Here is a 72,089-nt window from a genome sequence, read left to right on the forward strand (position 1 = left end):
CCACTGTATATACAAGGACCTTAAACACACTTGATACAGAGGGTTCACATATAATAAATTATGAAAGACTCAAATCAACTAATGTATTGTCATGCCTCCAGTTCCAAAGGCCTATATTCTCCAATCACAATGGGTTAGCCAGATTCTTGTTGCTAAGCCACCTCATACGGATGTAACATTCACCTCTGGTGCTCTTTCAATAACTAGCTTGGAGTAGTTGGAGTCAATCAAGCAAACACTAATGGAGTGCAAGAGGTAGGGTAAAACCCCCAACTTAAGGCCACCTAAGAGAGGATGCATCGTTCACAAACGATGCTGCATCGTTTTCGCCTTGGAGAGGCACGTTTGAAAGTGGAGCAAAAACCCTATACGCAGCAAAATTTGAATCGCGACAGAGAAACACAGACGCAGAATGACGGCGAAATGCAAACTGTGTGTATCAAAAAGTGGAGCATAATGTGAACCACTCATGGGCATGAAAGCAGCTGTTGCGCCACGGGGGTTTGAACTCCTCATCAGACGGCCAAGATGCATAGAGTGTTGCTTTAAACCACCCAGCCACCACTAGCGCTTGCTTGTCTCATCTCCGGTGCGAGATTATCCTTATGCAGACAGCAACTGTGTCCTCCATTCCGGGGGCGGTTTTCTATTGGGGTCTTTACCCTAGTACATAACTCTTTCCATGTTATCAACCCTATGAAGTAAACACTTTTTATCTTAAAGAATTAAAAAACTAGCTATGTTATATGTTACAAATTGTCATGTATGTTATTTAGCGTCTTAATGATCTTCTGTTTAAGAGTGATCAACGAAAACTTCCATCAACTTCCAAAACTGCAATCTAATGATGGAACTAGCTACATATGGTTTTTGGCTAGCCATACAAATTAATTTGTATTTGATATGTCACGAAAATAGTCCAAGCAAATTCTTCTACAGATTCATTATGGTCCCAAAGGTGAGGAGGATCTCAACTTGAGTAACTCTAAACTCTGTAGTAGTAAAAATCATGCATCAATTGATGCCACCATTCTTTGACTAGGGGGCAATCTTGAGAAGCGTCTCTAGTTGAATCTTGAACTTGTTGCAAGCATTGAGGGTGTACCTCACATTTATATTTTGACACTAATGTGTTCAAGTATTCACCCACGTAAAGAAATAGGGACATTTTAAATAGAACGTTAAGACTAGAAACATACCTATACATGTCAGACATTTTTTTCCACCTCTTCTTCAAAATTTGATTAGATGGGCCTCATTAATCTCAAGATGACGTGTGACAACTTTGTCAAATTAACCTGATTATGTTGTCATGTTAAGATGTATAGCTAGAGCATTTCGAACATCGGGATTATGAAAGTAAATTTTTAGATATGATTTTATATTTTTATTTACACACTCCACCATTGTACACATAATTAGACATATTACTTGATGATGGCCTTAGGTTTGGTATAAAGTGCTTGCTGCGAGTCCACTCGAAGATTCCAACTCTTCATTCTTTATCATTAGTAAGATGAATGGAAAAGCTTTAAAAGGATCCACAAAACCAGGAGATAAGGTATGGTTTACATTTTCTTATTTCTTGAATAATCATATGAGATCACATAGCCCACTGCACTTCCTATTCATGCTAACCTATAGTTTTAATTATGAATAATATTTGATATGTGAGCCACCAATTGTTTATCACATTTCAATAAATGAATATGTACATGTTAACAGAGTTTGATCCTCTTGATTACAACTTTGTCTGGTCCGAGGATCGATCATTGAGTAATGGACAGAGATACCTTGCCATAAATCTTCCAAATAGTGATAGCAAACTACATTGGTTTCTTCCACCGGACAAAGAGTACCAAAAAGCAGCTTATAATCATCCTCTTACCTTACGTGAAGCTACAACTTCGTCTGATACTAGAAGCCAATGGAGTTTTGTTCCCTTCACCTCTTGATGTAAGCTTTACTTGAAGCCTCATTGATGCAATATATTTGTTAAACCTTTTAATGATAATATTGATGAGATTTTTATAGTGTTTCTAATTTATGATTATTGATGTTCCAGGCCATTCATGTGAATTTCATGCTTGATGGGAAGAAGTAGCTTATTTTTCACTTCCTTCATACATCTTTTAACCATGTCTACCACTTTTTAAGAAGCCAACAACAAATAATGTACTTGACAATCGAATTAAGACATGTACTTTATTGACTTTTATGTTTAGTAATGGCTCAAAAAAACATACAATGTTGATGTGTTATGAAATAATGATGTTACAATCCATCCTTTAAATCTCCATGGGTATTCATTACCATCACATCTCAAATTCCCAGCTTGTGTACACCCCACTAAATATCATATCTTTTCTAAATTAAAATCTCAATTTGCAAACCGGTTTTTTGTTTTACCAAGGTTTTGGGGTTGTCCTATGTACATTTCCTCTCAAATTTGCAGGGTGCGACCCCCAATGTGCTATCTAGTTGTGGGCCCAATTTTGCACACATATATCTTGAATTGTAGGGTACATGGATCACAAGCAACATTTGAAATCTCTCTAGAGCAATGGTTAGGCGTTGTTGTGCGGATCTCACAGCCAAAAAAATAATTGATTTTGGCAATGGGCACGATCCATGTTCCACCCTCTTTGTGGACTGTGGTTGCATGGCAAGATTTTGCCCTTTGTGGGGAATTCACTGGTAAAATATTTTTGAATCTCGATATCATTTGATATCTCGATGGGCCCCTAAAAATTTGTAAAATCCCTATCTTACATTTGATCTGTGCAGATATTTTGATGATTTTTGAACCATTCAAAATTGATCTTGCTTAGTTAAGGTTCATACCTATGAAATCTGGTGGGGTAAGAGGCCTATGAGTGTCCGTAGTAGATGAAAAAACAGTAGCTAGTTCTACCTCACCAAAGTTGTGTGTGTGTGTGTGTGTGTGTGTGTGTGTGTGTGTGTGTGTGATAGAATGCAAATGATCTCTATCCTTCCCAATTTTTCCTATTTGCTCCCTACCTACCCAGAGCGTTGAGTGTATTCTTACCTTGTTTCCTCACATGTTTCATGTCATACCATCTACGGCTCAAACGGATCATCATTTGCATTCCCGGTCATCAATGTTCCCTGATTTTGAAAAACTTCTTGACTTGTGCCAACTTCTTTCAAACTTGACATGCTCAAAGCTCTTGCTTTGTAGATTCAAATGTTTGTTTTCAAAACTTCATTCCTCATTTTCTAGCTTTGTTTATTAATTTTTTATCCTTAGTTTAAAAAGATAATAAAATTACTAAAAATTTGTATTATTTGGCCAAAAGTTTAGCCAAAATTATTCCATACACTCATATATACATACTCTAATTCTGGACATCATGTCTGTTGAGATTTGTTGTTATGGCTCATTACTATGCCTAATAACAGTTAAATATTAGTAAAAGAAAAAAAAAACATTTTAGCGACAAAACACTCATCATCTTGCAGCTTTAGATCTTGCAACAAGCTTCTCAAGCTACTATTACTCCCCACTTCCCATCCCGAGTCATCCCAGACGAAGGTTTGTGCAATGTGCTTGGGCACAAATAGCATGTCTATGCAAGGCCGTGGAATGTGGTCGTATTACATGTAAGGAAGACATGAGTTGGGTAACAATATGATGTGCATTAGGCAGATAATGAACCAATTGTGCAAAGGTTTTCATTGGCAAGGTTCTATCTAAATTGTGTTGTTCGAAAAAAAGATTTTCTAAATGGCACGCTCATTCTTTGATGGTTGGTTTTGTGAGTACTTTTGGTTGGTAATCATTTCGCTAGGCATAGCTTTTTGTACCCATGTGTAGTTTGGTTTTGGAGATTGCCAAGGTTGTTGTCGTTTTGGTTGCCTGGGTCTCTATTGCCAAGTTGGTTTATTGGAGGTTGGTGGTTTGGCTGATTTGGATTCTGAAATCTATTTATACTTGGGTTAATTAAATAAAGTGTTGGTGTCCTGTGTGGATTTCTTACTCCAAGTATAACCACATTGAGGGATTTGTTTCCTATGGAATGTGGCTGGATTGAGATGAAAGGCTCATTTGAATTTGGTGGCTTGGGTAGCCACATCTGCTTCAAGCTTGTTGTCATTATTGATTTCTTTATCCAAAATTTTTTGATTTATTTTCCTTGGATTTGTGAGGTTATATAGGCCGCAATGCAAAGTGTGATTCTAGTTGTACTTGGTCCAAATTCCAAAAATGATATGTTGGTGCCAACGAAGTGACATACGAGGTGCCCTTAAGATTGAACTTTAGGGTGTCATATTTCCAATCTTGAATGGCCTTGTACGTTTGCATCCACCATGAGACTCCTAAGATAAGTGCTTCATTGAGATCATTGTCGTCCATTATGTGGAGTTGAGGTGGATAGTGATTGCGTCAATGTTGAATGATATGTTAGCCTGTCCTAAGCTGACCATTGTGCCTTTGTTGGCTACTCTCAGCTCGATCTTTATTGGTATAAATATCTCATCTGATAGCTTGAGGTATGTCGAATACTTCATGGAATTGACATGTGCATCCATATCTACAAGTTCTCTTTCTTTTGATCCATGTGTTAGCTATATATTGATCCGTATATCCATACCATCAAGACAATCTGGCCCTCTCTAAATTGCCTCGATAGGAGGAGATGGGGTTTTTAATTGTCGAATTGGAGTTGTGTTGTGCCATTCTTTACGATGTAAAAATCAGCAACTTTGCTTCCTCCTGGGCATGGTCTAGGATGGCTTGATAAATCTGCTTCCATTTCTTTCCTTGATGAAGCATGTCAGTAGTGAGTGGTAAATGATCTCTTTAAGCTGCAACCATTGATCCAGTTAGACATCAGGCTACACTAGGTGATATGTTGTTGATCACAAATGGGCCATTTCCCTGCTTTTTCAATTTCTTGGAGTGATGATTCAAGGTATAGGCCAATACATAGTCCCCCTTTTGAAAATCCTCGTTTATTATGTGTTGATCATGAAAATCTTTAATTTGTTGTTTTTGTGTATATATGGTTGCAATAGCCTAAGTTTAATTCATCTAACCTCGTTAATCAAATAGCCATCTCTGACCATTCATGTCCAATCCATCCTAAATTTTTGGCTACTCCTAGTGTGGGAACTAAGAATTCTATGGGCAATATGACATTTCTCCCAAATACCAAATTGAGAGTGTTGTTGTGAGTTTTGTTTTGTATGCTACCCAATATGCCTAAAGAGCTAAATGTAGCTTCTAGTCCTAGTTTTCTCTTGATTCATCTATAATTGTGGTGAGCACTGTACATAAAACATTATTTGGGCTCTCCGCTTGTCTGTTCTCTTGAGGGTGATATGGCATTGACTTTTATGTTTATTAATGGTTCCAAAAGACATAAAATGTTATTGTGTTATGAAATAATGATGTTACAATCCAGCCTTTAAATCTCTATAGGTATTCATTACCATCACATCTCAGATTCCCATCTTGTGTACAATCCTACTAAATGTCATATCTTATTTTCTCTCTCTTACACTATAAGAGGAGTTGTCTATAACCGCTAACATTGCCGTAGAAAAACAAAAGAAAAAGGAGAGAAAAATCAGCGGGGGTGGCAATAACCGCCGTTATGTATGCGGTAGTGGTTTCTCAGCAATAAGCGCGGTAATAGTCATGACAATATACCCGTAGGTATTATCACTTCAGATGTCGTGTTTATTACCGCGCTTATTCCGCTACACGCTAATTCAAAAATAAAGGTGCTCATTTGGGCCACCCATTTTGGGTGGCCCAAATGAGCACCTTTATTTTTGACATGCATAAAACAATGAAACATCAATTGTCTTTTGGAAGAGTATAAAAAATACCAAAGAACTGAAACATAAACCCAAACCAAATTCAACAATTATCAACAGCTCAAAACAATTGATACAAAATTACTTGTTTAAACTTACCGCTTGTAGTGGTCCAACCACCGCGTCTGATTGCTCGTGAGAGATGTGGTTGTTTTTGTACAACCATCGCCAAGTATCAAATTCTGTATGTCGCTCCCAATACTTGACCATCTCTCTGGTCGGTCAAGAGAGAGGGATATTTTCCTAAGTTAGCAATAACAATACCAAATCATTAACTACAATCATTATAATCACCGATCGACATTATAATTCAATTACTCTTACATATTTATCCTTTCAAGCTCCCTTGCCTCCTTAGCCATAGTGCGTGGGAGTTTGTCTTGTGCGAGCCTCGCGTTGTTGTCTGTATGATGATCCCGTCGCAACTTGATCGCTCTTCTCTTAAATTGCCCACTCCCGCTCCGCGTCTGCCATGTTTCCACCGCGGTAGCTCCTTTCTGGATCTTTGACCTGGTTGGCTGCTACACGCTGCACACTAGACTGCTTGTTTTTGAGAAATGTCTTTATGTAGCCCTCCAACCATTGTTGTGAAAAACGTTGATCGGGGGTGTTTGAAAATCTAGCTAGCAGAGCGTCCTCAATGTACCGTGCATGATCAGGCAGTTGGTCTCTAAAATTTATTAAAAAATTCTTATATGTTGAATGTATAAGAATTTGTAGATAGCGTCAAAATGCCCTGCCATGCCCTCTGCCAAAATCCACCTCCCTGCCATATTTAACCATGTAGTAGCACCCATGCGTGTCTGGCACGGGTGCGTCAGTATCCTCGTCCTCTGCATCAGGCGCGGCGCGCTCTGAAAGTGGGGACTCCGTTCGCCCACCACTACCAAAACATGCAAAACCACAAGATCCACTGCCCGCTTCGTCTCTCACGGTGCTCGCTGCCCTGAGACAAGCGTCAATGCGTGCTGCCAGAGGAAGTCCGTCGACGATGTTCTGGCGAAGCAGAAGTGGAGTGGAGTGGCATAGGACCCTGTGATGCCATGGGAGTAGGACCCTATGATGCAAGGGGAGTAGGACCCTGCGATGGAATAGGAGTAGGACGATAGGAAGGGAGAGCAGAGGGAGGTACTCTCGGTGCAACGCTTTATAGGTAAGGAGTCCCTCCCTGACTCCCCCATGGTGTAGTCTACGGAGAAATGCCGTACATGGAAATCTAATACGGAGTGTAGCGGCCAAACGAATCCTCCATCGAATGGAGGCACTCCACTCATAAAGAGATAGCCAGCTGTAAGTGAGGATCTACGATCGGTGGAGGAACCTGAGAAGGGTAGGTGTAGGATGGCCATGCCTGCAAATTAAAAAAAAAACCTATGACACTCATGGTTTAGGGTTAACTACGTAGAAACATTCTTTATTTCTTTGCTTGTTCTCACCCACTTAAGATTCATGTCCACTGGAGGCGATGTCCCACCCCGGTGGGAGCCCACCCGAGATGTGAACCAACCAAAAGGACAGCCAGCTGGCTACTCCTCACCAGTTGGTCTCTCGTGTGACATCTACATTACAAAGAGCAATATAAGATAAATCTTTCCATCCTACTCACTCATCTAAAAATACGTACACAAGTATATTAGCACACAAACACGTAGGTACATATACATACTAGTAGACCTAAGTAGAGGCTAGTAGTGCCAAAGGTCAACTGCATCTCTTTAGATATCATCGCAGTCTCAACCGTGGTAAAACCAAAGGTACATTGCAGTAATCCATGCATGTGTGGATCAATGACCGCAACGCCACGATTAAAAAAAGGACTATACCCAAGAGGAAGCGTCTAAGCTTCGGTGCTATGCTCCCATACTTAGTGTCTACATACATGCATAAACAAATATATATGTACACACATACATATGTTATGGTTTGTAAATGTAGCCATAGTTTTGTGTTGGCTACACCTAGATTCAACGTCTAAGTGATCAATTGATTGTAACATTAAAATTCTCTCCCAGAGGATATATATATATTAGCACACAAACACGTAGATACATATACATACTAGTAGACATAAGTAGAGGCTAGTAGTGCCAAAGGTCAGCTACACCTCTTTAGATATCATCGCAATATCAACCATGGTAAAACCAAAGGTGCATTGCGGTAATCTACGCATGAGTGGATCAATGACCGCAATGCCAGAATTAAAAAAGGACTATACCCAAGAGGAAGCGTCTAACCTTCGGGTGCTATGCTCTCATACTTAGTGCCTACATACATGCATAAACAAATATATATGTACACAAATATATGTTATGATTGTAAATGTAGCCATCGTTTTGTGTTGGCTGCACCTAGATTCAACGTCTAAGTGATCAATTGATCGTAACATTACAATTCTAATGTAATGCAATAAGTAATTCCATTTCTCTCACTGAGTCTCTCTCTCTCTATCCCTCTCGCTCTTCCCTTCTCGGTCTTGCAGTTGAACTAGAAAGCGGAAGCTCCAACCCAGAGTCATGCCTATGCCTCCATGTAAAGCAAGCACTTCATTCAACAAAGCGTCCTTGCCTTGAAGGTAATCTTGGTGTTGGTCGCTCAGGTATCTCTTTGGAGCCCAATTTTCATCTCCTTAACTTCTTTCTCTCTGTCCCTCTTTCCCTCTCTCTCTCTTTCCCTCATTCCCTATCTCTCTCTCTTTCCCTCGTTCCCACTCTCTCTCTCTCTCTCTCTCTCTCTCTCTCTCTCTCTCTCTCTCTCTCTCTCCCTCTTTCTCTCTCTATCCCTCATCCTCTCTATTTCTCTCTCTCTCTTTCCCTCTTTCCTATCTCTCCCTCTCCCTCTCTCTCTATCTCTCCCTCTTTCCCTCTTTCCTATCTCTCCCCCTCTCTTTCTCTCTCCCTCGCTATTTCTCCCTCTTTTTCTCTTTCTTCCTCCTCCTCCTCCTCCTCCCCCCCCCCCCCCCCCCCCCCCCCTCCCCCTCTCTCTCTCTCTCTCTCTCTCTGTATGTATATATATATATATATATATATATATATATATATCTTTCTCTCTTTTTAAAACCCGTAATATGCGGGTATACACAAGGCTGAAAAAACCTTTGTCTCTCGCTTTCTCTCTATCTCTCTTTCTCTATCTCTATCTAACTTGTTTTATCTATTGTTTTTTTTAAAAAAGGGGGGAACCCATAAGATGTGGAGTGGCACCAAATAGGTCGAAAATAATTTCTTCAATCCTTTAAAATGCATAACAGGTTCTTTGAACCTTACTCTTAGTAATGATAATCTACTAAATCTGATATTAAAAGTGTATGTGCATATAAGGAAGATTTCTTGTTGACGAAATATAACTCCACCGAGTTTGGCAAGCCCAAACTGGGCGCATACAGTTGGCGAAGGCACTGGGTATCATAATGATAAGCGCGGCGGACTGCATATAAGAAGCGTAGAGGGCTTTCAAGAGAAAAAACCGATTGTGCACTCATACTGAGAATTCTTTCACACACACACACACACACACACACACATCGTAGGCAGTGTGGCTTGGTGTTGTCCTTTACACAACATGGCTTGGTGCTGTCTTTCACACACACACACAGTGGCTTGGTGCTGTCTTTCATACACACACACACATCGTAGGGAGCGCGGCTTTATGCTGCTTCAAGCTTGAAAAAAAGGGATGCATGTCTATTTGAAGGAGAGCTGTCCTAATCTTACATAAGCGACTCACACACGGAATCTCAGTTGCCGAATCCTCATCATCCAGAAGCATAATCAGGATAGGCGTTGATAGCATTGGAATACGGCACGGTAAGGGAAACCTGCGATTCTTTACAGTACTATAAATCCTGTTACATTATGAAATGTTTAAAGCTTGGTAGTTTGATGTACGTAAGGAAGGTTTACAGAAATATTGTTCGACATGTAAACTACTGTACTTTTTATATAAAAAAGAAAACCGTTTTTTAGAGAAGAAAACTCTATGCAATGCAATAGAAGAAGAAACGGAGAACGGATAACTGCTCTACATAAATGTGTATAGACGCATGTTTTCAGTCTGATATAAACTTTGTTCACATAATCTAGAACACTATTTTATCTGCATGTTTTGGAACACGGGGTATCTCATATGAAAACAAATACATGGTGTAACTATTAGAACAGACATCGGATATACCATGGGCTAACTGTATTTGATATCAAATTCCCAAAAAGTAAGATAATGATTGAGACAAACATAGAAAAGGAAAAAAGGTTTTTTCTGAACAATGATTGAATGAATAATGGTAAACTTGTTCGAATTAGGGTTACAGAGAAACACACACATCTTGGAGAAGACAAAGGAAGCTCAAGGCACACAATAGAGAGTGTGTTACTTAGTGTGCAATGGAAAGATAGATAGCCCTAAAGTGATGGGCATATATACAATGCACGGGGGAAAAAACCTCCTAAAGAGGGAATAAATGCCCCGGAGGTCCTAGTGTGTTCACACACATCACTACCACATGTATATGGTAACAAATCCCCCGTGGAGTGATGCGGTGAACGAGAGCTGGCACATGAGTAAAGGGAAGTGCGATGCCTTGAGGACAGGATCAGTCCACAAAGGGGAGTAAGCCCAAAGCTTTGCGGAAAGCTTCAAGCTTCTCACGAGACAATGCCTTTGTGAAAAGATCTGCAAGGTTGTCCTGTGTTGGCACATAAGCCAAGCTGATCTCTCCTGCTGAGAGCCTCTCCCTGACATAGTGGTAACGCACCTCAATGTGCTTTGTGCGAGCATGAAAAATTGGGTTTCTCACAACTGCTAATGCGCTCTGACTGTCAGTGTAGATAGTGTTGGCAGTGTCCTGTCCAACACCCAAATCAGCCATAAGGCGTCTGAGCCATACACACTCAACCGTAGCTGTGAAGACTGCCCTGTACTCAGCCTCACAACTCAAAGTGGCCATAGTAGGTTGCTTCTTGCTCAACCATGATATACATGAACTGCCAAGCATGAAACAAAAACCACTTGTGGACACTCGCATGTCAAAACAACCAGCCCAATCTGAGTCCGAAAAAGCATGTAAGTCTGGCGGCAATGATCCCCCCTTGGGATAAAACAAGCCAAGATGTAAAGTGCCACTAAGGTAGCGGAAAATCCTCTTGACAGCCTGCCAATGCTTAGACCCTGGGCTATGCATAAATCTGTTGACCTGTGAGACTGCAAACTAAATATCTGGCCTCTTATTGCATATATAAATGAGGCAGCCAACAGCTGTTTGGTAAAGAGTGACATCAGCAGGATCACCAGCATCATGTAGACTCAACTTCAAACCTATTTCCATGGGAGTGGCAATAGGTTTGCAATCCTCAAGTCCAAACTTACATAGCAATGTCTCTATGTAAATTTTCTGACACAAGGAAATACCACCATCACACTGCTTAAACTGTATAACCAAATAATGATGCAACAGCCCCAAATCTTTCATCTTGAAAGTAGCATTCAAATCAGCCTTAAATTCAGCAATATGTCTCTCATTTGGTCCAGTGATCAGCAAATCATCAACATAAAGAACCACAATGAGAAGTACATCACCCTCACGCTTTACATACAATGTGCTTTTTGTTGGACTGTTACGAAAGCCTTGTTTGACCAAATGAGTGTCAGCTTTCTCATACCAAGCACGAGGAGATTGCTTCAACCCATACAAAGCCTTGTTTCATTTGCACACTTTGTCCTCTTGTCCTTTTATGACAAAACCGCGAGGCTGCGTTACATAAACTTCCTCAAATATGTCACCATTCAAGAAAGCAGTAACAATGTCTGATTGATGTACATCCCAACCAAAATGAGCTGCCAATGCACATAGAAAACGCACAGTAGTCATACGACAAGTGGGAGAAAAAGTCTCTTCATAATCTATGCCTTTTTGCTGTGCATAAACCTTTGCAACAAGTCGAGCTTTATGGTGATCGATCTCACCATCCGGCTTGCGTTTCAACTTGTAACCCACTTCGTACCAATGGCCTTTTTGCTTGGAGGAAAATCACATAAACTCCATGTGTCATTTTCTATAAGTGCATCATATTCTGATTACATGGCAGCCATCCAATTTTCTGAATTTTGTGCTTCATCGAAAGTCAGAGGCTCCTCAACATCATGTAAGCAAAGATAACAATCCGATGCATAAGATGCATGGCAAGAGCCTGATCAAGTACGACTAGACAAAGGTGCATCCAATTTACTATCACACAAAGTGTGCACCAACCATTTTGGCATACCTCTGGCCTGCTCATTTTCATCCTTTCCTCATCAAGTACATCATGTACATATGCATCAGTAATAGGCTGATCTAGAACATCTTCAGAAACCCCCATAGGTTGTACATTTGACTCATTGGAACTTACATTCGTATTTCCACCACTGAAAAGAGGCAACAAAGTGTCATAAATGTCCTGTGAGCTTACATTACTGTCTCTAGTACATGACAGCAAGGGCTGAACATAATCTTCCACAAACACTACATCCCGTCAAACCAGAATACGTTTTGTTTGTGGATGATACAACCTGTAACCTTTGCTTTCAGCACTATAACCAACAAAACTAAATTTGACAGCCTTATCATCCAATTTTCTGCGCTGCACTTGTGGCACCAAAGCATATGACAAACAGCCAAAAACACGCATGTGCTCAATAGAAGGCTTTCTATCATGCCATGATTCATATGGAGTAATAGACTGCAAAGCTTTCGTAGGACACCTGTTAAGTACATAAGTGGCACACATAATGGCCTCAAGCCAAAAAGAATGCGGCAAAGCTTGACTTTTGACCATACATCGTGCCATTTCCGTCAGTGACCTGTTTTTCCTCTCAGCAACACCATTTTGCTGAGGTGTATAAGGCACTGTACATTGGTGTTTTATCCCACGACTAGCCAGAAATGCATTAAATTCATGAGACATATACTCCCCCGCTCGATCAGAACGGAGGGTGCCCATAGTACATATATTTCGAGACATTTTCAGCCATAGCTAGAAATTGTTTGAAGCACATAAAAACTTCGGACTTCGCTCTAAGCGGAAATACCCATGCATGCCTAGAGTAATCATCAATGAAAGTCACGAAGTACAGGTAATTTCCCAAGGACGGAGTTTGCATGGGCCCACAAACATCACTATGCACAAGCTGCAACCTGCATGTGGCCCGAACTGAACCATCCTTTGGAAACTTAGAACGCTGCATCTTACCCAAAATACGGCCTTCACAAACATGTTTGATAGGTGCTTCAAGAGGTGGCAAAGAAGCAACCATATCAGATTTCTACAAACGCAGCAAACTGGCAAAATTCAGATGACCAAAACGTGCATGCCAAAGTTTTGCATATGAAATAGCCCTTGAATCTGCAATAGCATTTGCAAAATTTTGTCCACACTTGTCATACAAAGTGAGCTTATACAACCCACGGCACAAAAGCCCAGATGCAACAATTTCATCACCAAAACTAAGATCATGAACTGTACATCTGTCATCCACAAATTTGACTACAAGTTCAAGTCTAGCAAGTGCGGATACAGACAAGAGATTCTTCTTGATCCCAGGTACATAAAGTGCGTCAACAAGTGTGAAGGAACTGCCATTAGCAGCAGTGAGCACAATCTTTCCAATTCCCTGAACTGGATAAGAGGCGTTGTTGGCACAAGTGACTAAATTCCCATGAGGGACAGACTCAAGAGAGGTAAACAATTCACGATGTGAGGTAATGTGCTTTGTAGCACCACTGTCGAAATACCACACATGTGAATCTGCAGCAACAGACAAGCATGCATCATGGATAGCAGGATTGTAAGTGTACTCTACGCTAAAAGCCCATTCTGCATCAACATCAACAACACAGTCTCCTTTCACAGAAGACTCAACAATGGCTGCATTTGTAGTGGAACCAGCATTTGCAGTGGAATCACCCTCTTTCTTCTTAGCCTCTTTGGCCTTCAACTTAGGACACGACTTGATCAAGTGATCATTGGCTTTACAGTAATGGAAACACATCTTTCTTTTGCCCTTATCACCAGAATTGCCATATGAAGTACTATCAGCAGAAGCATTAGGAACATAATTTTTGCCACTCGCAGCAGAACCATAAGAAGTGGCTGCATTACTGTTACCACCCTGTCTTTGAGAAGAAATAAAAGCATGTTCAACTGCACGCTGCCTAGTCCTATTTTTTCTAGAAAGTGACTCTTGCAACAGCAATGTGCATAATGCATCAAACTTGACAACTTTAGGATTTCCCTGGGTCATCAGTCTCCAAGTACTAGCAAAAGTCTGGTAGGAATCTGGTAAGGCATCAAGAACAGTCTGCACAAGGGAACTGTCTGAAATGACCACCTGTAGAAATAAGCTTCTCATTGATATCCTTGACACTATCAAGAAAAGTGTCCATATCATCTTCCTTATGCATAATCTTCGACTCCTCTTTACGCAGCAAAGCAATTTTAGACTCATTGCGGCTTGCATAAAGACCTTGCATAAAGACCTGCTAAAATATCCCAAGCCTGTTTTGCAGATTTTGTTGAACGGATGTGAGGAACAATGGTGCGCTTCACAGACAACGCAATCAATGCATGAGCCTGCACATCCTTAACATCCCAACGAGCTTGTTCTGCCGTAGGCAAAACAACTCTAACAGCTGCAATCCTTGCAGCAAGACCTGCAACATCCTCAACATTGCCTACATCATCAGAACTAGGACATACATCAATGCCCTTCACAATGTTCCAGACACCCTTTGACACAAGAACATGTTGCATCATATAAGCCCACATAGGGTAGTTGTCCCCATCCAACCTGCCCTCAACAGAAAACATCTTGAACACATCTATGTTGTTGTTGTCAGCCATGGTAAATGCTGCACCTGATGTGAAAACTGCCCGAAAATAGGAGAAACAGAGCGGGAACAACCTGTGCTATATAGCACAAACCGTAGAAGACTATAAGGCACCTATAATGCAGGAAACAGCACTGACAGAAATTCTGCACAAAATGACAAAATAGCCTGTGCAGTACTGCCTGTAGTGGAAACGGAGGCCGAAATGAGCCCAAATCAAAATTTTGCTTTTTGTCAACCTGCGAACGCTTGCCAAAGCTCACTGAAATCGGAGAAAGTGAGCAGGCGTGTGCTGGAGCAGCTGGCGACTAAGCTCGGGAGGACATGACCTGCTCTGATACCAATTGTTGGAATTAGGGCTGCAGAGAAACACACATAGCTTGGAGAAGACAAAGGAAGCTCAAGGCACACAATAGAGAGTGTGTTACTTAGTGTGCAATGGAAAGATAGATAGCCCTAGAGTGATGGGCATATATACAATGCACGGGGGAAAAAACCTCCTAAAGAGGGAAAAAATGCCCCGGCGGTCCTAGTGTGTTCACACACATCACTACCACATGTATATGGTAACAAAACTTATACTCACAGATAGCATATTGTATGTGGTTTATTTGGAAACATCATATCAGAAAGCATTCGAAAACGGTTTAAGCAAGACACATACAGATGACGACCCCGAGATCTCAGGTAGACTTTCAGCCTACTGAGAAGGTGTTTTTCCAGAATGAGGCACTAGGTATCATAATGATAAGCGTGGCGGACTGCATATAAGAAGCGCAGAGGGCTTGCACGAGAAAAAACTGACTGTGAGAGCATTCCTTCACACACACACACACACCATGGCTTGGTGCTGTCTTTCATACACACACACACACACACATCGTAGGAAGCGTGGCTTTATGCTGCTTTAAGCTTGAAAAAAGGGACGCATGTCTACTTGAAGGAGAGTTTTCTTGATCTTACATAAGTGACTCACACACAAAATCTCAGTTGGAAAATCCTCATCATCCGGAAGCACAATCGGGATAGGTGTTGATAGCATTGGAATATGGCACGATAAGGGAAACTTGCGATTCTTTATAGTACTGTAAATCTTGTTACATTATGAAATAATCTAGAACACTATTTTATTTGCATGTTTTGGAACATGGGGTATCTCAAATGAAAACGAATACATGGTGTAACTATTAGAACAGACATCGGATATACCATGGGCTAACTATATTTGATATCAAATTCCAGAAAAAGTAAGATAATATTTGAGACAGACATAGAAAAGGAAAAAAGGTTTTTTTTGAAAAATAAATAATGGTAAAATCTACTCATAGATAGCATATTGTACGTGGTTTATTTGGCAGCATCATATCGGAAAGCATTCGAAAACGGTTTCAGCAAGACACATACAGATGACGACCCCTAGCTCTCAGGTCGACTTTTAGTCTACTGAGAAGATGCAGAATTAGGCATAAGGTTTCCTTTCTTTAAATTGATATAGAAAGTAGGAAATTATTAGCAAAATGTGTATAATTCTTGTATGCAAAATCTAATGTAATCTTCTGAACGAGGTACTTGTAAATGAAATGCTACCTAATATGTAAGCAGAAGAATATCCTTATGTAAGGATCCGCAGAGAGGAAGGTGGGATGTGATAGAAATAAATACATTTTTTTCTAGAAGGTAAAGATGGTTGTTTTTATTTATTTTTTTAAGTGTGACATAACCATACCTTAGAAAGTACGTATATATTTGGATAGATAGGTTTATTTTTACTCTCTTCAAGCATAAATCCTCATGTGAGGCTCCTACAAAAGGAGGGATAGTATACTTTTTTGAAAAATGGGTCCACATATAAACAAAACTCTGCAAAAAAATTGGCAAATTATATCTTATCCATTATACAAACCCAAAAATAGCTATCGGATCCTACATTTTCTGAATATTTTTTCTTAATATCTCTCTCTGTATCCTCTCAGGCTATAACTCTATCCATTTAGAGGATAGTATGTCCAAACCTCATAGATAGTTAATAGGAAAGTGTTGTTGTATAGCCGAGTTTTTCAATTAGTCTTGGAAACGAGCATCTAGAATAGACCACTAATAGACAAGATTTGGTTTATATACATGTACTATAGGGCATGATGCTATCTATTGGAAGCCAAACTATGGGGGATATACCATCCTTTGAGAATGCAAGCCCAAAAACGCGCAAGAGATGCTACCTACCCAATGGAAAGCCACGTCCCTCCGCTGTCATACATGATTTTCCGAAAGGATGCAAATCAGCTTCATCATCAAACCTGAAACAACCATTGTACCAGTAGAAATTATGGTAGAGGAAAGTCTGCCAAACAAAATTATGGTGGAAAGTACCGTTAAAAGACGAATCATGCCTGCTAAAGAAGCAAAGAAAAAACTCCGTCGAAATGCATATAAGGAGAGTGAAGGGGTTTAGAGCTATGTGATAGCAATAACAAGCAAAATAGATTGTTTGGATACCTGTATTCCCATCAAGGTTTCCCATGTTCTAACTGGCTGCTTATGTTGGATGGTGGCAGGTATAGGTCTATTCACTCATGGATTCTGGGACTCATTTAGTCTTCTACCAGGATTGGATGTACCAACTTCATTTATAAAAAAATGGATTGTGTCGATTTTTTCATATATTGGCTACTGTAATTTAGGTCTTGTCTATTCTAGGTCAAGTGTCAATATAAGAGGGGATGTCAAATTTAATCTCTCTCTCTCTCTCTCTCTCTCTCTCTCTCTCTCTCTCTCTCTCTCTCTACCTCTTTCTCTCTATCCCTCATCCTCTCTATCCCTCTTTCTCTCTATCTCTCCCTCCTCCTCTCTCTCTATCTCTCCCTCTTTCCCGCTTTCCTATGTTTCCCTCTCTCTTTCTCTCTCCCTTCGTATTTCTCCCTCTCCCTCTTTCCCTCTCTCCCTGTTTCTCTCTATTTGTATCTATCCCTCTCTCTCTCTCTCTTCCTATTCCTCTTTCTCTCCTTATTTCCCTCTATTTCTATCCCTATCCCTCTCTTTGCCCCTTTCTCTCTCTCTCTCTCTCTCTCTCTCTCCTCTCTCTCTCTCCATTTATCTTCCTCTCATTAATTCTATCCCTCTTTCTCTCATTCTCTCTTTATCTCTCTCTCTCTCTCTCCATGTATCTCCCTCTCATTAAATATCTCTCACTATTTATCTACCTATATCCCTCTTTCTTTCTTTCCATCTTTACCTCTCTCTCTCTCTCTCTCTCTCTCTCTCTCTCTCTCTCTTTCTCTCCCTCTCTATCTATTTCCCTCCTCCTCTCTCTCTATTTATCCTTCTCCATTTATCTCCCTCTCTTTAAATTTATCTCTCTCTTTCTCTAACATTCTTCCAAAACAATCATTTCCAAGCGTGCCTAACAAATCAACTTGATTTTTGAAATTTTACCCTCTTTTGTTTACCATAAACACAATCTTCACAGAACTCTAAGTCCACTTCTTTCAAACTTGGTAGTCGCCTCTTTATTTGAATGATTTGCATTCCTTTGGAGCTCATATGCCCAAGCCGTTAGTGCCACACCGTAGTGTCAACTTTTATAATTGTTGCACAAGCTGAAGGTTGTATGCTGATAGTACACAAGTAAAGTGTACCGACCTTTTCTCCCTTGGCAACCACCAAAGATCCTTTTGAGATCTTCTACCATTTGTTTCCGAATGTAATGTTGTGACATTCATCGTCCAATTGTCCTATAGAGATCAATTTTTTCCAAAGACAAGGAACATGCCTAACATCTTTAAGCTTCCATTCATTTCCGTTAGCACTTTTGACAGAAATTGTACCTTTGCGGCAATCTCAGAAGCTTCATTATCTACCAAGTATACATACCCAAAATTACCTTGGGTGTAATCTTGGAAATGTTGCTTGTGTGGTGTCGCATGGAATGAAGCCCCAGAATCTACTATCCAGGAATTAGACACATTGTCTAATGAGAGAATTAGAGCATCTTGCTCTACTTTACCTACCACATTGGCCTCCGATGTTGGCTTGTTGTTTTGAGACTCAGTCTCCTTCTTCTTCTTAGACCAGCGGATCTCAAGGGCCTCTATTTTCTTGGTACTGACCTCATGAGGCCCTGGGCTTAAAAAATGCTATATCTTGAGCTAGAGACGTCAGATTTCAGTGTTTTAAAGAGCTATCCTATGGTTTTTGGATGTTTCGAATGCATCCATGGGCTTAAAAAGTGCTATATCTTAATCCTAGGACCTCATAAGGTCAGAAACAAGCGAATAGAGGTCCTAGAGACCCCTCAAGCACCCCTTTTTGCTTTGTTCTGACTCCTTCATAGTCTTAAATAGTACCTATCAATCACTATCCAGTACAGTCTGTTCGAATTTAAATTGCGAGTATTTCATAAAAAGGTGATTGATACTTGTGCGAGATGCACAAGTACAATTACTTCACTTTATAGGATAGCAACAACGGGTCATAAAATGGCGTTCGGTGCTTGTGCCAGATGTCATTATCAAGCGCCTTACTTTTCTGATGATAGTGAAAATTTCACCAAAATGGTTTCGTGGACATTTTCAAAATGAGAAAAAATGTTTTTTTCAACGTAACGTTAGCCTTCTTCCTATTGGCTAAGTAGCATTCTCTCACTAGAGTTGAAAGGCCCGAAAATGAGTCCATTTCTTTCCTAATGCTTGAGCGATCACGACCCTTATTTTGGTTTTTGAACCTCTCCTTAGGTCTTCCTCTTGTTTCCACTGACAGTGCAACACTTGATGATTCTTCTGTGCTTCTCCTTTGTATTTCCTTGTTTAGGAGAACACCCACAACATCATCAAAATTAAGAGTATTTGTGCCAAAAATAGAATTACCTTACAGCCATCACAAGGCTGTCCCAACTATCCGATAGAGATGATAGTATAAGGAGAGCTCGCACTTCATCATTGAAATTGATTTTCACCTGATCGAAGTTGACTTATGTTTGTGTTAAATTCATTTAGGTGTTCTACAATTGAACCATTCTCTGCCATCTTTGGATTGAACAAGCGCTTCATAAGAAATACCTTATTGGATGCCAATGGTTTCTCGTAGAAGTCGTCAAGTGACTTCATAAGTCCTCCGTGGTCTTCATCCCCGAAACTTTGAAGTCCACCATTGACACCAAGCTTAACCGGATTGTTCCCTGTGTCTTTTGATCAAGGACAATCCATGCTTCATCTGCCATTGTTGCAGACTTCTTTGCAAGACCGCCTAGTGGCAAATAGAGGTCCTTCTGGTAGAGATAGTCTACAATTTTCATCTTCCAATGTTGGTAGTTTTTGTTGTTGAGCTTCTCGATCTTGAGCTTCCCTTCCTCCGCCATAACTCCCACTCAATTCAAGGAATCCTTTCCTTGAGATACCTTAGCTATGAGAAAACCTTGCTTTGATACTAGTTGTTAGGAAATTAATGACGTAACTAAGTAGATAATTTAGTAGATTACTTAATGGAGAGAGATAATTTACACACACAAGAGATTATAGAGTAGAGAGAGAGAGAGTACACACAATATACGTGGTTCACCCAATGTGGGCTACGTCTGCGGGAAAGCAGCCACTCAATGGTTTTAGTACTTCAAAACAAGAAGTAGATTACAAAGGGATTATACCCTTTTGGAGCTCCCGCTTTGCTTCACTCTCACCACCTCACACCCACTTTGTTGCGTCAACTTCACACTATGAAATGTGTGTAGAAATGGACTCCTTTTATAGGCCAAAAGGGTTGCGCTCTATCATGAGAGGTAGCCGTATGTAGCCCCCCTTGCGTAGATAAGTCCAGATCGGGACCCTCCAATCCGCCCATGTGTGGCCGCCCTTGAGAAGACAAGTCCGCTTTTGAATTCGGCCACCGGTCATTAACTTTCTTTGAATTCGGCCACCGGTCATTAACTTTCGACCACTTGCCACCGGCAATTGACTATCGGTCACCCGCCAACCGGCCAACAGACCGCTCATTTTTCAACCACCTTCGGGCCGTCGTCCGACCTGCGGCCATAATATTTCGGCATTAAAATTTTGGTTTTTGGTGAGTGATTTTTCTTCCCGCACGATGGCTTCTCCTCATAATGGGGGCCTTACAAATGTGCGTTTTTAACAAAAAAAATTACAAGGGGTAAATCAGGCTCCATACCTAACAAGTACATGGGTAGTGTTTGGTCAAGTGTTCTCCTTACCCCTTAGAGAGAGAGAGCTTGAAAATATCTAGATATTTGTTGGATGGAGCTAGAAGCTCAGTGGACCCCTCTTTAGCCTAACCAATAGCAATCAAGCACACCATGTGGTTAAGCATATGGAGAGTCTGACATGTGTCTCATGTGCCCTTTGGGTGAGTGGAAAGTTAAGTCAAAGATTTCCCTAACTTTGGGACTTTCATGCATAGGAAGCTTCTCAAGAAACTTCCTCATTAAGTTTGTAGGGTCTCTTTATTGACTCAAGCACCTTACCCCCCATGCATAGGAAACTTCTCAAGAAACTTCCTCATTAAATTTGTAGGGTTTCTTTTTGACACAACCACCTTACCCCCCATGCATAGGAAGCTTCTCAAGCAACTTCCTGATTAAATTTGTAGGGTCTCTTTTTGACTCAAAAACCCTACCCCCCATGTGTAGGAAGCTTCTCAAGCACCTTCCTCATTAAGTATGACAAGTACCTCAAGTACCTTAGTCATCAAGCATGACAAGCACCTTAGGTGGAGTTCCCACATCAAGCTCAACACTAGCTTGCCTAAGGTCAAAGGCAAGTTTAGGATGGGGTCCCACCTGAATCTCAGCCCTAGCTTGCCTAAGGTCAAAGGTAATTTTAGGTCGGGTTCCTACCTCAAGCTCAGTCCTAGCATGCATAAGGTCAAGGGACTTTTAACACTAACCATTGGAGGTATTTAATGAAGCTATCCCTAAGGTCTCTTAAGCTCCATTAGATGCACATTGCTCTTTGATAAACTACCTTCTTCTGGATCCCTATTGAGATGTAACCATCTCTCCTCTTGGTCCCTTGCAAAGGTAAGTCTACAAGCACTTATTGCACTTGCTCTTTGATAGACCATCTGTTTTGGACCCCTATTGAGATGAATCCATCTCTCCTTTTGGTCTCCTGTTGACATAGGTCTAGAAGCACATGTCTCTATTCTAACTCTTGCCCTTTATTCTCCCACATTAAATGATCAGTTTAATATGAACTTTGAGAGTAATGGAACTAGGAAATTAGTGAAACACTTTTGTGAGATTATTTTGTGAGCATAGCGGGTGAACTTAATTGATGGTAGCAACATAAACATGGTACTTAGCTAACTTGGCATGAACAATACTTTTGCAAGAAAGAGAGTTTAGAGAACATGAAAACAATTGAGGATCGGATCTATACGGAGTCAGTCCCCCCTCCAATAGGCATTTGTATTATAGTTTCTCCCATCAAGAGAGACTTGGTACAATACTATCTTTGTGTTCCTTGTGACCTTGGTGATGCAATGAAGATGGAAAACTTCATGCATCACATGCATAACATAAACTTTGTAAAAAGCATTAACTATCCCAAGCCTCAATCCCGAGGCCTCAAACACCTTCGAAGGTGAATAGAGCTAGCGGGGAATGAGGATAGGGAAGAGGAAGAAGAAACATTCCATAGGACAAAGAAATAGGTCCTCACTTATCATCACTCTTCTTGGTAGCATACATAATAGCATAGTAATGAAGATGGATAAGATGGCAAGCTTAAGCATTGAAGCATGGCTCTTGGTTGGATTTGCATTCCATAGCAAAGAGTGTTGGTGCAGGCTCTTACTTCTCACAAGCTGGGATAAGAAGGTAGAGTTCCTCAACTATCACCTAGTGAGAATGAATCCACACAATGAGTGTGTGTGTGGTGTATATCCCCCTAGCACCCACCTTTCTTGCTTGGGGAGAGTTGTAACTTTTCCACATGTTGAAAGCTCATTGGAGCCCTCTCCCTCTAGCCAATCACATGCTACATGCATTCAAGTACATGAGTAGTCTTTTGACAAGTGTCCTACTTACCCCTTAGAGAGACATAGCTTGAAAATATCTAGATATTTGCTAGATGGAAGTAGAAGCTCATTGGACCCCTCTTTAGCCCAACCAATAGCATTCAAGCACACCATGTGGTTAAGCTTAGTGAGAGTCTGACATGTGTCCCATGTGCCCTTTGAAAAAGGGGTTCCCTTTTGGTGAGTGGAAAATTAAGTCAAAGATTCCCTTAACTTTGGGACTTTCATGCATAGGAAGCTTCTCAAGCACCTTCCTCATTAAGTTTTTAGAATATCTTTATTGACTCAAGCACCTTATCCCCCATGTATGTGAAGCTTCTCAAGCACCTTTCTCATTAAGTTTATAGGGTCTCTTTTTTACTCAAGCGCCTTACCCCCCATGTATGGGAAGCTTATCAAATACCTTAGTCATCAAGCATGACAAGCACCTCAGGCACCTTAGTCATCACAACAAGCACCTCAAGCTTAGGTCGGGTTCCCACCTCAAGCTTGCCTAAGGTTAAAGGAATTTTAACACTAACCATTGGATATATTTAATGAATCTAACCCTGAGGTCCATTAGTTGCACGTTTCTCTTTGATGGACTACCTCTTTTTGGACCCGTACTGAGATGTAACCATCTCTCCTCTTGGTCCCCTACTGAGATAAGTCTAGAAGCACTTATTGCACATTTCTCTTTGGTAGACCATTTTCATTTAACCCGTATTCAGATGCAACCATCTCTCCTTTTGGTCCCATGATGAGATAGGTCTAGAAGCACATGTCTCAATTCTAACTCTCGAATCGTTTATTCTCGTACATTAAATGATCATCTTAATATGAGAAAATCATTTGGGTAAGCTAGATATTAGATTTTATGACATTACCTCTCTCTTGAAATCATAGTCTTATAAGACTAGTTTTTTTTTTATTGTGTACAAATTTAAGAAGTATGCATGCTTAAAATCATGGTTGTGGTGACTACGTCTCCCAAACACCAAGTAGAACTTGTCACTCTACTTTGGAAGTATGATATGGACTAAAGAGCAGACATGCTTGCGGCAACTATGTCTCCCAAGCACCAAATGAATACGTCATCCATCTTGGAATGATGTCGTACGGTAAAAAGAGATCCTCTACTTGCTAAGAAACATGGACTAATGACTAGGCTTTATCTTTTGTACCTCATAGTTGAGGATGACTATGATCTCAAGAGAGAGGTAATGTTCTAAAATATAATATCTAACTTTATCAAATGATTTTCTCATATTAAACTGATCATTTAATGTGGGAGAATAAAGGGAAACAAGAGTTGGAATAGAGACATGTGGCTTCTAGACCTATCTCAAGACGGGACCAACAGAAGAGATGGTTGCATCTCAATAGGGGTCCAAAAGGAGATGGTCTATCAAAGAGAAATATGCAATAAGTGCTTCTATACTTACCTGAGCAGGGGACCAAGAGGAGAGATGGTTACATCTCGATAGGGGTCCAAAAGGAGGTAGTCTATCAAAGAGAAATGTGCATCTAATGGAGCTTAAAAGACCTTAGGGATAGCTTCATTAAAGACCTCCAATGGTTAGTGTTAAAATTCCTTTGACCTTAGGCAAGCTAGGGCTGAGATTGAGGTAGGAACCCGACCTAAACTTAACTTTGACCTTAGGCAAGCTAGAGATTGAGCTGGGAACCCGACCTAAACTTGCCTTTGACCTTAGGCAAGCTAGGGATGAGGAGCTTGATGTGGGAACTCCACCTAAGGTGCTTGTCATGCTTGATGACTAAGGTACTTGAGGTATTTGTAAAACTTAATGAGGAAGGTGCTTCAAAAGCTTTCTATGCATGGGGGGTAAGGTGCTGGAGTCAAAAAGAGACCCTAAAAATTTAGTGAGGAAGTTGCTTGAGAATGCATGGGGAGTAAGGTGGTTGAGTCAAAACGAGACCCTACAAATTTACTGAGGAAGTTTCTTGAGAAGCTTCCTATGCATGGCGGGTAAGGTGCTTGAGTCAAAAGAAGACTCTACAAACTTCATGAGGAAGGTGCTTGAGTCAAAAAAAGACCCTACAAACTTAATGAGGAAGGTGCTTGCGAAGCTTCCTATGCATGAAATTCCCAAAGTCAGGGGAACCTTTGACTTAACTTTCCACTCACCCAAAGGGCACCCCTTTTTCAAAGTGCACATGGGATACATGTCAGACTCTCCTTATGCTTAACCACATGGTGTGCTTGAATGCTATTGGTTGGGCTAAAGAGGGGTTGAATGAGCTTCTACTTCCATCCAACAAATATCTAGATATTTTCAAGCTCTCTCTCTCTCTCTCTCTCTCTATAAGGGGTAAGGAGGACACTCGTCAAAAGACTACCCATGTACTTGAATGCATGTAGCATGTGATTGTCTAGAGGGAGAGGGGTCCAATGAGCTTGCAGCATGTGGAAAAGTTACAACTCGCCCCAAGCAAGCAAGGTGGGTGCTAGGGGGATATACACCACACACATACACTCATTGTGTGGATTCATTCTCACTTGGTGAAAGTTGAGGAACTCCACCTACTTCTCCAAGCTAGTGAGAAGTAAGAGCCTACACCAACACTCTTGGCTATGGCATGCAAATCTAACCAAGAGCCATGCTTCAATGCTTAAGCTTTAAATCTTCTCCATCTTCATTACTATGCTATTATGTATGCTAGCAAGAAGAGTGATGATAAGTGAGGAGCTATTTATTTCTCCTATGGAATATATCTTCTTCCTCTTCCCTATCCTTATTCCCTGCTAGATCTCTCCACCTTCGAAGGTGTTTGAGGCCTTGGGATAGTTAACGTTTTCTACAAAGTTTATGTTATGCTTGTGATGCATGAAGATTTCCATCTTCATTGCATCACCAAGGTCACAAGGAACACAAAGATTGTATTGTACCAAGTCTCTCTTGATGGGAGAAACTATAATACAAATGCCTATTGGAGGGGAGACTGGCTCCGTATGAATCGTGTCCTCAATTGTTGTCATGTTAACTAAACTCTCTCTCTTGCAAAAGTATTTTTCATGCCAAGTTAACTAAGTACCATGTTTATGTTGCTACTGATAGCCGTTTTTCGGCTTTCCATAATTGCTATAGTAAGCTACCTCACCCTATCAAATCACTCAAACACTGTGGCTATGCCTACCATTTCACTGTACATAGGCGTGTGCGAGTTAGGGGACTTTTCCCATAGAAACCCTCAATTAGCTAGTCACTGGGCTAGTTGAGCCAAATAAAAAAATAAAATAAAAAAATAAGTATATTATGGCCCATTTGTGTGTAAATATTTTATTTTATATAGGGCCTAAATAAAATGATTTTTCATAATTATTTTGGTATTTATTTAAATATTTATACTTAGGTGTGTGTTATTTATGCTATGTACATTAACTCATCATTACCATATTTTTTCTTACCATTTTGCATACTCTTTATTCCATATAAAAATACTTTCATGCAAGCTTCTCTTATTTTTGGTGTAACTCCGTCCCAACAAAAATCCAAAAAAACTAGTTTTATTTATGTGTATATTTTTTCACTATTGTGATTTTTTCCTTCCTACATCTATTCTTTATTACTCTCATAAATTAGAACACAAAAAATATTCATCTTTTATGGTAGACTTATAATGAGAGAGATTTATTTTGGCCCCTTTATATTTTTTTCCACCTATATTATTTATATTTGACATATACATATTTTTTAGACCCCTCAATATTTGATTTTTTTAGTTGTACTATTCATTTATATCATGATCTCAACAATATCTTCAATTATAGACCTACCAAATAGCGTCAAGGGTATGTGGAATGCATGCATGCACCATGGGGAGCTCAGTCTTGGAGGTATTCAAAAGAATCATCCAAAGAAAGACCTTACAAGGACCTTGTGGAGTGGAAAAAACAATCGGTTTTGCTGAATTTTTAAAGGTCACATGCTCCCCGAATTTGAAAAGGTGATACAAACAAAAGTTGTAGCTCGTGAGCTGAACTTTCACCTCAAAGTTTTTCATATTTTTTTGAGCTACGAGCTGTGAGCTATGATTTTATTGGTGGACCCCAATTTGCCCATGCTATGCAGCCACACTCCGTCTTCCACTTTATCATTTTTCTCTTTCACACACACTCTTCCCTCTCCTTCCCACTCCCAAACCTGCAACTCCTATGTCCTAATTCACCCTCTTCACCATTGCCACATATCTCACACCTCCATAGCCTTCATCCTCCATTTCTACACCCTATGTGTCCCCCTTTCTCTCTACATATGTGTCTATATTACCATACTCTATTCATCTTTGTAAAGAACTTCAAAAAATCGGCAAAAATCCAAGGTTAACCTCTGCAAATGAAGGCTTTATCATGAATTTTCCAAGGTTTGAAGATAACATAGCTTCATCGACACGCGCTACTTCGCCATGCTGATCGCTTCTTCTACCGGTGCTGTAAAGAGGTGAATGTCAACTTCTCCAAAGCTTCAACCTCTCTTTACAAGCTCATCCCTTCTCTAACCTTTCTCATCATATATCTCACCATTTGGTGAATGATTTTGTAAATATCTTTTAGTGATAATTACTAACTACTAACCACTAACCTTATTGTAAAATGCACCCTCTACTAGAGTAGGCACTCCCAAATTATTCACTCAATCCTCTCTCCTTTCATCCTCAATAATTCTCTTACCCTGAGCCCACATCCATGTGACTCAAAGGACAAGAGAGACCCACCCTAATTAAAATAAAAAAATAAAGAAATGCATAATCTTTTATTCCTTCAAATAAACTTGATTAGGCCTAATCCTAATCGGGGCTTCTAAAACCTATAAATAGAGCCCTTCTCTCCCTTGTAAACCACATGATTACACTACACAACACCATTCTCAACACATAACACACCACTCTTCAAGACTAGTTGTGTAGACTGTGTGCATTGTGAGTGCTCTATTCCATCACTACACATAGGTGCATGTAGAAGCTTGAAGTTAGTTATGCCTCTAGAGGAGTGGAGTGATACTATACTCTGCAATCACACTTGTAGCCTACTCTTGTCCATAAATAAGATTCATAGTTTTGGGTGCAAAAATTGTATGTTGCAACTACGACTCTTCTCTCCAAATTGACTTGATAAGGGGGCAATTTCACGATGGGTTGAAGGTATATTGTCCTTGAAGTTTGTTGTTTCATTTCATGCTTGGTGGTTTGAGGGCTTTTTGAATTGTTTGCCTAAAAGGTCAATTGTAAGAGGGTGCTCGGTGAGAGGGCTCCCGTGACCCTAAGACAATTTGTGTATTGGCAACAAGGTCAAGTTTTGTGTTGTCTCTCTATTTCTCATCAAGCTTTGTGTGCATCTAGTCTTTAAGGCTAAGACTGAGTTGCTCAAGTTGATTTGTGCGCTTTACCTCTCTGGCATGGGGAATGTTTGTGTTTGGTGTGTGTGTCTATCTTGCTTTCCCCTCTCTTTGTGCGTTTGAGTACAAGGAGATATCACGTGCGTCCTAGCTCACATCTACAACTAGGTGGTGCCCCTTTTCTTGTTTGGTTTCTGGCTGTGGGTTGTTGTTGTCTCTGATTGTGCTTGCCACAGTCCCATTTGAGCAGCACGGGAGCCTCGAAGGGTGTTTAGAGGCCGCTCTTCTTGTTGCCCACCTCGGAGCGCCTCAAATTGGTGCCCCCACAGAGGAACCAACTTCTGTATAGTTTTGTGTAGGATCAATCTTTAGAATAGTCAAGTAGTTTGCATGAATCACGAGAATTTGTATGATCCCTTCATTCCCATTGAAAGGCAAAAGTTACACATAATTGTTAGTACTAAGTTGCAATTTCAACATGTAATTCGTAGAATTTTAGGTCCTCTTAGGTTGGCAGAGATAAACGCATCAGTAAATCCTTTTATTTTGCCTCTCATTAGCTACGACTTTAGTTTGGACGTCTATATTTTTGTTTTGTTTTAAGAATTAGGTCATGCATAGACCATGGATAATGGCCCAAGAATAGAGGTTTTCCCCTTTCATTTCACTCCACACATTAGAATAAACATTGCAATTAGTAGAAAAATCCATTTTCAACAACATATGTATTCATGTTTGGTGCCCAAAGAGTAGGAGAAATTCTCGCATCACCAAACCCTGTCATCCTGCCTCTTATTGATTATCATAGGTCATTTGATGTGAATATTTTTATTTTGTTGTACAATAGATTGCAATTTAGAAAACATTATTGTGTAAATTTTTTAAGAAAGAAAAACAAAAATGTGTTGTCACTTTGAAACCGATTCAATGGAGGCCCAACGCCAAATGTCCGGATATCCTCTTTTCTTTGGAGATGCTGGAGAGGATGTAGAATTATTTTTAGCAAATTTCAAGAAGTCTTGTCGTATCAAGAGGATAGTAACTGATCAAGAACGTGTAGAGATGTTTGAGGTGGTCCTTAGGAAAGATGCTAGCACTTGGTTTGACTCTTTGCCTGAGGAAGTTAAAGGGAATTACACGGAAGTTGTGAATCATTTCAAGAGATACTTCTTTGATCCCCAAAACACTCAAAAGCTATGGCAAGACATTGTTTCTCATAAGCAAAAAGACTTAGATGACTACTACTTGTACAAGCAAGAGTTTCTACGTCTTTGGGCTGTATGGGTGAGAAATGTTGCTAACCCTCGTGATGGTGTAGAATTTCTAAAGAAGGAGAGGTTCATAGCCGGACTCTTTCCTGACCTTAAGGTAAAAGTTGAGGCGGGTGCACTTGCTACCTTTGATGCAGCTGAAACTAGGGCTGCTGAGAAATATAGGAAACTCAAGTGCTTAAGAGGGAGGTTCCAATAGAAGGTCTTAGACCCAAAGGTAAGTCACAAGCATCAACATCTAGAGAGATTCCTGAGGTACCGACGGAAGTGATTGAGAAGTTAAATGAATCTATAAGCAGCCTATCAATTCACCTTGCACAAGCTGTAGGTTCAAAGGGACAAGCAAAGAAGTCTGAAGAGCGAGATCCACGACCTAGGAGAGTCTTGCAATGTTGGAATTGCGGAGAGTCTGGACATGGGATGTATAATTGTCCTTGGCCCCGTGGGAACCAAGGAGACCTAGCTTGAATTACCCAGTGATGAATGCAGGTGAAGGAACTGGTCAACAACCAAGGCTTCTACAAAGGCCAAATGGAGCAAGACCACCTCCACAAGGGGTAGAAGGAGTTCCACCTTTGCCAAACCAAAGGTGCATGTGGTAGAGGTGAAAAACTCAAATGAGGTTGACATGGAAGCAAATGGCATTAAGCGTGGCCGAGGAAAAGGTAAAGAGAAAGAAGGTGTCACATCACAGAGTGACCATGGACGAGGCAAGAAGGCAAAGGAGACCAAGGAAGCTAAGAGGAATCGACGTCGTATAAATCTCCAAGACTTTCCTCTTGGACATGGTATGGATCCATACAACCTATTGGAAGAAATGAGAGGTAAGGGTCCTGATATCTCATGGCCTCAGTTTCTTGCATTATGCCCACAAGTTAGGAGGGATTTAACAAAGGCAGTTAACACTAGGAGAAAGGTAAAAGAGAGTGTGCCTATTTTAAAAATTGCACATGTTGAAATGAATGAGGATATTACACCTGTGCTAGATTGTTACATCAAAGGAAGATTGGTTAGGAAAGGTCTAGTGGATGGGGGTGCACAAATTTGCATCATGACAAAGGGACTCATGCAAAAACTAGGCATGCACATCCATGAGACACCTGAAATTAAAGTCAAGATGGAAAACAATAGCAAAGCTAGGTGTGTAGGCATTTGTAAGAATGTTTTTGTAGAGACCTTTGGCATTAAGAAGGCGGCGGATTTTTATGTTATGTCTACCAAAGAAAATGGTTACCCATTTATCCTAGGGAGACCATGGCTGATGAAAATGCGAGCTTTGCAGGATTGGGAGAGTGGAAGGCTAATTTGCAGGAGCTCCATGAAGAATCATCTCAAAGTGAGACGGAGGAAGGCTGGACCGATAGCACTTCAGACGGAGAAAGTAGCGGCAACATTACTGAAGAGGAGTCTTCCATCAAAGTCATGGGGGTAAGGTTTAAGCCAAATAACCAAGAGACCTCTTGCCCAGGTTTGGAAGAGGTAGGTTCCCAAGAAAACCAAAAAGTGGAAGATGAAAGAATGCTAGAAGGTATGTTATCTACAACACTTACAAAGGATGAAAGAGAGGAGCTCAAAGGTGTGTTAAGGAAATTTCCTAGGCTTTTCGCTAAAGACTACACCGATGTGCATGGAGTAGATGTTGTTCAACACAAAATTGAGTTGAAGCCAGAGGCCACACCTAAGGCTCAAAAGCTACGAAGGCTAGGAGTCATCAAGGAGCAGGATTTACTCAAGGAGGTAAGAAAGCTTCTAGCAGCAGGTTTCAGTTATCCAGTGGAGAATTCAGAGTGGGTCTCTCCTGTTGTTGTCACTCCTAAGAAAAATGGCAAGTGGAGGGTGTGTGTGGATTACCGTCCACTCAATGAGGCAACAAAAAGAGATCACTTTCCCCTCCCATTTCAAGATGAGATACTAAATGAGGTAGCTGGTCATGAGAAGTACACTGTGTGTGATGGCTACTCGGGTTACTTTCAAATAGGTATCGCATTGGAAGATCAGTTAAAAACAACCTTCATCACTCCTTGGGGTTGTTATGCTTTTAGAGTCATGCCATTTGGTCTGACAAATGCTCCTGCAACATTCCAACGTTTCATGAACATGGTGTTTCAAGCATTCTTTGGAAAGTCAATTAGGGTGTTCATTGATGATTTCTGCATTTATAGCTCAAAATCATTGCATCTACAAAAGGTAGAAGAAGGTTTAAAGAAGCTCTATGACATGGGAGGTCAACTCAACCCCGACAAATGTCACATAGGTGAGGATGAAGTGATCTTTCTTGGTCACAAGGTTTCCTATAAAGGCATTGAGGTGGATCCTTCAAAGGCAAAGGCTCTTATTGAGCTCCCATCACCCAAGAATCTCAAAGAGGTCATCTCATTCATTCAAAAGGTGAAGTATATGTCACGCTTCATTCACTTAGCCTCGGAGTTACTTCACCCTTTGCAAAAGTTGACACAACAAGTAGAATTTGCATGGTCTGATGATCTTGAAGAGTATTTTTGTAATATTAAAGTCATTTTGTCAGAGCTACCAACACTCGTGCCTCCTTGTTGGGAGTACAGATTCTTTGTTAGCTCTAATGTTGGAAAGGAAACGATTGGTGCAGTTTTATTACAACAAGATCCCCACAGTACCAGGATGCAACCCATCTACTTTGCTAGTAGGGTCATGAATGCTTTGGAGAGAGGCTACACGGAGGTAGAACTCATGATGCTGTCTCTCATGTTTGCGGTGAGATTGAAAGTTTAGATCCTACTTGCTACTAAAACCTTTTGTAATTCTCACTGCAAAAAATTTGTTTCATTGGGTGTCATCTCAAATGAATCTTAGCACTAGGATCTCAAAGTGGATTATGGAATTGCAAAAGTTCCAATACTTTTTCAAGGTAGAAGATAGTGTGCGTGCACAATTGGCAGGGATCCTTACTTATAGGGTACATGAGAAGGAGATTAAGGTGCCTGAAATAAAGACCCTACCATTGCCACCACCGAAAAATATTCCTAATGCTTTTACCTTGTTCTTTGATGGAGCTTTTCGACGAGTCACAGGAAAAGCAGGGGGAGGGCTAGTGTTGCTCAACCCAAGTGGGGAGGTGGTCATGAAAGAGAAGGTCAATCTACCAGGTTCAACTAGCAACAATGAAGCAGAATACGACACACTACTTCATGGTTGAAAGATATGCATTGGTCAAGGTATACAACGTCTCATGGTAAAAGGGGATGCACTTCTCATTGTGAAGCAAATTTTAGGCATTTGGGCATGCAAGAATGAAAGCCTAAAGACAAAAGTTCATGCCATTCGTAGATTGTTTAATCAATTTGAAGAAGTACGACTATATCATATTCCTAGGAAACAGAATGAAGATGCCGATTTACTTTCACAACAAGTAGTTACATGTGTTGAGAAAGAAGTGCAGGTCATCATGGTGGCAGCAACTGTCAAGCAACCGAGATACCAAGGATTGGAGTCATTGACTCCCATTATTAGCTACATTTTGGAGGGTGAGTTTCCACAAGACTTCACGAAGGCTCAGAAGAAGAGACTCATGAAAAAGGCAAGCGTGTATCTCTTTCTAGAAGGATCCCTTTATCAAAGAGGGAACGATCAAGTGTGCAGAAGAGTACCAAGTATTGAGGAAATCCCAGCCATTCTAAAAGGTTTGCATGAGGAAGCGTGTGGTGGTCATTTTGCACACGAACTCACTGCAATAAAGATTTTTCTTTCCGGATATGTTTGGCCAAGCTTGCACATTGATGTTCAACATTGGTGTAAAATCTGTCACAACTATCAGATTAATGGAAACAAGCGTCTGTTACATGGTCCACGTCAGTTAGTCCTTACAAATGGTCCATTTGAAAAATGGGGCATTGATGCTATGGGTCCATTGCCTAGGACTAAAAATGGGAAATCGTATATCTTGGTGGCCATAGACTACATGACGAGATGGGTAGAAGCACAAAGTGTGGCAAAGGTAAATGAGAGGACAATTAGAAAATTTTTCTACACTCACATTTGTTGTATATTTGGCACACCTTTGGAGATTGTTCTGATAATGGTCCAAGGTTTAGAAAGGGCTTGCTTACAGAAGTCTGTGAAGAACTTCACATTCTACATCGTCATAGTACACCCTACTATCCCCAATCCAATGGTCTGGTAGAAAAAGCTAATGGTGTCATTGCAGGCATCATTAGAAAGATGGTGAAAAACAAGACAAAGTTGTGGGATGACTTCTTGGATGGTGCCTTATGGGCATATCGAACCACATATAGGGAAGCCACGGAGTTCACACCATTTCACTTGGTCTATGGTCAAGAGGCTTTACAACCAATTGAGCTCAACATTCCAACAATACAACTTCATGGCAAAGCATCAAAAGATGATCAAGAAGCATGGATGGATCGACTTCTTACCTTAGCTGAGCTTGAGTGGAAAAGAGAAGCAGCATACGAGTGCTACAAGAGGAAATCTACGCAGGCGAAAGAAAAGCTTCACAAGAAACTAAAGGACAAAGGCATCAATGAAGGAGATCTTGTGCTAAGGTATGACAATCGACTCGATAATCGTTTTGATGCCAAATTTGAAACTAGATGGCAGGGGCCATACATAGTCAAAAAGGCTTTCAACTCAAGTTATTATCAGCTTACGGACTTGAATGGGAAAGAGCACTCTAGGAAGGTAAACGGGTATCGCTTGAAGCCCTATTTGAGTCGCCTTCTACCAAAGGATCTACCAAAGATCTTTCAAAAGGCATCTATCTCATGTAGGTATTGTTTTGTGAAGCATGAGTGTAACTCAAACATAGAAACCCTCAATTAGCTAGTCACTGCGCTAGTTGAGCCAAAAATAAAAAATAAAATAAAAAAATATAAGTATATTATGGCCCATTTGTGTGTAAATATTTTATTGTATATAGGGCCTAAATAAAATGATTTTTCATAATTATTTTGGTATTTATTTAAATATTATATACTTAGGTGTGTGTTATTTATACTTCATCTTTTTATGGTAGACTTATAATGAGAGAGATTTATTTTGACCCTTCCCTATATATTTTTTCCACCTATATTATTTATATTTGACATATACATATTTTTTAGACCCCTCAATATTTGATTTTCTTAGTTGTACTGTTCATTTATATCATGATCTCAACAATATCTTCAATTATAGACGTACCAAATAAGGTCAAGGGTATGTGGAATGCATGCATGCACCATGGGGAGCTCAGTCTTGGAGGTATTCAAAAGAATCATCCAAAGAAAGATCTCACAAGGACCTTGTGCAGTGGAAAAAATAGCCGGTTTTGCTGAATTTTTAAAGATCACATGCTCCTCAAATTTGAAAAGGTGATACAAACAAAAGTTGTAGCTCGTGAGCTGAACTTTCACCTCAAAGTTTTTCATATTTTTTTGAGCTACGAGCTGTGAGATATGATTTTATTGGTGGACCCCAGTTTGCCCATGCTATGCAGCCACACTCCCTCTTCCACTTTATCGTTTTTCTCTTTCACACACACTCCTCCCTCTCCTTCCCACTCCCGAACCTGCAACTCCTATGTCCTAATTCACCCTCTTCACCATTGCCTAATCTCTCACACCTCCATAGCCTTCATCCTCCATTTCTACACCCTATGTGTCCCCCTTTCTTTCTACATATGTGTCCATATTACCATACTCTATTCATCTTTGTAAATAACTTCAAAAATCAGCAAAAGTCCAAGGTTAACCTCTGCAAATGAAGGCTTTATCATGAATTTTCCAAGGTTCGAAGATAACATAGCTTCATCGACACGCGCTACTTCGCCATGCTGATCGCTTCTTCTACCGGTGCTGTAAAGAGGTGAATGTCAACTTCTCCAAAGCTTCAACCTCTCTTTACAAGCTCATCCCTTCTCTAACCTTTCCCATCATATATCTCACCATTTGGTGAATGATTTTGTAAATATTTTTTAGTGATAATTACTAACTACTAACCACTAACCTTATTGTAAAATGCACCCTCTACTAGAGTAGGCACTCCCAAATTATTCACTCAATCCTCTCTCCTATCATCCTCAATAATTCTCTTCCCTTGAGCCCACATCCATGTGACTCAAAGGACAAGAGAGACCCACCCTCATTAAAATAAAGAAATAAAAAAAATGCATAACTGTTTTTTCCTTCAAATAAACTTGATTAGGCCTAATCCTAATCGGGGCTTCCAAAACCTATAAATAGAGCCCTTCTCTCCCTTGTAAACCACACGATCACACTACACAACACCATTCTCAACACATAACACACCACTCTTCAAGCCTAGTTGTGTAGAGTGTGTGCATTGTGAGTGCTCTATTCCATCACTACATATAGTGCATGGAGAAGCTTGAAGTTAGTTATGCCATCTAGAGGAGTGGAGTGATACTATACTCTGCAATCACACTTGTAGCCTACTCTTGTCCATAAATAAGATTCATAGTTTTGGGTGCAATTGTATGCTGCAACTACGACTCTTCTCTCCAAATTGACTTGATAAGTTGGCTCATCAGGTGGTTGAAGGTATATGTCCTTGAAGTTTATTGTGCCATTTCATGCTTGGTGGTTTGAGGGCTTTTGAATTGTTTTCCTAAAAGGTCAATTGTAAGAGGGTGCTCGGTGAAAGGGCTCCCGTGACCCTAAGACAATTTGTGTATTGGCAACAAGGTCAAGTTTTGTGTTGTCTCTCTATTTCTCATCAAGCTTTGTGTGCATCTAGTCTTTAAGGCTAAGACTGAGTTGCTCAAGTTGATTTGTGCGCTTTACCTCTCTGGCATGGGAATGTTTGTGTTTTGTGTGTGTGTCTATCTTGCTTTCCCCTCTCTTTGTGCGTTTGAGTACAAGGAGATATCACGTGCGTCTAGTTCGCATCTACAACTAGGTGGTGCCCCTTTTCTTGTTTGGTTTCTGGCTGTGGGTTGTTGTTGTCTCTGATTGTGCTTGCCACAGTCCCATTTGAGCAGCACAGGAGCCTCGAAGGGTGTTTAGAGGCCCTCTTCTTGTTGCCCGCCCCGGAGCGCCTCACTACCATGAATTAAGTTTACCAGCTATGCTTACAAAGTAATCTTATAGAAGTGCTCTATCTTATTTCGTAATTCCGCCACTCTCAAATTTTATAGGCCATTTTCATTACATGTTTCACCAAAATCCCTTGATTAGAAAACTCATTATGAATAAACTTTTCCAAGGTGATATCTTGCACTACAAAGGTGATTGTATATATAGAAGCCCGGTTTAGTGGAGTTTTCATGGTACAATTGTTGCTTTATATATATTTTAAGGTTTACAAAGGATACAATAATCAAGCATAGCATGTCTTTTTATTTCCTTACTGTTTTATTAACCTCTCTCTCTCTCTCCCATCTCTCTCATTATGCACTTGCACACTTGCCATGGCTCTTCTTCCCCACTAACTGCATCCACCATAGGCTTGCAACCCATTTTCACCTACCTCGCTTACCTTAGATGAAAGGGTCGTTGATCTGGGGCTTTGCTGGATAGAATGTGTTTCCTAGGTCATGTTATTTTTGTTGTTATCCTCACTACACGATTAGTGTATCGATGGTTATGACATGACGGCTAACACATCGGGGATTTTGCCTTGCTTTGATTAAACACCTGGTGTTGGGCATCGAAGAGGCATGGCACCTAAAATGGTATGGTTGGTGTTGATACCTACTACCTACTACTGTACTTGGTATCCTTTAGAGCTTGGTTTCATGAAAGGAGACGAAGCAGTCTCAGCTTATCTCTGGCTCAGGTAGGTTGGAGGTGTTCTGGCTCTCTCGCGGTAAAGTGAAAGTGACTCTTTGTCCGTAGTACAGCACAAGTGGAGGTGGTACCGGCCAATCCTACTACACGAGGTTCGATGCTCTGCTAGTTATTTTGTTAAAGTTATTTGATTATTATGTTATGGGTATACCGAGATTTTGTCATTGCATTAATGTATGGTTTAGTGCTTCATTTAGATGTGGCATTTAAGATTCTATGTTGTCATCCTGTCATCTCTCTATGAACTCTACTTCATCCTCCACTATTATAATGGAAATTGCCTATGAACTTTGAGAGTAGCGGAATTAGGAAATTAGGTGAAGCACTTTTGAGAGATTCTTTGTGAGCAGCGGTTGAACTTAATTGATGGTAGCAACATAAACATGGTACTTAGTTAACTTTGCATGAGCAATACTTTTGCAAGAGAGAGTGTTTAGAGAACATGACAATAGTTGAAGACCAGATTCATATGGAGCCGGTCCCCCCTCCAACAAGCATTTGTATTATAGTTTCGCCCATCAAGAGAGACTTGGTACAATACAATCTTTGTGCTCCTTGTAACTTAGGTGATGCAATGAAGATGGAAAGCTTCATGCATCACAAGCATAACATAAACTTGAAGAAAGAATTAACTATCCCAAGCCTTAGTCCCAAGCACTCCAACACCTTGAAGGTGGAGAGAGCTAGCGGGGAATGTGGATAGGGAAGAGGAAGAAGAAATATTCCATAGGAGAAAGAAATAGTTCATCACTTATCATCACTCTTCTTGTTAGCATACATAATAGCATAGTAATTAAGATGGAGAAGATGGAAAGCTTAATCATTGAAGCATGGCTCTGGGTTGGATTTGCATTCCATAGCTAAGAGTATTGGTGTAGGCTCTTACTTCTCACAATCTTGGATAAGGAGGTGGAGTTCCTCAACTTTCACCAAGTGAGAATGGCTTTGCAAAATGAGTGTGTGTGTGGAGTATATCCCCCTAGCACCCCCCCCCTCCTTGCTTTGGGTGAGTGGTGATCTTTCTGCATGTTGCAAGCTCATTGGACCCCTCTCCCCCTAGCCAATCACATGCACCATGCAGTCAAGTACATGGATTAGTCTTTTGCAAGTGTCCTACTTACCCCCTTAGACAGAGGGCTTGAAAATATCTAGATATTTTCTAGATGGAAGTAGAAGCTCATTGGACCTCTCTTTAGCCCAACCAATAGCATTCAAGCATACCATGTGGTTAAGCTTAGTGAGAGTCTGACATGTGGGCCCATGTTCTCTTTTAGAATTCCCCTAACTTTGAGAAGTTTCTCAAGCAACTTCCTCATTAAGTGTGTAGGTTCTCTTTTGACTCAAGCATCTTACCCCCCATGCATAGGAAGCTTTGAAGAAACTTCCTCATTAAATGTGATAAGTACCTCAAGTACTTAGTCATCAAGCATGACAAGCACCTTAGGTGGAGTTCCCACCTCAAGCATAGCCCTAGCTTGCTTAAGTTTAGGTCGGGTTCCCACCTCAAGCACACTCCTAGCTTGCTTAAGTTTAGGTCGGGTTCCGATCTCAAGCACAGCCCAAGCTTTCTTAAGGTTCCCACCTCAAGCACAAACCTAGCTTGCTTAAGTTTAGGTTGGGTTCCCACCTCAACCTCATCCCTAGTTTGCTAAAGGTCAAAGGACTTTTAACACTAACCATCGGAGGTCTTTAGTGAAGCTAACCCTAAGGTCTTTTAAGCTTCATTAGTTAACCTTGCTCTTCGACAGACCATCTCTCATTTGGGCCCCTTTACCATTGGCCCTGTGTTGAGATAGATCCATAAGAACATGTCTATATTCTAACCCTTGTTCCCGTTTATTATCCCATATTAAATGATCAGTTTAATGAAAGAGAAATTGACTACGGGACCAGTTTTGACTTTGCCGGACTTGCAGAAGTCATTTGAAGTATATTGTGATGCTTGTGGTCGTAGTTTGAGTGCGGTCTTAATGCAAGAAGGCCAAGTCATTGCTTATGAGAGCCGATTGTTCTCAAGGCCGGAATTGACAACACAGATTTATGAGAAAGAGTTTTTTGGCGGTTATCCATGATCTTACTTAGTGGCGGCATAACCTCTCTCTTGAAAATCATTTGGTTGGTTTGATATTAGATATTTAATGACATTACCTCTCTCTTGAAATCATAGTCGTCCTCGACTATGAGGTAAAAGAGATAAAGTCATAGTCATTAGTCAATTTGTGTTAGCGGGTAGAGGATACCTTTTTACTCTACGACATCATTCCCAAGATGGATGACTAATCCATTTGGTGCTTGGGAGACATAGATGCCGCAAGCATGTCTGCTCTTTAGTCCATTTCATCCTCCCAAGTAGAGTGACAAATTCTACATTGTGTTTGAGAGACTTCGTCATCCCAAACATGATTCTTAGTATGCATACTACTTAAATTTGTGCACAATAAAGAGAGAATTAGTCCTATAAGACAAAAACATTGATCTTTTAAAAGAAACATGTACATTTGGTTACTCTAATGTACCATTGTCAGCGTTGACAAGGTTCATACTATCTGTTGGCGGATACGCTGCGACGGACGTTAGCACAGCGAGAACTTACCTAGCAAGATTTGTCAGCTAATGACAAAGCTCGACCTGCAGGCGCGTGGAAGCAAGCATAGGGCGTCAACCTACACTCGACTCACTCAACTAATTCCTACAGAGGTCTCTACCCAATGTCTAAGATACAGCCTTCAGGAGTGCATAAGTAAAGGTTTCCTACAACGCTTCCAAGAGCCAAATACCCATCAAACGGTCTCGAAACGCCACAGAACTTGAAGGAGACCCTACTAACACCAATAGGTCGCTCTCCCTAAGGTCCATGAACCAAAATCCCAACCTTAAACACCTGGTGCAATATCACATAGGATGTTTGGTCGAAATTGTAGGTCGTCGTTTTGAAAACTAAAGTGCCTAATGTGTAGCTCTACTCAATGCAAACGTGTGGATATGCTGAAATGCAAAAACGGATAACATATGCTCACCAAATCACCAGTTGAAGCTCGTAGGTTGAGCCACGAAACCAGACCGTACACCCACAATGTAGGTATCGGCGCGTAGCTCTCGTTGGGGGCAACACGTTGCACTTCTCCACACTCGATTCCGACCATGGTGCACGCGTAGCGTCAAGATGAAACTCTCACTGTCTCTCTCTCGTACACAGTACGCTCACTCACAGACATAACTTTTTTAAAATGACAAAGGTTTTCTATTAAGGTCAAAAAGTTGTATAAATACCTTACAATCTCAAACCCTAATGTTCCAATTTAACCATCTACTCAATCTAAATGTCAAAAATGGGATACAATCCGGAAACTTCTATAAGCCCCAATATTTACAAAGGTGAAATGTCAGTTTTGCTCAATAAAGGAATAATTACAAAAAATAATCTTTCACCGAGCTCCATAGGGTGTGTCCTGTTGCTTTTCAGTCTAGGCTTTCTCTCATCTTGAGAAGTGACTCATATCTCGCATGTTGAGCTAGTAGCGTCGGGCCAAATATGTATGTGCTGACCGTGAAGAAGCCGGTAGAAGAATTCTTCAAAGACCTGGAGGTAAGATGGCAAAAACATGATCCTTTGATACAATGCATGTATCACCTCGTGGAAGGCTGACCAGACAGATCGTATGCACATATGTATGTATATTGAAAGAATAAGATAATGTCTATTGCCTGGCCTGGTTTGAATGCTTCAAAGACTCCCAAAAGTTTTTTACATATCTTTCTCATCATGATGCAAGATAGGTCAGGTGAGCCAATGAGATATTTGATGGCGCTCGTTAGGGTTTTCACCATGTATTGCTCACTTATTCTCTCCCCTGTCTTCAAGCCTAGCAGCTTCGGGTAATTTAGCCAAGTAGGTTGGCTTCTCTGCAACAGCTCGTGGGCTTTCCATGTCCTCATCCTTGGTAGAGGGCATAAACTGAGGTTATCTCTAATCACTTTAGGTGCCTCTACCAGATGGATTAGATATTGAGGATACTTTGTCAGCCATGCCTTTCTCCACCTTGGCTAAGAATCCACTATCAGCTTGACTCCTTCAGGTTTGGAGATATCTACTTTGTACAATGGCACTGTGGGTTCCTCTTTTATTCATTTTTTAATCGTGGAGCTTCATATTTTAGCAGAGGATATGGGAGAGAGAGATGTATCCATTCATGCCGAAGGTTGCTGGCATCTATCTTCTGAATCATCATCAACTTAAACACCCTCTGCGCCCACTCCAATGCTTCCCAAGCTGTGTCTTTGACTGTTGCTTCTATGTCCTTTTGCAGCTTCTCTTCTTCTTCTTGTGTCAGATCTTGTGGCTCTTGTGAGGGTCTTAGAAGGATTTCCTCTTGTATGGTGGTGTCCACGGGATCTGACACATTATCTATGTCTATTCCCTCCATGGCTGCTAGCCCAGTGCTAAATTGCTGCTCTTCGTTTGTTGCTGGCCTCTCAGCTCTTCTATCTACTTCTGAAATGTTTTCTTCTCCTCTTTCGCTTGCTCTCCCATGTTTACTAGGAGGTTGTTTAGATCTGCATATATTTTCTCCGCCTCCTCGAGCTTTCTCTTGATGGCTTCAAGCTCATTCCTTCTGGCCTAATTTTCTTCTTCTAGACGGTTTTGCATGATCAATGACCCTCGGCCAGAATCAGCCTTTGTCGCTTCTCCAATGTTAACTCCTTTTGAGATCCTTCATTTGTTCTTCATAAAGCTCATTATCTGAAGAGGTGTGAGCCGAGATAGCAGCTCTCACTATGGTAGGAGATGCTCGCAGCATTTGGATGGTTTGATCTTTGACTTTCATCTGGTCTTTAAGCTCTATTACCTCATCGTGGCTCGCCTCATGCTCTATCTCTGCCTTTTCCTTGGCATTTCTCAATGTTTCCACATCCTTGGATTCTTCAACAAGTTGTAGGGTTAGGTTGTCCCTTTTCCTCTCTGCATTTGTCAATGACTTGCTGGTTTTTCTGTATTCTTCTTCAGCTCTTTGAAGTCTTTGATATGCTGTCTGATTTTCCCGTTCCATCTTCTGGCATCTTTGTAATGACGTGGCTAGACTGGCTTGCAGCTCTGCTTCTTTCTCTATATGCTCTTGGCTTTGTTTTTGTAATGTGTTGACTTCAAATTTGATAAGAACTTCATTGGCTTTTAGATTGTCAATCTCACTTTCCGTGGCCACTGATCTTGCCCTGAGCCCGGTTAGCTTGCGCATCACCACATCCCAGTCATTGGTAGGTGGATGTACATTAGGAAAAATATGGACCCTCCTTGGGCCTTTTGATTAGTGAAGGCTTAAGCGAGAACCAATGAGAGGGCTCTTGGGATATCACCTAGAGGGGGAGGAATGGTAGGGGTGCAACCTAATTGTCTCCCTCTTCAATGCTTGGTTCTTAGAGAGAGGTGTGGGGGGGGGGGGGGGATATAATAGGGGGAAAGAGGTGTCATAAAAGAGGGAGGGACCCCCCAAAAGAAAAAATGCGCAGGCTTAAAAACTCTAAAAATTGTTTTTTTTTTAAGTGTCAAAATTGACTCATTTGCCTCCAAAACTGTCCCAAAACATAAACTAACTTCAAAAAGTCAATTTCCCCTCCTAAAATTCACTTTTCTCTCCCTCCCTCACTACTTTTTCTCTCCCACACTCTCCCTCTTCTCCCTCCTCCCATTATCTCTCTACAGTCAAGGCAGCCATAGCCAAAAGATTTCCACCACTCTCTTCCTCTCTCCATAGCTCCCTCTTCTCTCACACCTCCATCAACCCTCTACAGTACCACACCCCATAGCCCACAACTCCACTATCCTCTCGACCTCTCACTCCTCCCCTCTTTCTCTATCTCCACTGTCAAAGCCACCATAGCCACCATAGGCAGCTCACCTCACCCTCCCCTGAGCTCCTCATTCTCTCTCCACATTACCCACACACAATAGCCCACAGCCTTGCCCACTTCTCTCCCTCACCTTCCTCCCACCCATTTCCAATCCCTTCCTAAGCCCAACTTCCCAAGCATGCCCATCGCTAACACGCATAGACGGCCCAAACCAGAGATACAAGAGATTGTGTTGCACAACAAAAAAGTTTAGAGAGAGGGATGGATCCCACAGGTATTCAAGAAGGGTTCATGGGTCTACATGCAACCGTCCAGTGTTGGACCTCATCGCGTACAATGTCGAGGCGTATTGGAACTCCATTGGAAGGGAAGACTATTGGCATTCAAAGAAACCAAGTTCGGAATGGTGGCCATCGTGCAACACGTGTACAGTGCAACTGAGATCCACCTGAAGAGAGCTTCAACTCAATTTGCACCTCATTGTAAGTTCTCATGGTTTAGCTATCCCATGCATAGATCATGTTTACGTGCATGCGATCATTATGTTTGACTAAGGGCATTTGTAAAGATGTTTTTCCATCCAGCTTAGTTGAGGAACCGCCTTAAGTGCCTCTCAGGCATGTTCATGGTTGTGAATGCTCACATTGGGGAGCTTATGTTTCCTAATGTCTCGTCGAAAAAACTTACCAAGCAGCGAATATTCATGTACTCCCACAAGTACATGGTGCCGAAGTCAAGCCAAAGCTATGGTAGGTTAGAAGTCGTGGAGACACCCTCATTGCAGAGTGCAGAATGGCCAACTCCAGACCATTGGGCCTTGCTTTCTTTCAAGCACAAGGTGCTGCAAGATTTCCAAGGGTCCCTAAAGTTTGTTAAGGCAACCAGATTGGTGGGTCTCAGTTGGCATTGTCCCATTCATTTGTTTGTGCATGCATTCCGCTCTCTGCCGATTGTAGAAACGCCGACAATGTTTGTTTGCAAAGAAGCTGACATAGATGCAATGGAATCCATTCTAGGTGTCAATTGGGGCTATGTTGAGGGTTTACATGATGGTGACCATTGCAAGTGCAATGTGTCCCCCACAAAGCTTTGCCTTTGATATTTGAAGGCAAGGTGCACCTTGTATGCACGGTTTAGCTACAAAGGTTGATGCACAAACGTGGCAAATGGATACCCTTGCAGCTGATAGCCGAAGAGGTTCAATCCTTTGAAAGTTGTGTCCGCATGCCCAATAATGAGGTGGAGGTGGTTGTAGTGAATCCATATTGGACTCTTGCTAATCTTCGGAACACTTTGTCATAATGGGATTCGAGGATGTCGGCAATGCAAGTTTCAAACTGGAACAACGCAAGGTCTGCTTTGTGCTTGCTTAGCTACCTTTTCTTCATTTTTTGGGTATTTGTAATTTGATTGCCCATTTTTTGGTTGTGTAGATTGGAAGGCGGATGGAGGCCACTATGCTTGTTTACAAAGATTGTGGTACAGACGAAGTCATCTTGTCTAAGTGAATTGGCTTGTAACTTTAATCGTTTATATATTGGATATTTTATTAAAGATTTTGAAAATTTTTCAGGTGTTGTACTTGATTTTTTACTTGAGTTTTAAGGTGTTGTGTAATTTTATTTTTAAAATGCATATTTTTTATTTTTTTCGAGATGGAATATGTCTATATAAGGGGGACCACCTCCTCATTTCACCATTTTCATCCCAGCATTGCAGAGAGACCTAGCATACCCAATCACGCAAAGAGAATACATGGTTGCTACTAGTGCTTTAGATGCATTCCTTACTAAGACTGGGCATTCAAATCGCCTTGAGCTTCAAGCATTTTTCACAACCCAACCCGATTTGGAAACCACCTTGACCCTCCACTCTCAATCTCTTGAGCACATTACTTCATACATTTCCACGTGCATGGGGAGACTCATTGTTGAGTTACCAAACTGGCAAGGGAAATGGGTCCCTAAGGGACTTCTGCACCACATCTACCAAGGGGACATGCCATTTCATCAGCGGCTTGCACGCTTTGCCACCATAGCACAACCCGCTGGACAATATGTGCGGTTTGAAGTTGATGATGTGCGAGCAATGCGTAAGGGAAGGATCGGAAACACTTTTTCTCTGTCGAGGCCATAATGATCTTCCTCCTTCACAAGTGCCCAGCAGGCCCTGACGTAGTGCTACCACACTTGCAGATCGGCGGGGTACTGGCTGATGTGAAGGACCCCAAGCCCTCGGCCATTGACACATCCGCAAAGGAGAGGACGCTTGTCTTGAACTACCCTGTAGGGATTTAAGGCCTCTTGGAGGCCTCTCCATCTGTCAGTTCATCCTCGGGACCGCCAGAAGGAACCAACACTCTGGATGCCATCCCTGAGGTAGAGATTACCCGCTTCTCCTCCATTGTGGTGGGTGGGGAGGAGTTTGTGTTTATGCACGATCTGGAGAAATCCTTTGAGATTTGCATGGATGAGTGTTTTTCCATCCTTGATGCCCATGGCAAGTTTGAGATTGATACCACCACCTCCCATGACGATGATCTCCTACTGTCCACGGGGAATACTTTGGCGGACACAATGGCGATCGCACAAGCCAAGGTGGCAGCGGCCGGGCAGGCCAAGGTCTCTAAGGAGGAGTTTGCATCCGTGCAAGCCATGTGTTTGGCTAAACGAGCAAGAGTGGATTCACCATCACCTCCTACAACACCTGTTTTGCTTGATCCAAAGGGGATGTCAAGGGTGGATCTATACTTGCACCCAGATGCTAATGAGGAGGATCGTAGAAAAGAGGTATAGATGCTCACTTACATTTGATTGTTACAAATGATTTTTTTAATATTATATCATAATTCTCTGCCATATTTCTCACAAACCTATGTTTTGCAGGATGTTTTGGAGGTTAACGCCTGGGCGCAACGGTCAGGCGGGAGGAGGACGCCGTTCGGACCTCAAGCGGCACTTGCTCACTACCTCGGCACACTTCCGACTGGTGTTGTGCTGTTTGTGCATGCCGAATACTCTCCCAATGGTCACTACAACATTTTTGCTCTCCGTTCACTCTCCAAGGCGTTGTGCTTAACAACCCTTGCCCAATCGGCCAACCTTGTAGTGCTTGTAAAGAAAGATTTTGCAATATCCACTTTCGGCGTTAACTTTCGCGGGCGCCTTATCGCCCATGTCGGCATGAACCAAGCTGTAGGGGTTAATGACACCCAAGAAATCACAACCACTTTACTAAACAGGGAGCCACCCCAAAAGGCCAAGCACCAGAAAATTGTAAATCGAAAGATCCTAAAGCAAAAGCCGGATATCATGTAAAGCATTGATTTTTTTTAATGAAACTACTTTTTGGTGTCTACGACTCTCTTACTTGCAAGTTTTTGAATTTGTTATATGTTTGGCTTCCATTGTGTATGAGAAGCACCATAATTTTTGATATGACTACTAAAGGTTTTGGCAGGCCTTAAAATTATTAATATGCATACTTTGTTATATGTTAGGCTTCCAAAGTTATTGATTTGCCTAGTGAAGGGCTTGGAAGGCCCCAAAATGGGCTGCCACAAGGGCGCGCATTTGGGCCTTCCATCAGCAAATGAAAGGGGCAAATGCGCGCCCTTGTGGCAACTCATTTTGGAGCATGTAAAACCCATTTAGGAGCATACCCAGGTGCATTACATGTGCAAAACCCAAAGACAAGAGATAAACATGTTTTGGCAACTCATTTAACGTAATCTCAAGCCCATTTTGGACTAGACCCAGATACTTAAATTTGTAACACCAAATCACAAGAGGAAACCATGTGGAAGCTCATTTTGGAGCATAGGGCTAGATCCTTTACAGTTGCAATAACCATCCTTCAAAATTTCTATGCTACATGGACTAAGGGGGGATGATTTCTAGATGCATCTATGCTAATTGAAGCATTGAAGCAAATGAAATATCCTTATTGCTTGCTGAAATTTTTTGGAAACCATTGGAAAGGGCTTGGAATGCCCTAGAAAAGGCTGCCACAAGGGCGCGCATTTTGTCCATCCATATGCCTCTGGAAGCCCCAAATGTGCGCCTTGTGGCAACCACTTTGGGGCATTCCAAGCCATTTTTAAGACTTTCTAGATGATTTTTCAATGCAGTAGTGAGTTTTCCCTTGCTTCAATGCTTCACATAGCATGGATGCATCAGGAAGTGCATGCCCCACTTAGCCAAGGTGCTTAACATAGGCAAGTTTTCACAATAACAAGCTAATGGCTACATACATACAAAACAAGGTAGACAAAACATGGTCCAATGCTACATCGCATGGTACATAATTAAAGCAATACAATGCGCAGTGGGGTATACAATCAAAAGACGCTTATATTCAAATTCTTCCCAATCTTGGAAGTTTTGTAAATACAAAAAGGTTTGATGCAATTACAAGCTATTTCTCATGGCGCAAACGGCAGGCAAGCTGCATATCCTTGGGCATAATGGTTACACGCTTTGCATGGATGGCACATAGGTTCCAATCCTCGAATATGCTAGTTAGATATTGCTCTGCTGCCTCTTGGACTGCCTCTATGGCCATGGCGCCCATCCGAAACTGAGTGTTGTACAATTACAACACCTCCTTGCATAGCCTTACAGAAGGCCCTAAATCAAGAGCTCGGTCTGCTGATAGTGGATAGTGGCGAAAAGCAAGCATGCGCTTTGCACTTCTAAGTTGGGGGGTGTTGCATTTTGTGGATTGTTGGGACAACTTCCTTTGTAGAAAATGCTTTTTCTTTTTTTTTGGGCAAAGCACTTCCACAACTCTCCATAAATTCGTGCTCTTCACTATTGAGCGGATGATGGTGTAGGTACTCCCTTTAGGGAGTGTGTTAGAATAGGGTTGTGAGCCTCATAAGTTTGTATTTTGAGAACCCATGGGGGATCTCTATCCGTTTGTCTCTTCGGAGCCTTCTTGACGGCTGCTTTTGGTTGTGTTGTTTCTTGCCTTGGTTGCTTGCATCCATCCTCGTGCCATCAGAATCGTTGGAGTCTGAGTGAATAACAACAAAATGCTTTTCTTCTTCTCTTTGGAGGAGGGCCATGCTGATTTGAAGCTCTAGCTTCTTCTGTGTGGACCTCACCTGAGCTGTGAAGTTCCAGCTTCTGTTGCTGTACCTTTGAGTCGTTGGCCATCCGGCCCCTCTGGATATGCAATCCTTGCTATTTGTTTTTGTTCTTGCCAAGGTAGCACCTAGTAGGGAAAATGACAAAATGAGTGCCTTCAACCTTTAGATAGGGTTTTTTGGGATTTGGGCCCTTTCACACTATGCGGCCAATTAAGTGAAACTCAAATAAACCAATTAAATTTAACAATTAAACCTGGATCATGAGGATGAATGACGCAACGCCCAAACGCTGCCTTTTCCATACTTAGTTGCATGCCAAGCTTCATGGCCCAGGGACGCTCGCGAGCGTTTCCACTTCTCGGATGCTGCAGTACGGGAGGCATTGCGTAACTGCTTTGCTAACATCGACTCTCTTGCTTTCTGAATAGTGCGAGTTCTCCCAAAGGTGTGCCTAAAAAACCAGTTAAACATCTCTTAGAGGTAGTTGGAGTGTGAACCACCACCACCATGCCGAGCATTCTTGAAGTAGACTCCTTTTGCTCAATAGTGGGACTTCTCCATGCCTTGTGTACTCCATATATCAAGCGAACCATAGTGGTCCATGAATTATGCACCATGCGCATAGAGAATGTGCTAAAACAACCGAAAAGGAGATAAGCCAACAGAAAAGTTGCATTTTCAAACATTGCATATGTATTAAGTCCGTTAAAACAAACCATGTAGTGTGTAATCTTGCTTTCAGACCATCCGTCCTTAGCGGCCTTTGTGAATTCATAAAGCACCTTCTTGAACTCCTCTCGCTGCTCAACGGTGGTGCTTGAAAGATGCATCAATTGCACAACCTTTTGAAAGGATGACCATACTAACTTGCGTTGGTTAGCAACCTCCACATTGGGATCTTTGTCTGTCATTCATGAACACAAATCTTTCCACAACTCCCACCGCTTCTCACTTGCTAGATCGACACTTGCCTTGGATACGTGCATTGGATACTTTGACATCTTCTTGAAAAATCAACGTGCCTTGGCTCCATTCATGGAAACCTTATGTGCCACCTCATATGTCTTCTCCCCTACAAGTCCCTGCTACAATGTTGACCCTTGATCGGTGACATCCAATCTCATTAAGGAGCATCTCCACCCTTGCAAGGAGTCTTTTGGCCGTTGAAGGGGCTTCATTGTGAAAGCATAATAAATGTGATGCTTAGGATCCTATCAAATATTCGCATAAACGCATGCAATGTACAAAAGTGAACATTGTCGAGGGAGAAGGGAACTATGGGGTTCCACCCAGAATCTTTACTATCCCTATTAGGCACCTCTAGCATATCACATGAAAGAACCGAATTTTGCCACTCCCTATTTATATGGTCATCATTATCTTCGTCTTGAACTTCCACTTGAGTTGCCCGACTTGTCTTGTGCCCTTTCACACAAAATGGGCAGGGAAGTAAAGAATTTGCACCTTGTTTGCATCCAAGCATGCACTTTATGGTCTTTAGATCACCACCTAAATTACATTCAACATCAAACTCCCTACATCCTGGAACCATGAGCTTCTCACCATTTATTTGAGCTTTAATGACCTTTGTGACCCATGGGATTCTACTAAAAATCCATGCAAGGACTTCATGTGTCTCTTTCGAAACTTCAATTGCACCAAGCCACCATATATCCTTCTCTGATTGCACACTAAAAGAGGGCTTTGTCGCTTCACTCGAACTGCAAGATTGCTTGGCATAATCTAGGGCTTCATTCATAAGCGTGATGCTCATTCTCTCCAGCTTTCTCCCTTTTAAAATTACACACTCATCCAACTTCAGCACAAACACAAGGTTGCCTTAAAGAACTGCCAACAATATAAAGCCTCAGAATGCATGTTATGACACATCATAAATCATGTAGGCAACCCTAAACTAACCTGCATCACTCAAATTGTAGAAAACAGCCATGGACTGCTGCAACCATATCAAGTCCACAAAGATATTTTTGAATTTGGTGTAAACAAACCCTTCGGTCCGCAACACACTGTTAAAAATAGAACCGCTTCCCTTCCTGCGGCCCTTCCTTCCTTGTGATTTGCTACGGAGCGGCTGAAGAGGCATCGTGTCTTCAATATACAAGTAGTCCCCTAATCGGTGAACAACATCTTCATTTGACACCCTCTTGGTAATCTCCACTCTGTGAGGAAGTGGGAATAGGTTTTCCGTGACTCCTCGACTTCTTAATGCATCTTTTAACACTTGATGTATTGCTTGATATCCCTTCATACTAATCCCAATAGCACCACAAATATCCTAAACAACTAGATTAGTGACAATATTAGAAAAAGCACCACAAATATCCTGAACATCTAGATTAGTGACAATATTAGAAAAATCACTAAGAACACTCTTAGTGATTGCATCTTTCAAGTGTTTTGCCTCTAGAGCATCAAGCATCCCAATAAAGTCCTCTTTGTTGAAACAAGAACGAAGTAAAGAAGCCCGAGCTGACACATTCTTGCCGCCGCACATTTCTTGGACGAAGTTCCTACTACCCAAAACAAGACTTGAACAACATGAGGGACAGAACATCTTACCTCATAGCTGTCACCCTTTGTTTTCTTGCACCACCACGTGGTGCAAGAGTCTGAATTTCGGACAAATCTCATTTCATCACCCTACCTCCCATGGAAGTACTCTTCATGTTTGAAAGAGTATCCTCAAGCTTTTTAATTACATTTTCCTTGGTTACGATGGTGTTCTTTGCCTGCTCAAGCGCACTAGTAGCTGTTTGCATCTAATCTTGAAGATTGTGGAAACTCCCATTCAACAACTACCAATGATGCAAGTAGATCTCGGACTGCACAATCTCGTGTCTGTTGAGTCTCTTGCAGTAGCCCAACAAACCTTGCTCTCCATTTCCAACGTATTGCAACAATGATGGAATGTTTGTAAAAGGCGGATGGACATTGAGAGAAGGATCCTTTGGATACAAGCATCCGTTTGTCCAGAGATCCACATTCTTCTCCCCTTGAGCGCGGCGTTTGTTGGCTAAAGGTAATCTACCGAAGCATGTCTTCTTTGTCGGAACATACTCTTGAGGTAGGCGTAGGAAAAGCCCCGGAGACCTACCGTGTGAAGAGCTTGCTGGGACATTGGTCACGTCGTCAAGAGGCATTGTAGGATGGAGAGATGGAGCTTGAAGGATGGAGCGATGGTGTGTAGGTTGCAGCAGCGCAGGTGAAAGTGCAAGGGGGATGGGTGTAGGAGAGGAGCTTCGATTAGGAGGGAAAGTGATCAATTTTGGGGGGAATTCCTAAAAGTCTTGGAGGGAGTAAAAAAATGCTGAATTATAAGTAATTTAGCTTAAAATATTTTTTTTTTAATATGTATATATGTTGGGGGTACTTTTTAGGGAGAAATAGAGTTTTTTTGAAATTTTTGAAAAAATCATTTTTTTGACCTCTTTGACCCACGGATTTGATTAGGTGGCATGGGAGAGTTAAGAGGCCACTTACAAGTTGGCCCAAAAGCTAGAGAGAGAAGACCCCCTACCCCCTTACTCTTCAAATGGTTTAACCCCCCTCTTCCCTACTTTTTAAATAGTTACCCCCCCCCCCCTTCCCCCTACATTTTTAGGGGTCAAAGGTGGAGGAGACCCTACCAAAATAGCCCCATTCAAAGCCTTTGTCCCCCTTAATCTTGGCAGGCTTCCTTGAAATTAGGAATTCTTACAAGGCCCATGGAGAGTCCATATTTTTCTTAATGAGGTCCACTGTATCAGTGGCCATCTCTTTTAGTTCTACTAATCGCAGGCTCTGCATCTGTTCCTTGGGCCTTGTGCTTTCCAGCTCAAATGCCACAGTGGCTGCCTCTTCTCGTGAATACCCCGCAGCTAGTAGATCAAGGAATGTTCTGAAATTCTTTTCTTTTGGATCCACCTTTTCCTCTTTCTTCTCATCGTCTTCTTTCTGCTCTTGCTCTTGGCTCTTTCCTTGCTTAGAATCTTCTTGTTCCTCCTCCTTTTGTTGGGTTTGTGGAGGGCTAAGAGGAGGTGGTGATAGCGGGGTTGGACTCCCTGCTTGACGGTGGAGTTGGTGGCTTTTCTTGAAATCCCTGTCCACCTTTGTCTTTATGTCCCTTTCTTGGCCTTCCTGCTCTTCTAGCAGTTGCCGTCGTACTTCGTCCACTTCTTCTTCTGTAAAAGGGACATTTGGAATATTTTCTGTTGTAGCATCTAAAATTTCAAAATTCTTGATGTAGTCTTCAAATCGATCTTTGTGCACCCTTCGGGATGATCCCGACATGGCTTCTAGTGAGGGCTTCCACAGCTCGCTTAGATCTCCCTTGAGGGCTCTTTCGGCTCTGAAGCTTTCCATTAGCCGCTCTAGCCGCGCGGTTTTTTGTGATTTGGTTTCTTTGATCGGCACTTGTGCACTTTACTTCTTTCCTTTCTTCGACTCCGGTGGGTCTTCTAACACGGTCTCTAACCGACGCTTTAAACGTGTTGCTACTCTGTGTGCCCTTGGAGGCTCTTCTTCTTTATCTTCTTTGAGCTTTAGCCAGTCATTCTGTGATGGAGGGTCAGGCCATTTTCCCTTGGCATGTAGTTCTCCATAGACCACTTTTGTTATCAGCTCACCCGACACAATGTAGGTGGGATTCTTGTTGCCCATCTTCACCAAGTTGTCATGGATATAAGCAGCATAATTTATCACCTTTGGCTTGCTCTTTTTCATTTCCCAGGTGAAGGTGGTAGCAATGGCTCCAAGCGGCACTCTGTACTTTTGTGGCCGCTTTGTACACATGTGGAAGTACTGGGTTGTAGAGCTGGCTCATGATAGCCACTTTAGGGTTTGCAATATTTTCAAAAGTGTAGTTGTTCTTCTTTTCGGAGTACACCTTGACTTCATCTCTTCTCTTGGTCACACTATCTCCTTTGTTGGAGATGTCTAGTGCAACTGCCACCACCCTCTCTCTGATGTGATGATAATCATAGTGTCTGTGCTTGCCTTGTAGATCAGTGTCGGCACACCCATCTTCTTTGATAGTGGTTACAAACTCCCAGACTCGTTTGATGTCAATCCCCGCTGCCAAAGCTTCAAAGTAGTTATGAAGATCTATATTCTCTAGGTAATATCCCACAACTTGCTTCTCAAAAACTCATAGCTCCCCCGTGATATCATGGGTAGCTCTACTGCATTTCCTTCAGGATCTTTGAACACGCCTTGGTAGATCTTCAAATGATTTGACTCTAGCAAATCATCCTAGCAAAAAAAAAGTAGCATTTCTTCAGGACAGATTCAGGCTTTTTGGCTTTAAATGGATTGTGTCAACAGGTGGAAACTGATATTCAGGGGTTAATTTGATATATATATCTCTTATGGGTCATGTTAATGGATATAATGAAGTTCTTTCTTGCTAGTGGGAAAAAAATGATGGAGACAGTAACGTAGGTGTCTTTTCATCAATTATTTGAAATTGGTTCTGTGGGTAGGTCTTGGTGTGGAACATGAACACTTGGATTTGATTGGATTTGAATTGGTGTTGTGTGAGATTGGTATTGTTAGGAAAATGTTGCAGTGTGGAGGTGTGTGGGGGCTTGGAGATCTTGTTGGGGGGCAAAAGAGATGGGAATGGCTTGAAACTGATATATGAGCTCGTGAAGGGAATGAGATCTGGAGTTGAAAAATACCATCTGGGGGCAAAAAATGTCATTTAGACATGTTGTGGGGGGTGTATTTCATCATTTTTTACATGTGACCACATTTGGATGGCTTTTGTGTCATGAGATGTATTGTGCAAGTTTATGTTGATTTGGACAAGTTTTGGTGGTCTATGGCCCATTAATACCTTTATGATTGTGTTGGCGGTTTGGTGATGATGCAATGAGGTCAATTTCTGTCCAAATGTTTGGTGAAACTGGGGTGTGGTGGCTTGTATAGGTGATATAGTGGCTGTGAGGTGGAATGTTAGGTGGGTTGAGATTATCTTTGAGGATTTGGGTTGGGAATGTCTCCTGATAGGATTTCTGTTGTGAAATTTTTGTGGGTGGTGTACTGAGCCCCCCTGTGAGCCCTGAATATTAAAAATTAAAGAATTATAAAGTCAATTAGATGATGAGATTAGAAACTTTGTTGGGATTCAGAGCCTTTGGATTGTTGTTTTTGACTTTTGGAGTACTTTTTGGCGTGATGAAATTGTCTTATGTTTTATATCTTCTGGATCCCTTGGTGATCCTTGCCATGGGGTTTTTGTTGACATTGTTTCTTTGATCTAATTTGTTGGAGTGTGGTGGTTTATGGTTGCGTTGTTATTCTTTGATGACTTGTGGTGGTCTAAATGGATTGGGTGTTGATGGTTTAGGAAAGCCGCTCGTAAGTTAATGACAAAGGACATGCGGTTTGTCCGAGAGCTATTTAACGCTTTGTGTGTCTGATGCCGTTTCTAAATTTTAGTGCCGCTTCAGGTCACTATATGGCCATGTGGGCTATATAGACTTGTCGAGCATGTTGAGATTCCTACCCATGAGTTTTGGTAGCATTTGGGCAGCCTTTTCGCCAATTTCCCATTTGGGTGGCCTCTTGCGGAGCTCTAGGAATTAGGGTTTTTTCCCGATGGTTTTTCTACTGCTGCTTTGTTCATCCAAAAACTGGGTCTCCTATGCTAGGTTAAGCCTCCGATGAAGTCTCATTGCTTTTGGGTTAGCCGTTAGGTGGTCACTTCTACCTGTAGGTCTCTACTGCCCTCTTCTCGTGTGAACCCTACGCTAGTTTTTGCGACAAAACAACAAACATCCGCGAAAAGCTCAAGGTGGTGAGCCTACCTCTCATGTCTGGAGTCTGTTGGGTAGTCGTGCGCATCATGGAAGCTGCTAGAAGTCTTGTTTGCTCTAGGTGGCAGGAGCTCTCTCTCAAAAGGGAATAGTAGAAATGAGCTTAAAATGAAGTGAAAATTTCTTATAATGGGGCGCCCCAAACCACTTTCCATGAAATTTGACATGTGCTCCCAACTTCTTGCGAGATGCGGTTTAGGCTCAAAAAATTTGACGTTTCCATCAGAATCTGGCCAAAACACACTTTCTGCTCCATTCACATAATTGCACCCCCATTGTACCATAGGTTTTCCTATAGTCACTGATCATCCCCATATTTTTCGTTTTTCATTAGGACCGTTTTTCACCTGCTTTTTGTATTTTTGAAGCTTTTCTGCTGAAAATTAGTAAATTTATAAGAAAAATAGCAAATTAAATCCAAAAAAATCCCTAAAAATCATAATAGATCAAAAAAATCACCGCAAAACACTATATACACTCACATGCAATTTTTATGGATAAATTTCTCCGTTTTTTCAATATTTTTTCCGAGAAATGGCTATTTTTTACTTATATACACACACCTAGGGGCTTGATTTGGCGTTTGGCCCCATATACTTGTCTATTCATGCTGTTTAAGGGCATATGTACTTGGGTTAGTCCAAAAAAATTTGCAATCAAACGACAACCCTTAAAAATAGTCGAAAAGCATGTCCTTTTTTGCTCTTTCTGCCATTGGGTCCGAATTTGAGAATGCCTCCCCCCCCCCCCCTAGCCGAAGTCCTCCCGGACGACAAGGTATCGCCTCGGAGTATGTTTCGTGCATGGGTTAAAAAAAATTATGCTAATGCTTGGCCGTGTAATGTGGCCCTATATGATGCATACTCGGTCAATGCATGGAAAAATTAATGATGTGCAAGAGGAGGGTATAAACAAGATGCTTATTGGCATTTTCCATCGAGGTTTCCTGTTTGTTGTTGATTTGGTCGGCAAATTTTCTTTGCAAAGTAAAAGTTGTAACTCTACCACTCTTTGTTTCATCGTCTTTCTTGCAAAAGTTGCTTGTTTTGTCGCTATTGTCGATATGGCCATAGTCATCTCCTTGGAGACAATTATCGTGTCAGAAATGGCCATAGTCTTTGTCTCTTTTGCTTTCCATTTGTAGCTTTGCTTTAGTGGTTTGTGTAGGTTTATTGCTACTTCCGCGGTTGTCATGGTGTTGCTTCTAATTGGCACCCACATAGATTTGTTTGTTAGTTTCATATGTAGTGTGTGTCTGTATGCCGATGTTGCTTGTAGTGAAGGGAGTTTCTTTGTTTTTGGTTTCAGGATCCAAATGCAAGTCGCACTTAAGTTGTTACTGAGCATTCTTTTGGGGATCCATATCTCTTTTATTCCTTTGATTTTTAGTTGAACTGGCTGCTTCTGTTGACTTCTTCTGTTGTATTGTGGTTTGTCTTCCATGTCACCTCTATCCTTCCTCACCCATACTTGTCTTTCGCGTGTTGCTAACCTGGATGTTTTCACTACAATCTATGTTGTTTTATGCTTGTAGTGAACATGGTTGGCAGTTCCCTGTTTGTTAGACATGGGTATCGTGTTGTTCTTTAGTGGAACCCATCATTTTTGTTCCTTATCCAATGATTGTGTTGATGGTAGCTAGTTCTTCTGGGGTTGTTGAGCAAAGGTTACCACCTGTTGTTCTTGTGCATGCTAAATCTTGACTGCATCCACATTCCAATCTATCTGCACATTGTACTCTTTTTGCCAAGGTTTTCCCAACAACATGGGGTGTTGTGTGCTTTCATCCACGACCACATAAAACTTGTTTGGGTAAATATATTGATGTACTTGTACATGCAATATAGTCCAGCCCACTGTTTTCAGCGAGTGTGATGTACTACTTTCCAGCACTTGTGGAGTAGGATGTACTTGACCTTTGGGCTTGAACAGTTTGTATAATCTGGAAGAGATTAGATTTTCTTGAGCTCCAGAATCAAGCAATGCCGTCGATTCAACTTGATTGCTACCCACTTTGACTGCAATTATTGGCTCCACTGTGTCTTCATCAAAATTCGTTAGTCGAATGGCATTTATTCGCAAAGGTGATCCACATTGTTGTTGTTGTTGTTGTTGTAAAAGCCGTCTTTTTGCAATGTGTTCTTTTGCTTCTGCTTGGGCTTCTTCCCGTACCCTCTGTTTCTCCTTTATCCGTTGTTTTTTTGATTGATGGATTGCTGAAGCATGTCCTGTGTTAGTGGTAAATGATATTTTTTTAATCGACACCCACTAATCCAATTTGGCATTTCTTCACCTCCTAATGTAGCAAGCTTGACAGCTCCACTTTGTGATAAGTCACTAATCACAAAGGGTCCCGTCCCTCATTTTTTAAGTTTCTTGGCATGTTGTTTCAAGGTATAAACAAGTACATAATCACCTGTTTTGAACTCTTTCGTGCACACATGCTTGTCAAAAAAATCTTTTTGTCTTCTCTTTTTAGCATAGATCGAAGCTACAGCTCTCAAGCGAAGTTCATCGAGCTTTTCAAGATCATCTATTCTTGAAGAGAGATCATGCCCTGTCCATTCTAAGCGTTTTGCTACTCGTAGAGTTGGAATAAAAACTCTGGATAATATAGCATTTAGGCCAAACACCATGTTGTATGGTTTTGTTTCTATTGACGTTTTGTATGCAGCCTACACTGTATGCCCATAGTGTTGAGTATAACTGCTGATCCCAGTCTGTTCTTGACTCTGATACAATTTTAGTCAAAACAGTGCATAGTGTTTTATTTGTGGCCTCAGCTTGTCCATTTTCCTGTGGATGATATGGAGCAGATTTTCTATGTATGACCATGAATTCCTCTAGCAGATATTCAATGACTTCATTAAGAAAATGTGTCCCTCAATCACTGAAAATTGCTATTGGTAATCCCTATCGTACAGAGACATTCTCATACAAAAATTGTGCAGTAGTCCTTGCGTCTGCGTTTTGTGTTGCCTTGGCTTCCGTCCATTTTGTGAGATAGTCCGTAGCCACAATGATATATTGGGTATGGTTGCGATATGCAGGGTGTGAAATAGGCCCCACAAAATCAATGCCCCATTTTGAAAATGCCCTGCTCCCATCATTGGCCGTAGTGGCATCTCATCTCTCTTTATTGGCACCTTGGTGCGCTGACATACGTCACAACGCTTTACAAACTCCTCGGAATCCATATGAAATGTAGGCCACCATATCCCTCCGATCGGTTAAGACAAATTTTGCCGTCTTATCGCCTGAAAAATGGCCTCCACTTATGCCTCCATGTGCGTGTTATAGAATCAGCATGTATTCACTTTCACTCGCATAGATTCTAAGTTGATTGTCCTTTCCTTGCTTATAGAGTTGGTTCCCAATTAAATTATAGTCGCGAGCCTCCAGCTCTATAGCCCTTTTTCGTTCTTTTGTTATGTTTTCAGGAAATGTCCTTGTGGTTAAGAAATCAATGATATATTGACTCCATGCAGGTACAATGTTTATCTGAAACAATGTCGTGTGACCCACTGGTCGTTTGGCACTACATATAGTACAATTGTTAACATAAGCATGTGTGTCATCATACATAGTTGGCCAATAAACTCCTAATTGTTTTAGTCTTTGGTGTGTTTTCATTGTTGAACAATGAAATGCACAATCCTGGACGTGCGCTTCTTCAAGATAACACTCGTATTCCTCTAGATTTATACATAATCATAGAATCTGGTCCGATCCTAGATGATATAGTCATTCTTCAATCAACTGGAAGTTTTTTGTTTGTCGAATTTTTGTTGTTTGGATATGTCTTCCTTGTTATCAAACCTACCTCCAAAGGAAAGAATGCTAACAATTTCCTGAGACCAGACCATTTGGGTATCATTTCAATATTGAAAAGATAAGCATCATGTATGTCATCATCTACTCCTTCAGGAGCCTCCCCGTTTTGCAGCCTTGAAAGATGATCCGCTTGTAGATGAGTTTTACCCTTTTTGACCACCACTGTGAAATCAAACTCTAGCAATATAATAAACCAGCGTACAATTCTCCCAGTATTGCATGGTTTTATTTACCAGATACAAAAGAGCTTGATGATATGTGAAGAACACAAAATTGTTTGCAAGAAAATAATGCCGAAATTTCTTTACAACATAAATCATTCCTAACCCCTCTCTTTTGGTGGTTGTGTGGTTCTTCTCTGCACTATTTAACTGTCGGCTTGCATAACAAACTAGAAAATCCATTGTTCCATCTCCAGGTTGAGCCAGAATACTCCCGATTGCATATGCAAATGCATCAATGTGAACATGCAATATCTTCTCCCAATCTGGTGCTTTAAGTAAAGGTGCTGATACAAGGTTTTCCTTCAGCTTTTGGAATGAAGTTTCACACTCCTCAGTCCAATCGAAAAAGACTAACAAATGATACAGAGGTTGTGCAATGACTGCATACATATATATGAATCTTCAATAATATCTGCAGTGTCCCATGAAGGATTGCACTTGTTTCGCATTAGTACGCCTGGGCAGGTCTACTATGACTTTGATTTTATCTAGGTCAGTGGTCATGCCATTTCTTGAGACAATATGTCCTAAGATGCCGCCTTGCCTAACCAGAAAAAATGCACTTTTCCGGGTTGAGACAGATTCGATATGTTCTGCATTTCTCAAATACCTTTTCTAAATGGTCAATATGTTCCTCTCGTAGAAGAGAGTGTACACAAAGATCATCCATATATATTTCTAAGAATATTCTCAAGTATTCTTTGAATGCATGCGTCATTAACCTTCGAAAGGTAGCTGGGGCATTGGTTAAGCCAAAATGCATAACTCTATATGCATATATTCCCCATTCTATGGCAAACTCTGTTTTGTGTTGATATTCTATTGCAATTGCTAGTTGGTTATACCCTGAAAACCCATCTAGAAAGGAATAAGCCCATTTCCTAGCCACCCGCTCAAGTACATATTCTCTGATCGGCAAGGGATAATTATCGCTTATGGTGGCTGCATTTACCTTGTTGAGGTTCACACACACTCGCAGCTTTTTGTTCTTTTTGGAGACAACCACAATGGGTGACACCCAACCTTTATGTTCAATTTCATAGATGAATTCAACATCCATCAGCTTGTCAATCTCCTCTTTGATTTGTTTAGTAAATGTGTCATTATACGTATAAGGACGTTGTTTGCTTGGTTTGGCATCTGATTTCAAAGGAATTGTATGTTGGCATATCAATGGATCAACTCCCTTGAGGTCTTTGTAGGACCATGCAAACACATCTTTATACTTCTTGAGAAGTTGTGCTAACTGTTCTTCTTTTTCAGGCTCTAAATCAATTGCAATATAGACCGGCTGATGCTTTTCACCTGGTTCCGCAAGGTCTATCCGTTTTGCATTTTCCGCCCATCGTAAGATTCCTGGTTTATTCTTTCCCTGATTGGTGGTGTCATTATGATTTTTTTGTCTTCGATGGTGAATTTCGGATAGTGTGATGGTACATTCATGTTTCCTTTTTCTAACCCCTCCTTACCATCACTTTCTCCCTCAGTAGTCCATACCTCTCGTAAAGACTGTTTTAGTTCTTGGTATTTGTTTTTACGCTCCAATTTGGTCCACTCTAGGTCTTTTGTTTTTTCTTGTTTTGATTCTTGAGATTTTTTTTATTTTGTTTCTGTTTTGGCTTTCCGTACTTTTTTTATTTCCTCTTGCGTCCGTTCCCTTCGCACTCTCGAGAATCTGTCTAATATTTGGTCTTTTACACGATCCTTCGCTTTGACAAGCATTAGATAGTGAGTTTTATCTTTTATCATGGGCATCAGTTTCTCTCTCATTTTGTTTTCTACTTGTTTTTTCCTATAGCATTCCTGGCGTCTAGGGTGCCGATTGACAAAATCATAAAACTTCGTATTCGCTGTTTTCTCCCCCCGCTCGCTTGAGCTGTCGGAACACTCGTTATCTGCATCGTGATTTACCTCCAGATGCTCAGAGGAGTTATAAAAAACTCTTCTTCTTCTGGTGGTTCTACAATCTCATCTCCTCCTAGTATAAGGCTTACCATGTAATAGGGTAGCACATCATAGCCATCCTTATCGCAAAATTTTGTCGTTGGGCATCTTTAGGAAAAAGTTCCAGAATATAATCCTTGTCCTCAATGCCTCTTTCTAAGACGCATTCCTCTCTTTTTAAGCTCCCACAATGTGAAGCTCCACACATCCATAGCTCCTTTTTTTTCCCTAACCATGCTGGGAGTTCGGACCCTCCCAATGTAGCTGAATCAAACTCTTCCACCGGTGTCTGGTTCACATCTTTGTAACTATGGTCTTTCAGGTGTATTTTGGTCGTAGTGTCTCCATGTCTAAGGTATATGTGATCCTAACCCCAATCTTGGACCATCTTTAATTGTCTCATGAATGGTCTTCCCAAGATGATCTCGTAATTGTTCTTTTTGTCGAAATCGACTATTGCAAATGTATGCTCATACTCAATTCCGCACGAGGTGACAATTACTTTTTCTAAGATCCCTAGAGACTTTTTCATGAACCCATCTGCCAATTTCAATTTCATTCTGGTAGCTCTCAAAGCCGTTTTTCCCATTTTATCTAGATTTCCTTGGTGGCTATAGTGACTCCTGCTCCACTGTCAAGAATAGCTTTGGAAACTACTCCTTGGAATTCTACTGGTAGCGTGGTGTTTCCATCTTCTCCCTTGCAATATTCTCCAACCTTGTTTAAAGGTATCGGTCTAGTGTTTAGTTGAGGCTTGTCCAATTCTCTGATCCCTTCTTGAAGCTTCGAGGTGGGGTCTTTTACTCCAAATGTTTATAAGCATTTGCCTACTGTGGTCCACATGTTTGGTCGTAACGTCCTCAGGAGTTGGGCTAATGTGATTGCACATGCCACATGGGTAGACAATAACTCAATCAACCTTTGTAAATCCATCACTCTGTTAGAAGAAAGTCTTTGAGATGGGATTGCTCTCACCTCAGACTTGGCTTCATACTCTCCTAGGTAAGAGGGTAGAGTTTTTAGCGAGTCTGGTTGGCTGTGCCCCGAACTAATTGATCCCTGGTCTCCCCTTGTGAATGCATATCAAGGTTCAATTGTGATCTTGCCTCAAATTCTTCAATAGGAGGTAAGATCTCAGTTTTCTCTTTTCTCGTGCTATTCATGTGGTAACTCACCCTATTAGCTTCGTTGGCATCACGGATTTGCTTCCACAGGTCATCTAAACCATTACAATCCTTACCCATTTCTACCAATGTTTTAGGCTGGAACCCCTCACTTGTCTCATCTGTTGTATTTGGCACTATGATAGGTTCTCTCCTAGACTCAAAGGCATTCGTGAGTCTCTCCTTCATTTCTACTTGTCTCTCTAAATTTGGTTTGATAGGGGTTGGTAGTACTTCATGCCAACTTGTAGGTTTACCAAGCGGGTTTTCTATTGAGGCGGTCCGGGGCGGGCAACAAGAGAGGCGACCTCTAAACACCCCTCAAGGCTCCCGTGCTGCTCAATTGGGGCTGGGGAAACTACAAGCACAACAAAATAGCAAACCCACAACCAAACCCAAACAAGATAGGGGCACCACCTAGTTATGGTATGCGAACTAGGACGCAAGAGAGATTTTGGTACAACCAAGAAGATGCACCACACAACACACACAAGCAACCTCACACCAAGACACACACAAAATGGACCAGAGAGAGATAGATCAAAGGGAAGAAAGAGAGAAAAGGATCTTGCGTAATACCTTATTTGTGACTTGCAAATGGAGATGGTTGTGGTCGTTATGATGCTATCGTAGAACTTGTACAAAACTCACTCAATGCTTAGTGATTGCTAAACATTGCCAAAACACACACACACACACTGTCTTAGGGTGTGGGAGACCTCTCACCACAATACCCTCTTACAATGGACACAAAATTGGCAATGAAAAACACACTAAAACACTTCCTAAAATCAAGATCAACCGATAAAAACTCAAAATACACAAGTCACCTTGAATTCACCAAACCGTATTGCACAAATGGAAGGACGAAGATTTGAACATTGAATCACGCCTTTGATGCACCAAACCTCAATTTATTGATGATGAAGGAGCATATACAATAGTGGTTTTGAGATTTGTGGAACTCGCGCTCTCTCACTTGCAATGTGTAGCTTGAAAGATTCTCTCACACCAAGAGTGAATCTCACAAGTGGTTGCTACACCTAAGTCTCTCCTCACACATAGAGTGTTGGGGTGCTATGTGAGATGTTGGAGGTTGTTTTACAAGAAGGAGAGGGGCCTATTTATAGGTTGGAGACCCCTCATTAAGATTATTGGAAATCCTAATTTACAAGCTAACAAATCAGGATTATGATTTTTTTGAACATCAAAACATTGCGGGCCTTCTTTGTCTGCTTGAGTCATGGGTCTGGGCTCAAAAGAGAGCATTATTGATGGTAGATAAGGTGAAAGTAAGTAAGGAGAGAGAGAGAGAGAGAGAGAGAGAGAGAGAGAGAGAGAGTTTTTATACACATGTCTTGAGGTGAGGTGTCTTTTATAGTTAGGTCAATGGCTATTTTGTGTTAGTATGTTAGTGATTAGTGTTAGTAATCACTAGAAAGTTAATGATATATTTACAATGGGTAGAATGGGGGGAATGGTTGAAGTAAGATGGTTGAATGAAGTGAGAAAATCCTTGTGATGGTGAAGCTTGAAGAAGTTTTGGACTTACTTGTGTAGGTTCTCTAAATGACTATCGATCTTCTTCTTCGTCTTCCCTTCTTTACGCCACCGCCGACCAAGGTTGATATCGTGATGAAAATGGTAATTCCGTTGATGAGATCTCTTGATTTGCAGAGGTTAAGCATGGTACACATGCTGAATGTATGTATATATATAAGGAGTAAGATGGAATTGTACTTTGGAGATAATAGAGAGAGGCATAGAGATGGTGTATGTACATGTGGAGCTATATGAGAGCTATGGGAGTAAGAGGGGAGGTTAATGGTGAAGAAGGTGAGGGAAACCATTGAAGGTGCAGGTTTGAGTGAGGGATTGAGAGGAATGTGTGTGTGTGTGTGTGTAGAAGTGTGGAAAGAGGTGAGAGAAGACTATGGGCTACTTGTGAGAAAAGTGGGCAGACTCGGGTCCACTCAAAAAATCATAGCTCACCGGTGGTTGTCCAAAAATCACCAAAATTTTTGAGGTGATTATTCAGATCTTGGTCCACATTTTCTCTTTGACCACCGCTCCAAATTCGGAGTGGAGATGGGTGCCAAAGTTCTCACCAAAAAGCCTGTTTTTATGCCTGCAAAGTCTTTTAGTGGCCCCCTCCTTTGTTGAATTTGTAGAATTCATCCAAGATGGAGCCTCTCCTTTGTCATATCATAATACAAAGCATCCAAGTTGCCCTTGACCCATGCATGGAGGAGGATTATTGGTGGATAAAGAAATATATACATGGTGGGACTAGTGTATGAACTATTCATGGACTTTAGCTCAATGAGCACATGGTGTTAGAATAATGAGTAAAAATAATAATAAAAATATGGAGGAATTATGGATATGGAAAGATATTGGAATCATATGATATGGTCCCTCTTTGTATTATTTTGGGTGAAAGAGGAAAAGGTATGCAAGTAAATAATATAATAAACGTGACCAATGAGTAGAAATCAATTTTTTTGTTTTCACGAGGGTGAGGGTGAAAATGTGGGGGTGATTCGTATAAAAGAAAAAGATGAGGTTAGAGTATGTACACATTGTCAAAATATACTTATGGTGTAAGAGGATGAAAGAAGGCTTACACAGGTTTAATAAAACACACACCTAAGTATAAATATTTAAATAAAATACCAGAATAATTATAAAAATCCCTATATTTAGGCCATATATATAATTCAATATTTACACACAAATGGGCCATAATATATTTTATTATTTTTTATTTTTTTTATTTTTTGACTCAACTAGCCCAGTGACTAGGTAACTGAGGATTTTAAGAAGATATGGGAAAAGCCCCCTAACTCACACACGTCTATTTACAGTAAAATGGTAGGGATAGCCATAGCGTTTGGGTGAATTTTGTAGGGTGAGGTAGCTCACTATGGCAATTACGGAGAGCCAAAAAACGGCTATCACTATCAAGGATTGGGCTGGTTCAATCATCTTTTGACACATTTCCAACCTCTGTTTTTCTATTTCAGCATATGGATAAGTCATCCATCTTTGCTCTTGGGTTTGGTTGTTTTTGAGTCTGGCTTCGTAAGCTTTTAAAAGTGCGTCTAACTGCTCATTTACCTTTTTTGCCAACACTGATCCTCCTGATCCTGCACTTTTGGATTCTTCTATTTCCTTGGGTGCTATGGTTGCCGCAGTGTGTGAGCTTAGACTAGCTAGATCCTCTAACCGCTCTAATCTATCCTTTGTGTCTTTTAACTCCTCGGATAGAGCCGTTTGCTCTTGTTCTCTCCTGGCTTTCATACGTACCTTTCTAGCTTTCCAAGTGCTTCTCTAATTTTTCCTTTCTGAACTTGGGGCATTGGTTTTTGGATCTTAAATTATGGGTTCATTCGTCATTCTTTGAGCTTGGGCTCGTGTAACTGCCTGAATAGGTATTATTGTCTCGTTTTTTGACCCTCCACTGGAAGGCATTGCTTCCAGCATCTTCAAGGTAGTTTTTTCTCCTTTGCTCAGGTTCTTAGGGAAATCAGGAATCAAATGAGTAATTCCACACTCGGTGCAATATACATTGACTCTAATGATTTCATCATGAGGACAGTCTCTTAGTCAATGGTCTCCACCACACTTGTAGCAGAGTCCCTTAGGTTTTTGAGGTGCTCCTTGAGATCCTCTTTGTTGGTATGCATGTCTCTGTCCGCCCATGCCTCCATTGGATATGAACAAAAATGTTCGTTCATCCAAGCTATATCTTCCTTCTCCTGCTGCTTGTGCAGCTGTTGGTGGTCCTGCGCTTCCTATCATGCTCCATGGTTCTCGCGTTGAGGGTTCTTCCGGTGGATAATGGAAAGGATTTGCAGCATATCCATTGGGATCTTAGTAATATGCATTCATAGGCACCAAAGCCTTCTCTTCTGGTTCGGTTACTGTTGGTGTGTATCTTATGCCAATTGGTTGTAATCCTGGTAGGGGTGGTTGCTGCCCCAATACTGGTTGTGGTCTCTCTACACCTACAGGTCCTGGTAGGTTTCTTGCCTGATATCGAGGCATTGGCTAAAGTTGAGGAGATGCTACCTGAGCCTCGGGAGCATAAGGTCGTTCTCTCAAATACCCCTTGTTATAATAACATTCCTCTGTCCCATGGTTTGTCCATTTTTGTTCAATAGCACACCATTTTGGCTGTTTAGCCTGAGGTTTGGTATACAGGTTAATTTTTTTTAGCACTTTCTCCACAAGCTGCTCCTGGCTTACAGCTACTTCTCCATTAGGTGTTGTCTTAGCGGACTTACTTCCACTTTGTTGTGAGGATGAATCATCGTGAAGATCCTTGAATTCACCCTCTTTGTAGACCGCACAATTGTCCACAAGGTAAAGATCCTCCTTAGTTAACTCATTTAACGTCGTGCTCCTCTTCATATGTAAGTCCTTTCTAGAGATCTGCATTCCTTAGTCCTTGAATAAATATAGGCATAAGTCCGGACTGATTTAGCAATTCTTCCACAGGGAAATTTAACATATCTTTTTAGCCGTAGGGCTGCCTTTCACACAGATTCCCCGTATTTCTGTTTGAATTTATGGATTTGTGAGACTGTATTATGAGCTAACCCCCTTTGTGATAATTCCTCGATAAACTCATCAAACGCCTCCTCCATAGACTCAAAGTCTCTACGCTCCATAGAGTCAAACCAAGTAGCTGCATCCTTCTCTAGAGTTATTCCAAACCCTACAAATTGGGTAGGAAAGTCTAACACCTCTTCTACTCTAATTACATGCACAAAGGCTGCTACATGATCTCGAGGATATCTGTTTCCCGTGTATTTCTTGTTTACCCATTTTTTCACTTGAGAAGGTCTAGTTCTACGATGGTCTACAAATCTCATCATTGGATCTCCTTGTCCCAATCTATATACCTCCTCTGGCCTTCGGTAGTGGGCAGGTTCCTCTCCCAGTGGTTCTCCTAAGCAGTAATTTCTGACATTTTTTGCAAGAGATGGTTCATCTCTGCGAACTCGTTCTATGGGAGGTCTTCCAGTCTCTATTGAACCTTGATTTTTGGCTTACTCTCACCCTGATACCGTGAATAGAGTGGTGGTTCTTATAAATCCCTTAGCCCTTGTGCGATTGGATAACCATCTCAGTTTCAGTCTTGTTCTAATGTTGCACTCTGTCGAAGCCATGCCTGCAATGATGGTTGAGTTGTTGGTTGGTTTTGGTAGTTGAACATCTGTTGTCGGGTACAATGTGAGGTAGCGTCATACTCTTATAAAAATGGATTTGTCGGCTTGCCAGGGGTGTAGGTGGCTCTTCGCATTTCTTTAGGGGCATATGTTGATGCTTCTGGAACTGTTTCCTTTTCTATTTCCTCTGGCAGAATACGTTGGTATTCTTGCCCGTACCTATCAACAAAAACAATATCCTTCCCCATAGCAATTTCATAAGATAATAAGTAAAGAACCTTGTCTTTGCTTAATTAATTTGGATAGGGTTCTTTGCACTGAAAATAGGAGATTATTCCCTCGTTCTCATGCTTGTAAATTCCCACATTCTCATTATAAGTTGAGACCCTGGTTGTTTTCTTATCATACATAAAAAGAGCTCCGGGTCGATCAATGTTTGGTGGCGGTTCTTGAGTTTCTGAAACCATTTTTCCTTTTGCCACGTTATCTCCATATCTATTGTAATCCTCAGGGTTACTAACTATTAGATAGTGGTTCCCCTTTTCGTCTCGGAATCTATCTCCATCATCATAGACTCAAATTATCTCCAGTCTTTGAGCCGGCCTTTCTTCAATACAAATACACTTGCGTCCTCGATAGTTAGAGTAAACTATGACTCCCCTCGAGTTTGTTCCTTCTAAGAAGATTACAGTGAACTTGGAATCATTCAAAGGATTTAGGGAGGTGCTTCCTCCTAGCATTGGTCCTTCATTGGAGAAACCTCCTGGCTGTTGACTACCCATCATGAATAAGGGTTTTTTTTATGAAGTGTCAGTATCACCACCCTCCTTAATGATCAGTGCTAGTGGATCTAGCCTTGTCTGGGTTACACTCTCTTCGGTGGACACTAAGCTACCCTGATCACCTGCCACCTTTTGATCTCTAAGAATGTGTCTTCCTGATCTTAAATTCATCAAACTTAGCTATGAAATTTAACACAAATCCAACCACTCACTTGGAAAAGGATCAGTTTCTGCTCAACTTCTTGCTTTGCTACTGAATATACCTATACACAAGCGTTTAACTTCGGCAATCGAATCAAAGCATTTAACCGCTAGAGGTGGTCTTAGTAATGATTGGTATAACTGGAGGGTTAACCCCAACCACTACTGTATTTTATACACTTCTAATGTTCTGGATTAGGTTTGCTAATCTGGAACTGTACTTCCATCAAATGTTGGTCAATTTACATGAAAAGTCTTAGTTCAGTCTTTGCTCCGTCAATAGGTCAAACAAGGTCCAAATTCACTTCTGAAAGAAGTTCTGGAATTCTTAAGTTAATTGGAACATCATTGTATGTCCTTAGTCAATTTTTCACTTCCCTAAGCCCCAGTAGACATCCTACGCGTAGGATGTCTCCTGCTCTGTTTTGCCTCGTTTTTGCACTATAGACTCCCCTTGATGTGTTGAGTCCACAACTATTTTTACTTTTTGATTTGGACACCTATAAGCTGGTCAATTGATCAGAAATCTGTTCCAACAGCGTGATGTTGGTGTGACCAGTCAAATCAACTCCAATTTGGACCAAAATTGACTAGGAGGCTTGCCTCAGGCTCCCGGGGAGGTCACCTAATAAAAATGTAACCTATCACATGAGTTCAACAAAAGGGTATTTAAAGTTCTTGAAACTTACAAAAATATATATACAAAAGGGAATTACTTTTTTAAATTTGAAAAAAACTTACAGATTTTAAAAGAAAAGGGTAGTTTATATTCCTTTAAAAAATCACATATAAGGGGTTTTACAAACATGACTTGAACGCACGTCATATGGTAGTTTTACATATAGTGAACCCCCCGAGCTTAGGCTGTACAATACCCTGCTATGCCTACAATCAGTTTCTGGCTCCAATTTCATGCATTAGACATTCTACGCGTAGCATGTCTAACTGCTTAAAATGATTTCAAATGCAGAGCACAGACTCTCCTTAAGGTGCTGATCACTTTGGTATGCTCAAATCAAGGATTGGAGTGCTAAATCACACAGATGACATCCTACGCATAGGATGTCTTTTTGGCCAGTTTGATCCCATACTTGAGTCACAGCTTCCCCTTGATGTCAGCAACCCAATGCTATGCTTAGATTTTGGTTTGGATTTCAAAAGACCCCAATTTTAGCTGTTCTAGCCCTTTTCAGTCAAAGATGCTAAAGTCTGCTTAGAACCCAATTTTCTCACCCAATTGAGATGAAAACTTCCTCAGACACTCGATTTATCATGCAGATCATGCTCATGCAGCCATCCTATGGTTTTGGTCTTAAAATAATACCTTGGCACAATTTGGATAGGATGTCTGGCAATTTCTATCTAACTGGCCTTATCCTGTCAAGATATGGTCAAATTTCCACTTTCCAGTTGAAAATAGGGTAAACCCTACCTTCTGAACACACTGGTCTACTCAAAATTTCAAAATTCCTACTAGATCACCCTGTAGACATCCTACGCGTAGGATGTCTCCTGGCTTAAAATATAATTTTTTCCTGAGAAATTCTCCTGATGCTCTCCAGCTCTCTCAGAAACACTCACAGCAACTTTTTAACTTCACTTCAACTTTCAAACACTCTTTTGCGTCTTTTACAACCTTGTGATGAACCTATCAGCAAGTGTAACATGCATGAAGTGCTCTAGATCATAAATCATGATGTCCTACTTACTCTACTCCTACTCATCATGTGAAATGGTGATAATGGTGTTTTGGTTGCTTCCTTGCCTCTTCGGACTCTCAAGCTCTCCTTTCACCGCTTCTACCACTCGAACTCCTACTCTTTACACCACAACTAATTCCTAAAACTATCTAAGTCTATCTAAGTCGAAGGATCTAGGCGAGACACACGCTCCCTAGACTCCCTCTAATACCTAGAGAGTCCTCCACCCTCTGATCCTATCTAAATGTAAAACGAGACTCTGGCAAGCCAGAGAATCCCTATCCTCAAGGACTAGTCTCGGTCACCTACCTAGGGTTTTCGTCCCCGGCAGCGGCGCCAATGTTGGCCGATACGTCGCAACGGACGTCAGCACAGCGAGAACTCACCTAACAAGATTTGTCAGCTAAGGACAAAGCTCGATCCGCAGGCACATGGAATCAAGCATATGGTGTCAACCTACACTCAACCGACTTTCGAGTAATTCCTACAGAGGTCTCTACCCAATGTCTAAGCTACAACCTTCAGGAGTGCATAAGAAGAGGTTTCCTAAATTAACACTTCCAAGATCCAAATACCCATAAAACGGTCTCAAAACACCACAGAACTTGAAGGAGACCCTACTAACACCAATAGGTCTCTCTCCCTAACGGCCATGAACCAAAATCCCAACCCTAAACACCTGGTGCAAAATCACGTACAATTTCTGGTCGAAATTGTAGGTCGTCATTTTGAAAACTAAAGTGCCTAATGTGTATCTCTACTCAATGCAAATGCATGGATATGCTGAAATGCAAAAAACGGATAAGGTATGCTCACCGAATCACCAGATGAAGCTCGTAAGTCGAGCTCGCAAAACCAGACCGTACATCCACAATGTAGGTATCGGCGCGTAGCTCTCGTCCGGGGCAACACGCTGCAGTTCTCCGCAATCAATTCCGACCACCGGTGCGCGCATAGCGTCAAGATGAAACTCTCACTCTCTCTCGTACACAGTACGCTCACTCACAGACATGTCTTTTTTAAAATGATAAAGGTTTTCTATTAAGGTCAAAAAGTGGTATAAATACCTTAAAATCTCAAACCCTAATGTTCCAATTTAACCATCTACTCAATCTAAATGTCAAAAATGGGATACAATCCGGAAACTTCTGTAAGCCCCAATATTTACAAAGGTGAAATGTCGGTTTTTTTCCATAAATGAATAATTACAAAAAATAATCTTCTGCCGAGCTCCATAGGGTGTGTCCCGCTGCTAACACTATCCTTAAGCTGGATTCCTTGCATCCATCTAGCATCTTCAAAAGGATAATTTTTGAACTTAATAAGATACCGTTGGATAATCTTACCATGTCATAGTACCTTGTCTTCATGCCGAAGGATAGCTTCGGGTTGTAGTACCTCTTCTTGATCTTCGATTTAGGGAGGGTCTTCAATAATTGGTTCATTTGGAGGCTCTCCTTTGTAGGACTTGAGTAGGATCACATGAAAAGCATTGTGTATGAGCCAATGGTTAGGTAACTTGAGTTGATAAGCCACCTCATTGATTGGCTTCAAAATTTGAAAAGGACCTTAGTATCTTTTTGCTAGTTTAGCATAATACTTTTGATGGCCCGTAGGATTTTTGCCCATCGTTTGCCTCAATCAAGCCTTAGGAAACTTAAGTAAGACCCAATCATTTTCTTTGAACGTTAAGGCCCTTTTGTGCTTGTCAGTAACAGCTTTTTTCCTTAGTTGGGAGATGGATATAGTTTCCTTAATCTTTTGAAAAGATGTTTGTAGGTCACGGCTATACTCTTCGGTAGCGAAGATCTTCCCATGTACTTTAAGTAGCAAGGGACTTTTAGGTCTTCCCTCTATGATTTCAAAAGGTGATTTTCCCATAGAAGTATGGACTAGTATTATTATATGCATACTCTATAAGAGGTAAGTACTTTTCCCATTGTGAGCGTTGATCTACTTCTGTGACATAGGTCTTTAGTAGATCAAGAATCGTAAGATTTGCTATCTCACTTTGGCCATCCGTTTGTGGGTGATAGACCGAAGAGAAATTCAATCTTGTATCTAGATTTTTGAAGAGACCTTTCCAGAAATTATTGGTCATTCTAGGATCTCTATATGACACGATGGATGTTGGCAATCCATGATGTTTGAAAATATGTGATATGAAGAGAGTTGACGTTTGGT

General features: G+C 41.2%; 1 protein-coding gene across 1 annotated transcript in view; it reads left to right on the forward strand.

Moving 5' to 3' along the window:
* LOC147458982 (uncharacterized) overlaps nucleotides 1-1,955 on the forward strand; it is a 2,816-nt gene extending 861 nt beyond the window's left edge. The window contains 4 exon segments of the mRNA XM_086509743.1: nucleotides 102-188; nucleotides 191-255; nucleotides 1,448-1,565; nucleotides 1,717-1,955. Coding sequence (XP_086365869.1) covers nucleotides 102-188; nucleotides 191-255; nucleotides 1,448-1,565; nucleotides 1,717-1,955 — 509 coding nt within the window.
* The last annotated feature ends 70,134 nt before the right edge of the window (nucleotides 1,956-72,089 follow it).

The sequence above is a fragment of the Adiantum capillus-veneris genome, chromosome 4 (genome assembly GCF_014529385.1).
Source record: "Adiantum capillus-veneris isolate H3 chromosome 4, ASM1452938v2, whole genome shotgun sequence".
In the NCBI taxonomy this organism is placed as follows: Eukaryota; Viridiplantae; Streptophyta; class Polypodiopsida; order Polypodiales; family Pteridaceae; genus Adiantum; species Adiantum capillus-veneris.